The sequence below is a fragment of the Schistocerca nitens genome, chromosome 3 (genome assembly GCF_023898315.1).
Source record: "Schistocerca nitens isolate TAMUIC-IGC-003100 chromosome 3, iqSchNite1.1, whole genome shotgun sequence".
Taxonomy (NCBI): Eukaryota; Metazoa; Arthropoda; class Insecta; order Orthoptera; family Acrididae; genus Schistocerca; species Schistocerca nitens.
Genome location: NC_064616.1, coordinates 745,094,579 through 745,166,667, shown reverse-complemented (window position 1 = coordinate 745,166,667; position 72,089 = coordinate 745,094,579). Strand labels below are relative to the sequence as shown.

At 38.3% G+C, this 72,089-nt stretch overlaps 1 protein-coding gene across 4 annotated transcripts; it reads right to left on the bottom strand.

Annotated features, from left to right (window-relative positions):
• Positions 1-21,401: 21,401 nt before the first annotated feature.
• Positions 21,402-58,209, bottom strand: LOC126248724 (BET1 homolog). Of its 4 annotated transcripts, none has more exons than XM_049950035.1 (5): positions 58,063-58,209; positions 39,594-39,659; positions 29,346-29,455; positions 23,505-23,561; positions 21,402-21,796 (listed from the first exon to the last, which is right to left on the bottom strand). In XM_049950035.1, the coding sequence occupies exons 2-5, from the start codon at positions 39,610-39,612 to the stop codon at positions 21,641-21,643; spliced, it is 342 nt and encodes a 113-aa protein (XP_049805992.1). In that variant the 5' UTR covers positions 39,613-39,659; positions 58,063-58,209; the 3' UTR covers positions 21,402-21,640. The 4 variants fall into 4 exon arrangements, with proteins under 4 accessions (XP_049805992.1, XP_049805994.1, XP_049805991.1 ...); XM_049950037.1 differs by lacking the exon at positions 58,063-58,209 and adding an exon at positions 57,857-57,917; XM_049950034.1 differs by lacking the exon at positions 58,063-58,209 and adding an exon at positions 57,672-57,842.
• Between the last annotated feature and the right edge of the window lie 13,880 nt (positions 58,210-72,089).

Here is a 72,089-nt window from a genome sequence, read left to right as displayed (position 1 = left end):
GCCGGTCAACTGCTGTTTGTGTACGAGAAATCGGTTGTAAACTTTTCTCATGTCAGCACATTGTAGGTGTCGCCATTGGCGCCAACCTTGAGTGAATGCTCTGAAAAGCTAATCATTTGCATATCACAGCATCTTCTTCCTGTCGGTTAAATTTCGCGTCCGTAGCACGTCATCTTCGTGGTGTAGCAATTTTAATGGCCAGTAGTGTATTTTCTTCTCAGTACTGCAGGTTACGTATAACTACAGCAGGACCTAGTACACCCATATTTAGAAATCTCGCATATAAATCCGCTGTATTTGAAAACGGGTAGCCAGCTCAATGAACACAATTATTTGTTTTAAGCTCCAAGTAGTTTCTTATCAGTACCTTTCCTTGTGCAACAGAGTTACTTTAAAAAAATGAAATAGAGCTATTCTGCTTTTACGAAACTAAAAAGTATGATGTAAGAACTGCTTTGTTAAGGTTGAAAATTACTCTGCCACTTCCTGCTAGCAGATTGCACCATTCTTCGGTCGTTCAAAGCAAGCCACGCCTCAGCTTTACACGACTATACAGTGGCTTCCAACATTCTCGGCAGTATCACGTTTGGCTATACATCGCCAGGTCGTTGGCCTGTTGTGTACTGTATCCAGATGGGAACTCCACGTTCTTATTTATATCAATACCGGCGTAAAGAATCATTTATATTATTTCTCAGCGGTGTTTTTTTTTCGGTACGCCATATCACCCGCATTACTTAACCTAAATTAATGACAGACATCGCCTTCAAGATTTCGTCCACCGCTAATGACGAAAAATACAAATATAGTTTAAAGTTATTCCTCTCGTTAAAAACTTTATTTAGAAAATATTTTTGTACAAACAGCGTAGAAGGTATATTCTATTGATTGCCTGTTTAAGTAAGGTGAACGACAGCTGCTGCAGTTGTCTACATTCTTTACGCAAACGTAGTCTATTACGCGAATTCGGTCACACTCGTAAAGGATTTAGGAGGCGCCATCTATTGACAATCTAATTTTACTATTATGCACAACAGCGGTCGGAGTTGTTTACTTTCTTTAAACAAGCGTTGCGTACTGTGAAAAAGGTTCAAATGGTTCTGAGCACTATGCCGCTTAACTTATGAGGTCATCAGTCGCCTAGAACTTAGAACTAATTAAACCTAACTAACCTAAGGACATCACACACATCCATGCCCGAGGCAAGATTCGAACCTGCGACCGGATGATAAGAAAAGAATGACCAATAAAAGTAGCCTTCACTATGACCATTAATAAATCACAAGGTCTTACGATTCAAAGGACAGAATTTTATTTACCAGAATTTGGGGCTTTTTCAAGAATTCGCTCTTTCAGTGGTATTTATGTTTGTGCTAAAGATATATACAGCCAAAAAGTAAAACATGATCACATTGTAACTACTAACATTTTTTTCGAGGAATATTTGTAAGACAAATAAGTTTTAAAAAACACAGTTAATCTGACAAATGCAATTCCTGCATTTTATATGTTTTACAGTTAATCATATTGTCTATAATGACATCAATTTTTTACAGAGGTTACTATTTGTTACTAATGTCCAAAATATAATACTTTTTATCAGTAAATACTTGCATTTACTTATTTTTCCATCACTATATTACCTATCAGTGACTGTTCAGGATAGAGTGCAAGTAGTCATTAGTTAATGAAAAACTTGGTTAATGTTCTATAAACTGCTGTAACTCTTTATACTACAGCACTAAAAAAAAAAATTAAAACTTTACTGTCGTAGTCCAACTGCATATGAAGAAAGACTAGGTTGACACGCTAACTTTCCCTATGTTAAAGTATTATATTGTTATTAACACGGTAGAGAAGATAATAAAATTGCACATCAAAAAATACGTTGTTAAGTACACAATGAAATGAAATGATCGTATTTGCAAGTCGTTTTTAGGTGACGCCACATCGGCGACTTGCGAGTCAATGATGATGAAAATGAGGAAGAACACACAACACCCAGTCCCCTGCCAGAAACCGAACCCGGGCCTCCTGCGTGGTAGGCAATAACGCTACCGCTACGCTACGGAGGCGGACATTAAGTAAACAGAACACTCTTGGTATGAGGAAAAGAAGGAATGTACAAAAGATGCAGTTCTCAGTTATTATAGATTTACCTATAAGATTATAACAAACACACCTATTCCCCTTCACACTCATAAAAAGTAAAAAGAAAGGTATCTGATTTCCCATAACAAAACTAAAAGGAACTTGCCTTACTGCAGCTGAAAACCACTCTGTCGCTTCCAGTTGGCAGATTGCACCATTTTTAGGTTGTTCAAATGCAAACCATACCCTAGCTCAACACAACTGTTCAGTAGCTTTCAACTCGTAGCCTTTCAGCGACATAAAATTTGGTTATTCATCACGAGATCGTTGAGCAGACTACAGTATCTTCCATCTGAGGCATCGCACCCGCGGCCATACAATTGTAGTATTAATTTTTCTTTACATTACTCCTGAAGCGATGAGTGAGTCGATTTTAATTACGGTCAAGGAGCAAACCTAACCGTAATTAAAATCGACTCAATCATGACACTGATGGGCGACTGGCTAAAACGGTTAAATGAATTCATAGGAATTAAAATCCATTTGATATACAAGTGAAGTGAGCGTTTTCTAAAAAGTTCGAATGTTAAGGGATTGCCGCTTGTTAAGCCAATAATGTAAACTGAAGTCCGCAGCTCGTGATCGTGCGGTAGCGTTCCCGCTTCCCACGCCCGGGTTCCCGGGTTCGATTCCCGGCGGGATCAGGGATTTTCTCTGCCTCGTGATGACTGGGCGTTGTGTGATATCCTTAGGTTAGTTAGATTTAAGTAGTTCTAAGTTCTAGGGGACTGATGACCATAGATGTTAAGTCCCATAGTGCTCAGAGCCATTTGAACCATTTTTTTGTAAACTGAAGGCGGTAATCTTTAATTATTATTATTATTGTGTTAAATAACTAGAAATGAAGTCGGTTGGGTACGATAAGATGAAAACTTTTATACTACTAAGCATGAATTTACTTAGCGGTTTCCTTTAAGATAACCTTTTGACACAACCACATACGTTACCAGTGAGCCGAAATACCTGATGCGAAGAGTGCCCCATTCAGTAAACGGACAGTGCTTATAACAATTTGGCGAAGTTCTTTGTGCTGTAATTGGTTCTGCAACAATCACTAAACGCAACAGCTAGCGAGGGATTTTTCCTTGTGAAATCAAGTAGGGATATAGTGTAACTTATACTGAATTTGAATTTCCAGACTTCAACAGTTGAACGAACAACGGAGTAGTCAAAAGTCAGAACGTGTAGACGGCTGGACGTTGTATTGTATTGTATGTTAACCGAGGACCTAGAAACGACGGAGAGGCTCCGTCCCCGCCGCAGCCGCAGTGGTCCACAACCCCATGACGACTACCGCAGTCCACTTCACCCCTCCGCCGCCCCACACCGAACCATTCTTTCAGGGTTATTGTGCGGTTCGGCCCCCAGTGGACCCCCCCCCCCCCCCAGGGAACGTCTCACAGCAGACGAGTGTAACCCCTATGTTTGCGTGGTAGAGTAATGGTGGTGTACGCGTACGTGAAGAACTTGTTGGCGCAGCAATCGCCGACATAGTGTAGCTGAGGCGGAATAAGGGGAACCAGCCCGCATTCGCCGAGGCAGATGGAAAACCGCCTAAAAACCATCTACAGACTGGCCGGCTCACCGGACCTCGACACAAGTTCGCCGGGCGTTTTCGTGCCGGAGACCAGGCGCTCCTTCCCAATCCGGAAAGCCATGCGTTAAACCGCACGGTTAACCGGGCGGGCCACCTGGACGTTACTTTGTGTTTTGTTTCACCTGTGTTATCTGTGCTTGTAATTATATTATGTCCGTATGTCTTGTGTGTCAAATCCGTTAAAATGGATATGTAAATAGTGAAATACAAAAGGACTTCGACTGTTAATCGTGATAGTGATGGTGATATCGAATCAATAGCGTGTAGCAGTAAAAGTGATCCATCTTCGTCAGCTTGTGACAATGAAATCCCTGTTACTATTTCCGGTAATTCCACGAAAAAGTGATACCGGTACTGAAAGTGCAGCCGTAGGCAGGACTTTTCAAAAACATTGGATAAAAACATATACATGGATTCAGTATAACGAAAAAGATGACAGAATTATTTTTGTGTACGTCTGTGAGTGAAAACAAGAGAGTGACTCCAAAAACTGTAACTGCGAACAAGGATTCCTGCAATGTGATCGTTAAGTACGGCTTTAAGAACTGGTCCGTTGCTCTAAAACGATTCAAATCTCATAAAAAAGTAATTTGAATATGTGTTCAGTTAGTATAAATAATTCTATGAAAAAAGGCGTAAATATACTGCCATCAGTTAGCCATTCTAAAGTAAAAGAAATACAGGCCGCAACTGTTTGTTTAAGGAATATTTTTGCTTCGGTATTGATCTTAGTTTTCGAAGGGTTGGCCTTACGTGATCACGCTGATGAGTGTTCTAATTTTGTCAGTCTTCTGAAATTACGTTCCGAGGGTGTACCCGAACTGAAACTATTGATTAATTAGATTAGTTACAAGCGGATGTCTCATGACATAATTAATGAAATTATAACATTGTTACGCATGTCTCTTCAGAGAATTTTGATTCAACAAATAAAAGAATATGATTTATATGCATTAATGTTGACGAGGATTCCGATATATCATAGAGCACATGTCTGTTTGTTTCCGTACTGTTGACCAAAATTTTGCTGTTCATGAGTTGTTTTGTCGTTTTTATGAGCAAATATTAACTGATTCAGATACCCTGTTCAAATCTGTGAATCATATATTATTAAGTTATTCTATTTCTGTGAACAGTTGTCGTGGACAATGCTACGACGGGGCAACAAACGTTAGCGATTGTCTGCAAGGATTACAGTCACGGATAAACGAAATTGAACCCAGGGCTATTTACATTCACTGTTTGGCTCATTCCCTAAATTTAGTTGTTCAAGACAAGCATTCTAGTACTACGAAATATTCCGTCACTTCTCAAAGATTTGATTTCATTTATTCGTGGTTCACTCAAGAGGCTAGGAAAATTCGGAAATCTTAAACATTTGCTTTCAGATTCTCATGATACTGAAGCAGATCAAGGTTTAAGACCGTTCTGTCCAATGAGTTAGTGCATGCGTGTTATGTCTTTGTTGTCCACAGATAATAATTATGAAATTGTTTTGCAATTTCTTAATGATACGCAAGATGAAAGAAATGATGCCGGTGCAAAAGCTAAAGGATTTCTCAAACGTCTGCAAAAATTTGAAAAGTTTCATATCAAGATCTCAATATGTCTTCAATGGAAGGAGCCATCACGTTGGGAACATGCTAAAGAAAAGGGTGATGCATTGTAATTACGTCTTCCCACTGTTTCACGCCCTAGAAAACTCCCATTGAAACTAGAAGGCGACGACGAGAATAATTTATCAGATATTCAAGAAAAGTTGCGATCTGTACTTTTTGAGGTAGTGGATCATTGCTTTAAAAGCAATTTCCTCCAGAAACAATGTCACACCTTGTCAAAATAGAACAGTTTTGTTAGGCAAAGAAGATAGTGGTTACGTTAAGTCTTTTTACGGTGACGATTTAGACTGTGTAAGACTGACTCTTCATAGGGATATTTTGTTGGATAAGGCAAAACAGCATAATGTTACACTGGATAGCTTTGAAAGTGTAGCGCAATACTTGAGTAGGATAGAGTATGACATGTCTGTAGTTCTGAAGAACCTGATACCAGGATTCGTAAAATTATTGCAAATTCTTTTAGCGATATCTGTATCCACGTGTACTGCAGAACGTTCGCTTTCTGCACTTCGCGAGGACGACGGTTCAATCCCGTCTCCAGCCATCCTGATTGAGGTTTTCCGCGATTTCCCTAAATCGTTTCAGGCATATGCCGGGATGGTTCCTTTGAAAGGGCACGGCCGATTTCCTTCCCAATCCTTCCCTAACCCGAGCTTGCGCTCCGTCTCTAATGACCTCGTTGTCGACGGGACGTTAAACACAAACCACCACCACTACCACCACCTTTCTGCACTTCGAAGACTGAAAACTTACACCAGAGCCACCATGAACCAAGACTGTTTAAATCATGTAGCATTATTGAACATCCATTCTGATCTCGCAATGGAAGTGAACCTGGAACTTCTGATCAACGAATTCATCAGCAAAATAACTATCAGGAGGAGCACGTTCCAGTCTCTTCCTATTTAGGTGAGTGGTCATGTAGTTTAAGGTACTTTTGTAGGGTTTACATTCACAAAAATTATATAGGTTGTAATATTGAGTTTTAAAGTGTAACATGATGAGCGTACCCCAAGATTATCAAAAGTCGGCGCCTATGGCTAAAGGGTGAAAACTGAGCTCGTAGAGCTCTGTTTTTCGTGTCTGTTTCGAAGGGCTACAATCAGACAAAGGCTTATTATGTACACAAAGGCAAAAGATCAGCTAGTTTCTATTTTTATTGTATACTATGAATCAACTGTCGTTAAATTTTTAATTTATGACTGTTGCCATTTTTCTTCCACTTTTATTATTTCATAGAAATGGCAAACAAATCTATAATCTTTTAACACAAATGAAGTATTGTATTTATTTGCTATGGCACTTGGTAAAAATATTTCCAAACTAGGGTTGGTGCCATTCTGAAATATAAAGGATGTCCGGCGACGACAGCGAGAAACTACCGTATAGACCAGGTGGGAGCAAGTCTCGCTCACTGCACGTAAACGCGTACCTTAGGCCACGACACACACACGTTATTGTCTCAACAGCGCTGTACCAGTTTTTATGACATGTGTTTGTCGCTCGTTTCTGTCGACATTGTTATTAAACTAGCACTGATCGCTTTTTCCATTTTCTGTAATAACGTAATATTTCAAACCAATGCAATTTTACGAATAGAAGTTACTCCCTTTTTTTTTTTTAAAAAAAAAAAAAGGTTTATTTAAAAAACGAGAAATTGAAATTTCGTTTTTATACACGGTTATTAAAAAATAAAACACACCAGTTACAGCCAAGACCAAACAAATACCTAAAAATACCGGTTATTGAGTACTAAAGTACGGGTATCGGATTTAACCAGTCAGGTTTACCCACCCATACCCCAAATGCCAGTTTCAGCCCTTAATTGGAAAGGTTGTTCCAATCCTTCGTCCCCGCAGGCACCTACCTCTGCGAATTATGAGAGTTGTGTGGATAAGTGTAGGCTTTGTGTTAAGTGTAGGTGAATGTAATATATGTGTGTGGAGTGCACTGTCTGCTTGTGTTGGATGATGATAAGGAAAGCGAGAGGGTGAAACCCGGTGCCAACACATAGTCTACTGTTCTCGAATAGCACCAAAAAGGACGCCGAGCTTTAACGTCCCTATCACCTTCGTGAAACATTGCGGAAAGGTTTGCAATTTAACCCAGGATATTGACACAATAAATGGTGATCAGGGACTTTACACCACTAGAAAAGGTGGTTACAACATGGAAAGTTTGCAAGACTGTGCGATAGAGGAGTCATAATTCTTTTGTGGTCAAATGTTTGAGCGAAACGAAAACAAGACTCCGAAGGAATTCCACAATCGATGTTTGTCGGAATTTTCATAGCCAAATGAATTGTGGCATATGGGCAAATGGGGTCTCAAATTGACCAGCGGGAGGCCTAGTTCTGCAAAAAAAATATTTAATTGCTTCAAAGAAATCAGAGTTATTAAGAAAAACGTGCTGACCTATATGCTGCTTGAGGAAGGTGGGAATACTGGCCTGGAAAGTACCACTGCTAACGATGTAAACTTCGTCACACACACGCAGCACAGGTGGCGGCATTTGCAAAAACTACGCTCTGTATTTAAACCTGTGCTATTGGTTTGAGGCAAACTTACACAATTGATTTTTGTCCGAATTTTCGTAGCTAAATTAAGAATGGGAAATTGACAAATGTTGTACCAAGTTGATCAGAGCAAGGATAAGTTTTGCAAACAAATAACCAGGATAATAAAGGAAAAATTGAATTTGTGATCTGAGGGAAAAATTCTGCCAGAATTTTCATAGAGATGGGGAATGGACAAATGGAGTTTCAAATAGATCACCATGAGGTCTAACTTTGCAATAAATAAATAAATAAATAAATAAAACATTAATTGCTTGAAAGCGATCGGGGTCATTAACAAAAACTTAATTAATAATTTAAGGGAAAATTACTCAGTGGGTTTTTGAATTTTCACAGACAAACAAAGATTGGGAAATGACAAAATGAAATATAAAATTGACCAGCGTGAGATTTAGTTCTGCAATAACCTTTAAAATAAAGAAAAATTAAAGAAAGTGGTGAAATGTTTTGTGATATGGTATGTCTAAGTAAGAAATAAAATAGATTAGAGAAATATCTGACGTGCCTCTGAACGATGCCCAAAGTCATGTATAGCAAATAAAGTTGGATGCTAACTTAGAATCTTCACTTTACATAGCCGTACTATCACAAGTGGCAAAATATTGTACTGCTTGAGTTCAAATAGCAATAGTATCTCAAGGCCACACAATAGCGGGCTGCGGTCCACATAATCCACCAGATAAATATCCTCCAGTACTCTAAAATGCAAAGTTGATCGTTGAACTTCAAATTCTTCATCGTTACCTCATTTGCTGTAAATGATTTCGAGCATTATTCAAAGGCGCATAAAATGTTTCTCTAATCAGTTTTATGTCTTAATTTTAAACTTATCAATTCACAAAACATTTGACTATTTTTTTTCTTTTTATTTTGCTAGTGTACGCAAGTATAGTGGTTTACAAGGAGACTTCACCTACTCCTCATCTCCGATTTCGTTCAAATTTACAGTATATGCAGGGCTTGGCCAGAAATGAAAATGACAGAAGTTGGAGATTCAGATGATCAAGTGTCTGGCAAAAAAATCATTTTTGTCCATTGTCCAGAGTCGGGCGAGGCATGAGTGAAGTTTCGCGGCAGTGGTTGGCGTAGCATGAAAAATGCAGAACGGTAATCCAAGAAATGTGGGGATTTGTTATTTTATCATCAATTTTTAAGTTACTTACACTACAAATACACCGAAATAATGCTCGATGTGTTACATTTCTTAATATTTTCATTAAATGCTCGAGAAGGGAAGACAGAATCAAATTTGGAATCGCAAAAAAATTTCCAAGAAAAGAGTGTATTTACAGCGTCCGCGAGGACTCTGCAAATAACTTTCCAAGAAGGGAAAGGGTCTGACCAAACAGGTAAGTGAGAATAGTAGAGCGGCGCACTTTGTTAGTGCGGGTTGCCTACATCAGGGGCAGGTTGCACTCGGGGGCAAACCTATTGTTCTCCTTAGATTGACACATCATTAATCTATTGTTCTGCTAAGATCCTTCCTTTTTGATTGACAGGTCCTTAATTTATTGTTCCACCCCTCCCCCCCCCCCCCCGCCCCAACACCTCTGGATACCTCCAATCCACCTCCTCACCCTCACTGATAAAGGTGCACTTCCAGGTCTGAGTTATTCGAACAGCCCCCTCTCACTCTTATCAATTTGATTGACTAGTTAATTAAATTGATCAATTAATGAACCCATACCCCTCTGGTAAACTCCCCATTCCCCCTCCCAACCCCACACCTACCTGGAAATTGGTGACTCAGTGGTGGAGAGGAAGGATCTCATGAAGGGAAATTCAAGGGCATATTGTTTATTTATAAAAAAAAATCAGTTTGCACAGGTTGGATTGCTCTTGCTCATCATTCCCTGCTGTTTGGAAAGATGCAGGTCTTGTAAGAAGTAATTATATCGATCGCATTTTTTTTCATACCGATCGCACAAAGAATTCCGCCATGAAACACCTATCACATGTAATTACATGGGTAAACCACGAAGCATGCGCCATCTACTGGACCACAAAGATTGCCACCACACACGCTGCCAGTAGTTGGGGTGCACTGGCTGCCTCCGCAAAGTGATGACACAGCTGTCAGCTGCCGAGCCACGTGCACGTATCCGTTCAGGTCCATAAAGCATGAGGCTGCAGCATCCCTTTCATACTTGACACCTGAGAAATTCCTGTTAAAACACATGTTTACTTAGCCACCGTGGCCGATGTATAGCCTTTAAACCTGAAGGTCCAGTGCAGGCCTAATAGCTGAGCAAGAGATGTTTGCCTAGTGACTCACCCCTGCAAGCACAGCCAAAAGGTTGTCAGTGTTATACTGAAGTCACATGTCTATGTAAATGACAGCCAAGTCTCCCTCTGGTCACGCTACACAAATCTTTTGCAATGCTTTCTGAAACTGTTACCGAAAATATCCCAGAATAACACAGGATGCATTCTTCCTAGTGATCCTAATGAGGCACCCCATCAATCATGTGTTACCCTCCCTTAAATCGTAATGTCCTGCTTTCAACATCTACTAAAACTTAGACCATGGCATCACAATGCCCTCCTCCATGTAGAACACCTCACCCACCAGCCTGGTTCTCCACTGAAATCTTCTCATCTATATGATGAAATTGAAATACCAATATCAGCTAGATGAGGGCATTCAAATAATTCAATTGCAACAACTGAAAATTTGTGCTGGACCAGGACTCGAACCCGGATTTCCCACTTCACACAAGCAATCACCTCAAGCACTTTAGCTGTCCGAGCACACCCCGAATCCAATCCTAATTCCCAACTTGTCACACACTACTTCTGTAGGGCTCACCTGTCCATTATCCCCATTGCTCACAGAATCTCCCATCATTCCAGCAAGAAGTTGGACCTAGGTTGCAACCACTCTAAGGGTATCATGAAAGGCTGTCAGTACTTAAATACTGACAGAATTTCACGATATCTTCAGTGCGGATGCACACTAGGCCTGACCTCTTGTGGACATCATGTGAGATGTTGTGATCAATGAAGAGAATTAACAGGGGAGCACTATGGAAGTAGTGTGCAACAAGCTGAGAATCTGGGTCGAATGTGAAGCATGCTCTGATAGTCAAATCAGTTAAGGGTAACCACTCACATAATGTAAGAAATTCAGGTTCGAATCGCGACCTTGCACGAATTCTCACTTGTCATCATTGAAGTATGCAATGCCATATGCTTGCTTAGCTGAGTAGTAACGTGTTTGGCTACAATGCAGCAGGCCCAGGTTCGATTCCCAGCCATGTTGGAGATTTTCTCCACTCATGGACTGGGTGTTGTGTTGTCATCATTATCATCTCATCATCACTGAAGAGCAAGTCGCCCAGTGTGGCGTTACCTGAAATAAGATTTGCACCAGAAGTCCCACAGGAAGGACCTCCCGGCCAACAATGACACACGATCATTATTTTTTATGTCAATGTCCTCTTGCAGCTGATGTTGGTATTTGCCTTTCGTCATGTGTACATATGGCCGCAGAATCATGCCCATGTAGTGTTTGTTCATTTGGACATGTCGTCAAGTCACATTTATGTAACCACCTGTCAAAAGCCTGAATAACCACCTTTTGCAATGTGGACCGCTGCAAGACACGCAGGAAGAGAGTCAATGAGGTTACGGAAGGTACCAACTTGGATGTGGAGCCATGCTGACTCCAGTGTCATGGCCAGCGCTGACTCCAGTGTCATGGCCAGCTGCACTAGGTTTTTTGGCTGAGGATACATGGCACATACAGCACAACTGAGGTGATCCCACGCATTCTCAATTGAGTTTAAATCTGGAGAGTTTGGTGGCCAGGCGAGTATGGTAAAGTCATGCTAGTGCTCTCTGAACCACACTTGTATCATGTGAACTTTGTGACAAGTTGCATTGTCCTTATGGTAGATGCCGTCATGATGACGAGAAAAAAAACTGCAACTAGGGGTGTACATGGTCTCCAAGGACAGATACTTTCTTGTTGTGATCGTATTTTTTTTTTTCCTTCCAGCATGACAAGATCATGCACGTAATGCCACAAAAACATTCTACAGACCATAATGATGCTTTAAGATGTTCCACTCCGTACACGCTAACAGCTATCTGTCCGATAGAGCACAAAACGTTACTCATCTGAAAAGGCCACCTGCCGCCAGTCAGTGGACGTCCAGTTGCAGTGTTGATGTGCAAATTAAATCTTCATCGCCAATGAACACCAGTCAGCATGGGTGCATGAACTGGGCACCTGCGCCAGCCAGTGTGGCCGAGCGGTTCTACGCGCTTCAGTCTGGAACCGCGCGACCGCTACAGTTGCAGGTTCGAATCCTGCCTCGGGCGTGGATGTGTGTGATGTCTTTAGGTTAGTTAGGTTTAAGTAGTTCTAAGTTCTAGGGGACTGATGACCTCAGATGTTAAGTCCCATAGTGGTCAGAGCCATTTGAACCATTTTTTGGGCACCTGCTGGGGAGGCCCAAACACAACATCGTTGCTGAACAGTCATTGAGGAGACACTGTTCGTAGCCCCTTGGTTCATCTGGGTGGTCAGAAGCTCAATAGTTGCATGTCTGTTCACCCGTACACATACCTGCTGCCATCATTCACCCCCGTCCTACATGGCCCATGATGAACCACAGTTGCCTCAGTGCTGGTGTTGGATTGCCCCATTTTGCTATGTGCAGAATACTTTAACCATGGAAGCTCATGAATAGCTTACAAACTTAGCAATTTCGGAAATGTTTTTGGAAGTCACTGATGGCATTTCATGATATCTTCAGTGTGGATGTAGTCTATGTCAACCCTCTTGCGGGATTCATGTGAGATGCTGTGAGCATGGCAGAAAATGAGCAAGGGGCACTACAGAAGTAGTATTTGATAAACTGGGAATTTGGATCGAACATGAAGCATGCTTGGATAGCTGAAGCAGTTAAAGTGACCACTCATAAAAAGCTGGAAATCTGGGTTTGTGGCCGATTCCAGCATAAATTTTCAATGAAACAATGCCCCCATGTGGCTGGCACCGGTATGTCACTTTGATCATATATATTTATACAGCTGTGGAAAGATAACCATGTGTTGTCTATTCTTTAGGACATGCCTGCAGAGCAGACACCATACATATAATAGTAATAATCCTGATCTGTAAGTTAGTAATATTACTACTGAGTCGGTTCCTCCTATATACCACGCAGCTGTTATGTTAAAACTGAACCTAAATATTTACTCTCCATCCCTAGCTTGGGGAATCATGTCCATGGGAACACGAATTGTCCCTAGATATCCTCTCCATCTGGCTCATCATCTCTTCCATGTACGAGGGCATTAAGGCTCTGCAAACGGGGAGCGCACAACTGCGTGGACACTCGCTTTGGCCTCTGTGTTCTATGTACGGAATCGTCGTGGTCAAACAGGAAGCGAGCGCCCACACTATACTGCCCTTGCCTGCCGCATACAGCTGGCAGTTTGTGATTGTCTACTCAGTCCGTGGCGGGCAAGTGTGCGCAAAATGATGGGAGAAACAGAAAGACTGATTGAGCTGGTACATTCAAATGTATTTTGGTACGAAATACAAAACTGTGATTATAAGCATGTGATGAAAGGGACAATAACAAGGAAGAAAACTGACATAAGTGTATATAAAACAGGTGTTTTCTTTGCTTATAAATAAATGCACAGTTGAATGATACAGTACCAAATGAATATTGTTGCAGACAACACAGTACAGTTGAAATAATAATGTACTTGCACAAACTAATGGTGCCATTGTAGTACAATTTCAGCTACAAATATGCCACTTTGACAACAGCTTCTAAAATATCAATTGTAAGTCTATAAGCCTTAGAAACATTCATCAATCTTGAGTGACTATACTGAAGGCATGTTCCATCACCTGACAGCCCCTGCATATTTGATTATTGAAAGTATCTTCCAAGACCGCTGATTTGGGGAAAGGGATCAACAGATAGGTTTGTAATTTAAACTCATCACCTTCAGCACATGAGGGATGGGCACGTTTGTGCCTGGCAATGGTGTCGGAGGCAGAGCATATTTCCCTCGTATGAATTTGTGTAAAAATGCAGAGTTTTCAAAACTTGTGCTGTCCCATTGTCTGCCATAGCTGCCCAAGTCGATAAGCAGGGAGATGTAATCGTAATCAATAACTGCAAGCAGTACAATTGGAAACAAGTTCACTTCATTCTAACATGGTTCCCATCTATGCTACCAGTGCAGGAAATCGCGATCATTTCATCAATCCCATCTCCATTTTCTTCCAGATTTCCTCTGCTGATTGAGGTAAATACAGTGGTTGTAAAACGTTGTACAGTTCTTGATACACATATCTGATTAAGCTGGGGATAGTTGTCCTTCCCAAGCAGAATTAAAAAGCCATAGTATGGTGTGAATCACCAGTGTCCAAATACTTCGAACAGAATGTACTATTTTTAGTAATACATGCATCATATGAAATAAAATAATTTGCATATGGCTTGACTGACAGGTGAGGCTGTTCGAGCAAAATGGAAGAACCTACGAGATTCCTAAAATTCATAAAGTGAGGCACAGGTTCAGCCAAAAAGTATCAGAATTGGCCATAGGCATGTCATTTGGATTTTCTTCCTGACAAACTGTCACCACCTCATACATCATCAAATTTTGAAGAGTCAGAAGAAAAGTTTCCTGGCGACGGGGATCAACATAAAGAAGCACAATTAATTTCGTAATGTCAGTACAAAAAGAAATAAATGAAGGTGCAGCTGCAATGACAAATTAGCAACACACCAGTGAAGGCAACGGGACAGAGAACCGCGAACTCGACCATCTGGTAATTTATCTGTAGTTATGCACACTCGTTCACGACATTCCCAGGTCGAACGCAAACTCGTTTAAAAATTCAGATGGCACAGTATTTGGAGAGAATGAACTTGTGATATTAAACGATGAAACACCAACATATCTATCCCCAAAGTCCTTGCATCACCCAGCTCAATGGTGTTAGAATGTAGTGCTGATACTGCAAGCATTGCCCAGAAAGTAAAGCGCGGCATTTTTCTTCTTCAACTATTCTTTATTGAACATAATGACAATTACACACAGGAAAGAATGGTGTTTTATCTACACACCCTATTTTTCCACGTAATCTCCATCCAGTTCTATGGCCTTCCTCCAGCGTGAAACAAGGGCGTGTATGCCCTGTTGGTACCAATCCTTGTCCTGGCGGCAGAGCCAGTGCTTCAGTGTGTGAATCACCTCGTCATCGTCCTCAAAATGTCTTCCACGAATGGAATCCTTTAATGGCCCAAACAACATCAGCTCGCTACAATATGTCAGGTGTGACAACCATGGATGGTTTCCCCGACCCCCTTCTGAGGACCTCATCCTCAGTACCCAACAACTAACTGTACTTCTGTTGACAGCAGATGTTCCATAGACTCTGCACAAGCATCTGTGAATATTCCCGACAGTTTCTTTTTCTGGAGGGAGAAATTCAATGACAGCATGTTGCTTGTAACATACGACACCTACAGACACCATTCTGAAACTATTCTATACCTATGCTATCTGTCGGAAGGGACGGAAACTTGGCGCGCTCACTCAGGAGACTTCAAAAAATACATCCGTAAAGTTTCGCATTCGTAGCATTGTTCTGGGCTGAGAAAAAGAAAGTGGTGCACTATTTTCTGGGCAACCCTCGCATATCATAAAATGAAGTCACCATTGCAATTCTGGAACCAAGAAAATCTTCCAATGACCTTTCTAGCGCCAGAGACATGTATGAGAAGGTAAAAGTTTGTTTCAGTGTAGACAACTGACGATTGACCTGTAGCCCACATTTGTTTGCAAACAGCGGTCATTTTTCATTTAGTTCTATGCTTTATGGTTATTACCATTTTTGAAAATATATTGTTGAAGTAAATAATAAAATAAAGTAAACGGTTTCTACCATAAATAATGTTCTATCATAAACCCCGTTCTACCAAGCAGTGACAGAAGCTACCTTTATTTTTATTGCAATAAAAAATAATCCAGTCACATGCAAAGCTTAAGAATGTTTTATTTAAACAGACTCAATTCAGTCGAGTCAACTGACGAAAGAAACGAACGAATAGCATGTGGGCTGGCAGGGGGAGGGGGGGGGGGGGTGGCGAGGGTGGCAATGCGGGTGGCCCCGCAAGAGGGAGGGGGAGCATATGTATCCACTGCCGGATTCTACATCAGATATATTAAATATATACATACAAGAAGATGGGCTCTCAGTTGAAAGATTCCTATGTTTAAAAAAAAAAAAAAAAAAAAAAAATGCAGGTCACACTGTAGGGACGCTTTCTGAAGCAGTTCTGAATTCTTTAGAACTACATGGACTGAAATTTGGCAACTGTAGAGATCAGTCACATGATAACTCAGCCACATAACTGGTGCATATTCACACCTGCTAGAAAGACTCAAGAACCAAAGCTCCAAATTTTCTTCATTCCATGTTCGGCTCACTCACTTAATCTAGTTGGCTCAAGGGCTGCACAATGCTGCATGGCTGTGATACGGTTTTTTGAGTTAATTGAAGGGTTGTACAACTTTTTTGCAGATTCTACAGGCAGATGGCACATCTTGGAAACATTTTTTAATTCTGTGAATATGACACTGAAATCACTGCATACAACACGATGGTGTATCTGTGAGAATGCTTCTAAGAGTTTGAATGCAGACTGGGAAGCTGTGTTTTCTGCATTAAGAACAATTTCAGAAAATAGGAGTGGTCGAGTTAGATGTCAAACTGAAGTTCTTCTTACAAAGTCACGTAGTATTGAAGTAGCTTTCCATGACATCAGTGTGGGGTTGTATTCTGCAACAATTTGACAAAGTAAAGGATGTAAACATTTCTACTTCTGTTGAAATGTAAGACTCTCTTGTAATGTTTTTAGCTGAGCTTCAGACATCTTTTTCAATTCACAAGGATTCATCTGAGAAGAAACTTATAGAGATCAGCAATTCAGAATAAGTTCCATCTCTTTCATCTGCTGAGAATCAAAAGACGAAACGCCAAATTAAATGCAAGAGATTCTTTGACGAATCATCTGACTCAGAAGATGAACACAAATGTCCCAAAGAAGGAACTGTATCAGACTGTGTTGAGTCTGGAGAAGAATGAAAATATTGTCTTTTAAGATTATACAAACTCTTCAGGATGAGTTACAGAAGAGAGTTAATATCTACAGAGAATATAACTTAAAATTTTCATTTCTTTCACATGTGCACCGGGTAGAAGCTCTTCAAATTTATGACACTGCAGGAAACTTCCCATTTACAATTCTTACATACAGAACAACTTTGGTGAAGAATGCATGCATTTTAAAAGGTATATGTTGTCTATGAAGAAAGAAGATGTTAACAAGTTGACCTCTCTTCCATTTCCTTGTAGATTGTTGGTTTGAAAAAAGTTGGCGATGTCTCTCCAAATGTGTACACAGCCCTCAACATTTACAACTGTACTCCTGCAACAAAATGTTCAGCTGAAAGATTCTTTTCTACTTTAAAACGGGTTAAGAACAACGTATGAACAACAGAAAATTAAGAACAACTGGTCAGTCTTGGATTACTAGCCACAGAACCAGGCATGACAATCAGTCTGGATATTCAAGAAATGATAAATGAATTCACAAATACAAAAGTTAGAAAGTAGTTATTTCTCTAAGTTCGCTGTGTTTTGGAAAAGGTCAGTTAAATGGTATTGTATCATGTACTTAGGACTGACTAAATTTCATGTTAAGTGAAGTAATTTTGGTATAGAATATTAAACTGCAATGATTTTCTTTATATTTCTACCATATATTGTGTCCAAGTTTGACGTTTCTGTGGTAATTTTTCGGTAATAGATGCTATTGAACTGTAGTAGTTATTTTATTATTTTTGAGTATTTAACTTGCACATAGGCTTTGTGTAATATGTTACTTAAATACTTCAGTAAAGTTCAGGATTCAAGATAATGATTATGCAGCTTTATTGTTGGTAGTCTGTAAACAAATGGCAATGGTGAAGTTTAGGAACGAGGGGTGTAAAATAAATTACTGCACAAGGGCATCACACACCGTAAATATGGCCTGGCATTACCATTGGCCTACTTGTATTTCAGTAATTTACCTACTCGCTTCACTGCATCTTCCTGTTGCACCAGTGCTTCGATATTTGCTAGTTGTACTTGGTTCCACCCTTCCTCCATTTTTCCAGCAAATTCTCTGACTGATTCTCCACTTCTGCCCTTCTGCCTAATCAAGTCGATTGGCGATGGCATTTTCTTCCTCTAAAAATCAAATGGCGACAATCCTGTGCTAGTGTGTACTTTGAAATTGTATCCACTCACTACAAAGGATAGGTACATGTTCCAATCGGAATGATGTGTGTTCACATAATAACTAAACCTTTTTCCAGTCGTCAGATGAACTCGCTCCATTCTTCCAACGATTTGAGAATGAAATGATTCATTCGTAACTTTTTTTTACTTTCAGCAATCGGCACAACTACTTCATTCAGTCTGACATGAAGTTTGTCCCGTAATTATTGCCTCTAGTTCTCTAGACTTCAACATCCACCTTCTAACTAATGCTTTTGCGAGTGTAATTGCTTGCTGGTCCAGCATTGGCACCATCTTGATGTAATGCAAAAAATGATCTATTATACACTTGGTACTGAGTGGTTATAATTAAACTGATGGTGTTCTGAGTGATGCAGTGTGAGTTGTATACACCGTAGGACGCTGAAACATTGTAAGTATTTTCATTATTTGGTGCGCTCGCCGAGTATGTGGTAAAAAATAATAGTTCTACTTTCTGCCACCAGGTGAAAATATGACACTGTAAGTAGCCAGAATGTGAAACATTTCCTGTTTTGATGTTAGTATGCTGTTTGTCGTATGGTAATAAGTGTTGATTTCTTTTTTGAAATGACTGTTGGTGTAAAGGGTTAAGAAGACTGTAGTTTCTCACATGAAACACAATGGCTATTGAGAAGAAATACCAAGCACTGCTTTTATAGTTGTTTCATTAGAACGGCAGCAATAGCAGCACTGCATTGAGGGAATATCGCCGACAGAAACAGCTGTGAAGAGCCCTATGTCAATAAACTGGCTAAAGAATATGATCAAGAAATTTGAATAAACAGGTGAATTAGGGGGTGCACCAGGGAGAGGGAGGCGGTCCATTCCCATGGCCCTTGATTATGAAGTAGCTATAGCTGCCCTGCAGCACATGCCACAAATTCTGCAGCCAGTGCTGTAGCTGTAATGTGGGAATTGTCTCTCCTGTGGTCAACAGTTTAAAAGATTTTGTGGCGCATTTTACACTGGTATACCTACAAGATTCAGAGTGTGCACCAAATGAAGCCCCAAGATAGGCTACAAAGCATGACTTTGTCCCTCGTTTTTTGGCATGCATGCAAATGGATGACATGTGGCCAAAGAACATTCTTTGGGCAGACAAGGCACATTTTTCTCTGCACAGTGCCATGAATACACAGAAATGTTGCATATGTGGTTCTACTCTCCTACATGTTGTACAGGAACAGTCACTGCACTCAGTTTATGTGACTGAATGGTGTGTTTTCATAAGCTTCTTCATTCTCAGACCATTTTTCTTCAAGAAGATGGCACTTTGTGGGCCTGTTAGGTGTACAGTGACATCTGAACTTTATAAGGACCTCCTTGTGCAACATGTGATTCCAGCTTTGCAACAATGCAACTGTGTTTGCGGCACTGTTTTCATACAAGATGGGGTGATACCACAAGTCGCTTGCCAAGTGAAAGATTTGCTTTGAGAAGCTTTCGGTAATGAATGCATTATCTCTAGGCAATTTCAAGATATGTGGTCTTCCAAATCCCCCACTCTTAATCCAGGTGACCTCTGGTTGTGAGGACATCTGAAAGATTGTGTCTATCAGGGATGAAGAATAGCAAATGATGACATATCACTCTGATTACATTGGAGATGCCGTGAGCTACTGTCGAACACACCATGATAAGAATGCACCATGTTGCTAAGACAGGAGACTATATGGAACACGTGTTGTAACTTGTGACTATATCCTAATAAATGTGCCAGAACCACCATCATCATGTGGCTGTTCGTTCCTTCCCTTTTCCTGTGCCCACTCTACATTCTGACTACTTACAACGCCATATTTTCACCTGGTGGCTGAAAGTGGAATTATTATTGTTTTCAGGATACTCCATGAGCTTACCAATTAATGAACATGCCTACAATGCTTTGGCTTCCTGCAGTGTATAAAGCCCACACTGCAGCAATCAGAACACCATCAGTTTAATAACAACCATGCAGTACACAACAATTACCCGTCAGGTTCAGTAGAATGGTCCCAACACTTCCACCCCAATAAAATTAAATGGTTTCCTTGCCCCTGGCAATCTTCGTACTAGCACCTGTTCTCGATTCAAATCTCCACACTGCACACACTTAATACAATTCCAAACATATTGATTGACACCATTTTCCCTTCCTCTCCACCAGTATTTTTCCGCCATTCTCTGATTTGTCACTTTACAATCTCCATGACCAGACAACACATGATCATGGGCTTCCTCTTTTAACTTTCCTGGCAGTATCACTCGTTGCCCCAGTTTCATCTCTCTACACAATAAACTGTCACACACACTGAACTGTCGCTGTTTACAATATTGTTTATATTCTTCGTTGGCACTCTGCATTTTCTGTCATTCCTCAAGGTGCCGACCTAATGTCTGTCTTACAGTTACTTTTCTGCTCAACCCATCTGCATTTCCATCTCGCTACCATGGTTTCTGGATTACTTTGTAGTCAAATTCACTCTATTTCAATGCCCATCTTGCCAGCCTACTGGATCCTTAATTTGAGATCCTCTCTTAACAACTGTGTAAGTGGTTGTACTATATCCACAAATCCTCTCATAATCTTTCTATATTAGTTTTTGAGATAGAGAAAAGATTGCAACTCATTAGTTGTTTCAGGTACTGGGAAATATTGCACTGAACGTTCTAATCTCAGATCAGACCTTCCACCATCCTTAGTGATGACATCGCACCTCTTCCAATGCAAAATGACATTGTTCTGTTTCCAGTGTTAAATGTGCTGCCCGTGACCTCTTAAACACTTTCTTTAATCGCTGCCTATGTTCCTGCAAATCCCTTGAAAAGATGATTATGTTGTCGATATACACAGACAGTGATACAGTTTTAATCTTTTCAGTCCAATACCTGTTGGAATGTTGCTAGCTTGAATTCTTTATTATTACTGGGCACAGTGTTCACTACATAAATTCTTTAAACAATCTCCTAACTTTAAAATATGTGAAAAAACATATAAAAATAGATTTGGCTCCAAAGGAGACTAACTGAATTAAAGATTCTCAAAATGAAGAATGACTGGAATTTTTGCAGGTTTCTAGTAAAAGATTTCACAAAAATCTCACATAATGAATTACTGAAAGACAGACATCATTTCCAACATAATTTTTATATTTTGAAACATATATAGTATACACATTCATAATACAATACGAATTCACACAGTATGGTATTAGTACAGTTTACACACACTCCGTGCATACCATAGCCAACAACCACCTTCCACATGAGAACAAAAACATGTATATCACAGTTTAAACCAAAATACTAGCCATATTTTTGTTTCCTTTAGTAATATTTGTACAGCTCTCCATTTTAAAATACAATCCTCATCTCATCTTTAGAACTAACCAAAGCGTAAAAAAGACTGAAAATGAAAAAATGAACAGATACAATATGTAATGGTTATGGCTTCCTTTCCCGAGACGAACGACGCGATTCATTGTGTTCTTCAAGAAGCCACCTGTTCTGTCAAAATCATCTGCCTAAAACAAAGAAAGGAAAAACATGAAAAACGCTGCAGTCATTGAATTCACACAGTTTCTTCAAATTCATAGGTGCCACAAAAAGATAACATTATACTGGAGCAACCTCAGTAATGCCATCCATGTCCTGCATGCCTTAAAGTGAATGAGATTCCATACTGCTCTGGAACCAACATGTTCCACTCTGCCATAATCATCCCCCACTTTCCATCAATAGACATCAGATGTCAATATGAATTTCAGGGAATGGGAATGACTAACAGGGGTACAAGGCACCCTCTGCGATGCACTAATCTGTGGCTTTTGGAGTACATATGCAGATGAAGATGTTGAAGCTATCTGTATTTTTTAGAAACTGCGATGCATCTAGTAACTCTACTGTGCCTACCAAATTAACAGCCAAATGACAAACAAAGTTTATACAGACAAACAGTTAATGGTGCTATCCTATAACATTGTATGTTAAGAACTGGATAAGCTCTAACAAAAGAGTTATGACATTTTCTCTGGTGCAAGAAATAGAATAGAAAAGGTGTACACAACCTAGTTACAGATGCCAGTCCAACAAAAATGTAATATACCATGAATTTGGAAATGGAATATTTTGTTAATGTACATTTTGAGGTGAAAATAAATTCATTGCCTGAACTTCCTAGTAGTTACTGAAATCTGTAACACCACAAAAGATTTCAACCTGTTAGGAAACTGTCCTTTAGTGTATATCAGCAATGGTTTAGAAGCAAAAGCTCTCAATGTAACACTTAAAACTTACCAAAGTGTTTCAATAATATTTGAGTCAATACATTAACCTCCTCATCTAACATACTATAGCTGGTCTTAATGTCTTCCAAATGTAATGTAATGTTCTAGTACTAATGTGATGTCATCTTTAAAGACTGTACACAAGCCTGGGAATAGGGCCTGTGTCATATAATGAATCTGCTTATCTGAAAAGCACACAACAGTCACTTGGAGTAACATCATGTTTGAATAAGAATGTGGTCAGTATGCTGGTTTCAGGCAAATCATTAAAAAATAGGACTTTTGGACTGTGTGTGAGTAAATCCACAACAATTATGAAAAAGATGACACCTTCCAATGTTCTATTTTTCTTCCAGTAACTGGACGTAATTTATGTACTCACTGCACCAGGATGGTTCCATAATCAAAGCCACACTCAATTTCACTCTCCATCCTTAGTCAACCAAATCTTGATACTCTGTTATGAACTCAACAGCAAAGGGACATTAAATTCTTATCCTTTCTTGGCATGTAACTTTTTCTTATAAAACAAGAAGCTTCCACTTGTACAAGAATTCTATTGCCACCTACAACTGGGACTTTTATAGGCTCCTGAAACAATCATTTTAATGTTTGGCAGAGCCCCCAATTGAGAACTGTTTCTTATTACTCTTACTCTTATAGCATATTGATTTTAGATAATTTTTTTTCCTCTTATATTGATTTTAGATAATTTTTTTTTTTCACAATACATTAAACGAACAGGTGGTATCCACTAAAGATGCTCCAAATACATATTTCAAATTGTGAAAGATGATCAACAATGTCATAGTAATGCACTGATTGTGAAAACTGGTTTGTGCAGTAAAAATAGAGTAGATGCAAGTATTATTTTAATGTCAGAATACCCCACATATTAAAGCCATCAGAAAAGTTTTAAAAAAATTAAAAATAATGTCACACATACCATGTGGTTTAGAAGTTTCTCCTGGTATTTCACTTCATTTCCAATTTCAAGTGTAACCTAAAGAAATAGACACACAAAATCTACGTAAGTATATAATGGATAAGTACATCAATTTATAACTTCTTGTAAATACAGAATTATCTGACAGTTGAGTAAAGGAATTCCGGCACTTAGCATATTTTATATTGAAATTATGACAAATTTTGCACTTACATGAACAGAATTTTCCATCTGTGCTTGACAGAATATGACATCAATAGGAAATAATTCCCTTATGTTCTGCAACATATTATTTACTTGGTCATGAACTGGCCTTCGGTTTCTTACATCATCAGGTGACAACTGCATGTCACAGGCACAGACAAAAAATATTTTGCAGAACATCAGGAAAGTGATTCCTATTTAATATTACACACATTCAGTTGAAAATCAGTTACAAACTTCCATCTTTTCTTATCTTCTGTAATACCAACTGATGATGATATTTTGCATATGAAATATAAGACATCTTTTACAAATGAAATGTTCTTGGCCTGACACAAATATGGTGGTAATATCAATGCTATCCTATTTTGTGATGATGTTGTTGTATGTTGTAAATTAATGTAAGTCAACATGGTCAGCAAATTAGTTCTGTTTGCATGGTTTTCTAAAATAGTCTACAGGTGTTGTGTGATTTCCATTCAAAAAGATGAACTAGAATATTGTTCATGAAGGTGTATTCCATCTTTGCAACTAAATGAAAGGCAGATTTTTCTCCCCCAAATGTGTCTGATGATAGAATACTGTGTTACCACAAATTTATTTGTTTTGGTCGTCTTACAAGAAACGGAAAATCATCTAAAATTGGAGAAGTTTTGTAAGGAGTCTGCTCATTCACTTTCATTTAAGAACATGTTGTACAGATCTTGAAGATGATTCCCATGAAGGATATTCAAAAAGTACACATCACAGATGATCGAAATATTGATAACAGTGTAGGTGAAAGTATTATTTTAAAAGTTTTGCACTACTGTTGTATGAATATTTACAGTTGTTACTACTGGTTGATGCTGTTGAGTTTTTCAGAATACTAAGGCACAATATGAATTACTTTCTCAATTAAACATTTACATTTGACTGCTATTTAAAACTTAACTTAATAAATATTTTAATGCCTCCCAGTGAGGTGCTGCAAATTTCTGCTACCAAGAGACTTGTCAATGACAAATGCAAATTCGAGAGATACATCTAACTTCTATAAGAATTACTGGTGCCCAAAAATCCAAGCACGATAGCCAGTATGATCGTAATTGATGTAAAATGAGGGGAGGGGGGTGTGAACACTATGTCTCTGATTGCATTCATGCGTTCAATCGTACAAATTGTATCACAGTGTCATACCCATTCCAAAATAATTCAACCTTGTGGTAGAGGTGCACGAAGGAAGACGTATTTACAGTGAACTTCTGAAATTCCATTTAATTGCCATTTCTTGATATAGGAACATGGCAAAAATAAACCACATTTTGCCTTTTTTTAAAATTTTTAGATACTATGCATAAAATATTTTCCTCAAACATAACCCGTATAATCTATCAAACAGAACACTATGGTGCCCCGGTTTATGCATCCCAGTCATACTGAAATTTGCTCACAATTTTTTGCCACTAGAGGACAACCTTCAGCCTTCTACTTCCTCTTTACTAGATGTGAAATGAAATATTGATGAGCTTTCCCCAAATTCTGCTATGCTCCAACTTATGCAATAGTTTAACATGATCCACACAATCAAATACTTTCATTAAATCAAAAGTGATATCTAACTGCACTCAACATTTCATTCAGTCCTTCAAGTATCTTGTACACAAAAGAATTAATTACATTTTCTATTCACACTCCTTTCCTGGAAACAAACTGTGAGCTTGACAATAAACAGTGTGTACAGAGATATGTTACTAGTTTTTTTCTTTTTTTTCTTTTTCTAAATGACCCACTCAAAAAGTTTTAAAAACAATGATAGTAAGGAAATCAACCTACAATTCCCTCCCTTCTCTCTTTTTCTCATTTTGTAAAGTGTCCACACCTAAAAGATGCATTGCACAGGTACTTAAGTATGTGTTTCATCTCATCTGTGTTTGTTACATGTAGCTGTCAATCAAAGTAGATGTCTTGAAGTTAAGGTTCTGTGTATGTTCCTGGCCCATAAAACTTTGATATAACAGTTGACAGAAAGTGATTAATAAATATTTCACACCCAAATTCTGCCTTGATATGCTTCTCACAACTGAGGATACAGTTTCAAGTTTGTTGGAGTGGTCATTTTCCACATAACCTATATAACCATCTGTTTATAAAAATTGTACATTTTTCATGCTGCAATATTTTCCCAGTACTGTTTTGCCTTTTATGTGATGAAGACCTTCGCATAAAAGGTGAAATCAGTCTGACAAAGTAAATATCAACACTGCAGGAAAAAGTATTTTGTTTATAAACTAGTACTGATATGGTAATGGAAAGAACTGGAGGAATGTAAATAATTTAAGAAAAATAAAGCTAACAGCTCAGTGAAGTGAGTCATCCCCCACCTCTCTCTCTTTCTCTCCCCCCCCCCCCCCCTGAAAAAAGCATTTGTTTGAAAGCTAGCAAAGTTCTCAGTCTTGTTTCTGTATTTCACAACAACTCAGCACGTCTACTATTCAGTAACCTCTGTTCCTTAAATTATTTAAACTGAATTGATATAGTTTCAGTTTTGTTGTGAAAGATCTATAGTTGGCATACTGTGTGGTTTTAGTCTGTTGAATTAAATTCTCCAGTACTTCTCAGTGTTGTATGTAGTGAAATTTAGTAACTGGGCTACTTTTAATGTTGTGGTACACCTTCCATTTTCTTCCAAATGCTATTTTAATAGCATTAGCTATTGAAATAGCTCCTTATCAGAAGTATACTTTGGTTTGAAATATTGTAATTGATGAGAAACTATCAAAGAAAGTGATTCAAGTTGTGAGTAATGTGAACTTTTTGGCAAGAATAGCTTTCAAGACTGTTGTTAAACTTCTGCATTAAAGTAGACCCACACCACTAAATCCCTTGTTGATCACCTTTGGATATAAGTCTACTGTACTGCCTTCCACTATTACTATTTGTTCATCATGATCTGATAGACTATCACTCACATTCTCTCACAGCATCCCCCTCAACCAAAAGAAGAGCCTATGATGGTAGTTAGGACAGTAACAAGTTGATAATTAATGGAAATTTTGAGAGATGGATGAGGGTTCATAGCAACTGCCTTCAGAACAAGAGGGTTGAGGGCGATAGGAGGAAACTATAGGGTCCTGGAAAGAGTAAGACCTGTGATTACTGAAACTGTAGGGCACCCCCCCCCACCCCTCCAACACCCCCCCCCCCCCCCCCCACACACACACGCGCGCGCCTCTGCTCCTACATGGTGGACTAACAGGACACTGCGTGTGTTTCCTGTATGCATTACTCTAGCTCCCTTTCTTTCATGTGTGCCTATCAACAACTCAATGCTTCTGCTTTTGAGTGAGTGGTCTCCTTTAATCCAAAAGTACAGGGTGATTCAAAAAGAATACCACAACTTTAAAAATGTGTATTTAATGAAAGAAACATAATATAACCTTCTGTTATACATAATTACAAAGAGTATTTAAAAAGGTTTTTTTTCACTCAAAAACAAGTTCAGAGATGTTCAATATGGCCCCCTCCAGACACTCGAGCAATATCAACCCGATACTCCAACTCGTTCCACACTCTCTGTAGCATATCAGGCGTAACAGTTTGGATAGCTGCTGTTATTTCTCGTTTCAAATCATCAATGGTGGCTGGGAGATGTGGCCAAAACACCATATCCTTAACATACCCCCATAAGAAAAAATCGCAGGGGGTAAGATCAGGGCTTCTTGGAGGCCAGTGATGAAGTGCTCTGTCACGGGCTGCCTGGCGGCCGATCCATCGCCTCGGGTAGTTGACGTTCAGGTAGTTACGGACAGATAAGTGCCAATGTGGTGGCACTCCATCCTGCTGAAATATGAATTGTTGTGCTTCTTGTTCGAGCTGAGGGAACAGCCAATTCTCTAACACCTCCAGATACTGTAGTCCAGTTACAGTAGCACCTTCGAAGAAAAACAGACCAAAAACTTTATTGGCTGAAATGGCACAGAAAACATTCACCTTAGGCGAGTCACGTTCATACTGAGTTGTTTCCCGCGGATTCTCAGTGCCCCATATACAGACATTGTGACGGTTGACTTTCCCATTAGTGTGGAAAGTTGCTTCATCACTAAACACAATCTTTGAAACGAAAGATTCATCTGTTTCCATTTGAGCAAGGATAAAATCACAGAAATCGATTCTTTTAATCTTATCAGCTGCAGACAGTGCTTGAACCAATTACAGACGATAAGGTTTCATAACTAACCTTTTTCGTAGGACTCTCCATACAGTTGATTGTGGAATTTGCAGCTCTCTGCTAGCTCTGCGAGTCGATTTTCCTGGGCTGCGAACAAATGCTTGCTGGATGCGTGCTAAATTTTCATCACTCGTTCTCGGCCGTCCAGAACTTTTCCCTTTGCACAAACACCCATTCTCTGTAAACTGTTTATACCAACGTTTAATACACCACTTATCAGGAGGTTTAACACCATACTTCGTTCGAAATGCACGCTGAACAACTGTCGTCGATTCACTTCTGCCGTACTCAATAACACAAAAAGCTTTCTGTTGAGCGGTCGCCATCTTAGCATCAACTGACGCTGACGCCTAGTCAACAGCGCCTCAAGCGAACAAATGTACAACTAAATGAAACTTTATAGCTCCCTTAATTCGCCGACAGATAGTGCTTAGCTCTGCCTTTTGTCGTTGCAGAGTTTTAAATTCCTAAAGTTGTGGTATTCTTTTTGAATCACCCTGTATTTACACTGAACAAGAACTTTCGTACAACACCAATATCTATAATTATTTTACTGCTTTTTTGAGAATGTACTGCAATGACAATGTCAGTTTCAGTGTCAATGTGACCTCATGAGGTCTGCTTTCCTCCTCCTCCTCAAGTACTTTTTGCGAAGATGATACACTGTAGCAACAAAGACTAGTAACCCAATAAATACAGGCTATAAACAGTAATCACCAACCACAGGTCAGTGTATGATGACATGGAAGAAAATTTTACTACATATAAAGGCAAATCACCTCTGGCACGTTTTCTTGTTACAAGAACTGATGTCTATTTGTAGGTGGCATTCTAAGAGTGGTTGAGCTTTCAACTCATATTACTCAAATACCAGATACATGTGGCTGTAACAACATGGGTTTTATTTGGAATAATATCAGAACTTTGGTTTCAGTTGCCAAACTGGGACTGGCACATGATAGAAATTATATAACAAAACTTCAACACCAAATTCCAAATGAAAATTGTATTCCATCAGATAAGATTCTGGACATGAATGATGAACACCAAGAACAAGTATTTAATGTTATGATTGATGAAATGATCCAGAAAAGTCAGCATGGCAGCTTATAGCCCAATCGATATAATAATTTAATTTGGAGTTTTTTTTTTAAGATTCTTCCAATAAATTCACCACTGCCATTATAACTGATAACTAGACATAAAATACATGCATTCTGCTTTTAATGGGGAAAAGAATGTTTCCTGGGCACTTTTAAATATGCTTTATAGGATTCCAGTAAAATAGCTATCAACCTCACATACATTTCAATATTCACTGTATGGTGATAATGTTTCCAAATATATTACATGCTTTAAAAAATATAAAAAAATGAGGATATCTGTGCTCTTATAGAAAATAAAACCATTATACAAAGTATACGTACAGCTTTCAAATCATGAATCTTGTCTCTTAATAGTGCAGTCATCTTTTCATTTTCTTCTTCCAGAATATCTCCATGGTCTACGTTTGTAGGAACTGGTTCATAAAACTGTCCTGTTAAAACAACATTTACAGTAGTATGAATTTTGTGAAGTACAGGCAAATATCTTAAGTAAAATGTTTACTGAATTAAATACAAATTTCTGGATGAACACAAATTTGTTGAAAATGAAGAACAGACTGCTTCAGAGTTTCACATCAGTATGTGTGTTGCAGTATCTAATTAGTAATTACAGATAAAATATATGGCAGGCAGAAAACTGAAATTCCTTTTTTTCTGCTCAACTCATTTAATAGATTTTTAATGAAAATATAGTACATATACACTGACAGGAAAAAGAAATCACAACACCAAAGAGTAATTAAAGTACAGGTATGAAATTTTAGGAGTACATTTGTCGAGGTATCATATTTAAGTGATTAACATTACAAGATCACAGGTTAACGTAAGTGAGAGATAAGCCATTGTAAATGTGAAATACTGGCACATTAATAACCAGTGTAATGGCCAGAATGTTGAATGCAAGCATGCATGTACTGTGTAGTACAAGTGCCGAATGTCAGTTTGTGGGATGGAGTTCCACACCTGTTGCACTTGGTCAGTAAATAAAGGGATGGTTAATGATGTTTGTGGATGATGCTGAAATTGTTGTCTGCTGATGTCCCATATGTGCTCGATTGGAGACAGATCTGGCGATCGAGCAGGCCAAGGCAACATGTCAACACCCTGTAGCACATGTTGTGTTACAACAGTGGTATGTAGGTGAGTGTTATCCTCTTGGAAAACCATTCCTAGAATGCTATTCATGAATGGCAGCACAACAGGTTGAATCACGAGATTGACACAGATTTGTAGTCAGCATGTGTGGGATATCTGCTAGAGTGCTGCTGCTGTCATACAAGATCGCACCCCAGACCATAGCACCATGTATAGGTCCACTGTGTATAGCACATAGACAGGTTGGTTGCAGGCACACAACTGGCCTCCTCCTAACCGACACACGGCCATCACTGGCACCAAGGCAGAACCAGCTCTCTTCAGAAAACACAAAGAAACCTCCAACAACCCGCCCTCCAATGAGCTCTCGCTTGACACTACAGAAGCTGCAAATGGTAGTGGTTTGGGGTCACTGGAATGCAGGTTACAGGGTGCCTGGCTTGGAGTTGTCCTTTAAGTAACCAGTTTGTAACAGTTCGTAGTATCACTGTGGTGCCAACTGCTGCTCAAATTGCTGCTGCAGTACAATGTGCCAGAGCCATATGTCAAACACGATGGTGTTTTCTCTTGGTAGTGCCATGTGGCCATCCAGAGCTTGGTCTTCTTGCAACCGTACATTCTCGTAGCCACCGCTGCCAGCAATCAATATTCCTGCCAAGTCTTTCTGCAATATTGCAGAAGGAACATTCAGCTTCTCATAGCCCTATTACACAACCTCGTTCACACTCAGTGAGGTACTGATAATGGTGTCTTTGTCACGTTAAAGACATTTTTGACTAGCATGAACGACCATGCCCAACCTCAAAGGAATCTACCACTTACGACCATTACAGTGTGTATTTAAAGCAAACCTGATTTGCATCCTCATAGTGGTGCTACTAGTGCCACTCTTATGTGACTGGTGCAAAATTTGAACAGACATACTCTTTCAAATGTAGAAACATGCCTACCAACTTTCATCTATTTCAGACAACTCCTTCTTGATGTTGTGTTTTTTTTTGTCAGTGTATACTGTAAAAGTCAGTTGTTTCATCAATGAATTTAATGCACTTTGTTATGACAGTAATCAGTACATGGTCTGCACAGAGCCACGTGTGTTTATTTCTCAATATGGTCGTCTTTTAGATCAATACACTCTGTCCAATATTTTTGCAATGAATAGTTCCCATAACGTCTGTGTAGTACTTCTTTAGATGCAAAACAAGGTCTGAGTCAGAGGGTACCAAGTCTGGTACCCAACAAGTTTTACTTCAAACTGACACCAGCTTTGCCATTACTGAAGTACCTAAGTGGACTTGCATTTTCCTGGTGAAAGATTTTTTTTTCCTTTCTATTGCAATCATAGCCTATTTCCTCATATGTTTCCATTAAGACCTTTCTGAAAAATGACTTCACGCTCATCTTTTTTTTTTTTTTTTTTTTTTTTTTTTGCACAGAGCCACCAGTTTTCATTCACTGCTTTGACAGTTGTTCATTTTTGCACACAGTAATCTAGTCGTGTCTCATACACAATAAAAAAATTAGGGCACAAAATTACTTACATTCTTTTTACAACAGTTTAAACATTTCTGACAATTTTTTTCTCATTTTCTTTTGGCTAACATTCAAGATTTCTTACATTTAATTCATATAAAACGGACCATACTTTCCCTTCTGGTATGAATACAATGTCAGCTGCTTCATAAACATTTAACTGCTGATTACACAATGTCATAGTGTGCTATTTTTTTTTTATATTTACATCAGTGACTGCAGAGTGGCAAGTCCTTAATGTGGATCATCTTCAAGGGAAGTAAGGACATATTTGAATACAGCTTTTCACTCTTTTAGTGTTGAAAATGGAGCAGTAGGCTCTTCATAAATGAATCTCAATTGGTGATAAACAGCCCAAAACAAAGATTTTAGTACAATATTTTACTTAATACATTTGAACAATAAAGCTCAATAAACAATACTATTCTGTAGATGACACTTGCCTAACAGCATTATGCAACATGCACCAACACAAAAATAACATTTTTTTCCCCTACTTGCTCAATGATCTCTGGAACAAAGGATGAACTTACTACCACTCTTAAGCCAATTCCAATCAACTGAAGAGCTTGCTCCAGACATATTGACCTACAATACCACAGAAACACAAAATACACTTATCTGAAGCTGAGAGTAACATCTCAAAACAGACACTTTCTGGCAGAACCATGGTATTAGTCACCTACTGTCATCATTTGCTTGTGTCAGCATCAGTCATGTGTGGTACATACTTAAATGGTTTTAGAGAAGTCCTCCTTGCCAATGTCATTGTTTTATGTAGTAATTTATTATGACTAATTTATTAAAAACTTTTGTATTATATTCTCACCAATGCAGAAATTGTTAATCCATAATATTTAAAATATTTTGGGTGTAAAGATGATATCCAAATGGTATACTGCTGTCAAGTGATATTTTTCCAGACCTGGTTATAGAAAACGACACAGTAATGGCACATGCCTACCTAACTCTACATAAAGCTGAAACTATTCAGTGGTGGAGAAAGAATACTGGCTATTATTTAGGTCATCAATAACCTATAACACCATATTTTTTAGTTGTCATTATAGAGCACCATTTACGTTATTTGTCATTTAAAGCATAATCCTGGCCACCCTGAAACAGGGGCTTGAAATCTCCAGGGGCTGTGGTGCACATGAGTGGATGAAATCATAACTGGATGACTACACCTTTCTGAGAAATCTAGAAAGAGATTATCAAGAAATTCTGCAGCACTGAATGGGAAACTAAACAACAGAATGCAGATTCAAAGCTGCCACCATGCCCTGAATAGTACTTTATATGGTATAATAAGAAAAAAAAAAAAAGGTGGGGTGCTTTGTTAAGAAATGTGTTAGAGACACCTGCTTGACATATGTAAACCCAAAAACTTAAAGTTGAACAGTATCTCAATAACACCAACAGCTAGTCATCTAGGGCCTCTTAAGATTTACGGCACAATCAATAAATGATTTTACTGGCCACATCTATTCAGAGGTGTTCACTGTGTATAAAATGGTTGAGAATGTCAGACATGGAATGCCTTAGGAAGGAATAACATGCAACAGAAGAATCTGAATGTTTGTTAGCAATTGTAAGTGGGTGTACTTTATAATAAATAAATAAATAAATAATAGGTTGGGGAATTTCTTCCATTTAGTTGGCCAACTGGGAGTGTCATACCAATATCGAAAGGCACAAGGCATTTGATAGAACTATAAATGTGCTCTTTGGATGATTCCCAATTATGTCATGGGAAATTATTATTAGTTACAAAAATTACTGAAGTAGGTATACTACCAACAACACACTTCTCAGAAATAGTCATAAGAAGCCCGACTCATTGTGGCAGCTGACATACTGAAGTGAAAATTCTCAATTTATTTGCTACTGCAGCAAGGTAAAATTTTTCAGTACAAGCCTTTATCGGAGGTTATTCATGCTGTCAGAAGGAAATTGAACAATAACTTGCACATACGGAAATTCATCCAAGATTGGAGCATTCATGTTGTTACTATAATACAATAATAGTTTTTGAGAAAAAATATATTAAACTAAACCCATCAATCTATTGTGCTTGATGGACTCCCCCCAAGCAATTACTATTAATTATGAAACATTCCATATCTGGCAAGGAGAGGAGTAACTATTGACGAAGTGAGCAAGTGAAAAGGGATCGTCACAAATTCTAGAAAGAACAAGATTTAGTGTGTTGCGCATCTCTGTACGCACATAATTTTTCAACAGATTACTTCAGATATGCTCTCCACCAGCTCCAAGCAGTTGTGAATCTCAATCAATCAACTTTGCTTTCTGTATTTTACTGATGCCATGGTTTTGCATATACTCAGAACACAGCATCCCAACACTTCGCCAGAAGATGATGCGTATGAAACTCATCGAAACGTTGCAACAAGACGATGCCGCCACTCGGCTGATAAGCTGAGAAGAATTCATCAATCAATTTCTTGGTTCAATGTTTGATTGCCATACAGATTCACAAATGAACGAACTTGATCCTGGTACCCCTCTCCCTCCCCCAGTATTAAGAAACAATTAAAATTACTTAAAACAAACATAGCATCAGACACTGATGGAATACCAGTTAGATTTTACATTGAATAAGCTCCTTTCCTCGATCATATTTATGGACAATCACTTGTGCAGCAAATAGTTCCGTGTCACTGAAAAAGAGCACAGGTCACATTATTTTCAAAAAAGGTAACAGATAAACCAATATTGCCAACGTCAATTTCTTGCAGGATCCTAGAGCATATTCTAAGCCAAAGAATTATGATGTTCCCAGAGGAAAATCAGCTTCTCTCAAAGAATCAGCAGGTATTAAAAAATAACTGCTCATCTGAACCACAGCTGTCTTTATTCATAAATGACACCTTGCAATCAATAGATGCAAGTGAAGAATCCATGTTCCTAGATTTCAGTAAGGCATTTGACACTACTACATTGTCAACTACTAACCAAAATATGATCATATGAAATATCTTCACAAATATATGATTTGCTTGAGGAATATTTGACTAACAGAAAACAGTATAATCTTTTACATTATGACACAGTAAAATGCTCAGAAAAAAAATTTATATCAAGAAACCGGTGTTATACTGGATGGCAAATGTTCCACAGAAATGAACGTAACATTAGGTATGCCATGAGGAAGCATGATAGGACCTCCATAATATTTTCCAAGAACATAAACAAGTAACCAGAGAGGATTAGCAGCACTGTAAGGTTGTTCACTGATGATACAGTTGTGTATATGAAAAGTTGGACAGTCTTAATGAACTGCAGAAAGAGTTAAACAAAATTTCCACTTTGTGTAATGAATGATAGCTCTCCTTAAATGTGAATAAATGTACATCATGCCTATAAGAAAGAGAAAGAACAGTATAGAATCTGATTATAAGATTGGTGGTGTTTGTCTTGAGAAAGTCAAATTTTATTAATATTTAGGGGTAATACCAGAAAGGAATATGAAAATGGGATGATCACCTACAATCAGTCTTGGGCAATGTGAAAGACTTAAATCTGTTGGAAGGATCCTGAGAAAGTGCAGTGCATCTGTACAATAAATAGCAAGCAAGATACTAGTGCAACCAACTCTAGAATATTGTTCCAGTGTTTGGAGCCATTATCAAGTAGGTGTTGTGACTCGTCGATCTTTCAAAGTGCTGCCGCGCAGTTACACGCGTCCTCTACATGCGGCACTGTCTGCCAGCCATGCAGCAGCAGCAGCAGCGCCACCTAAGCGGCCAGCCAGCCAGCGGCCGCTAGACTCGGACTCAGTTATGATTTGACTGTTAAAGTGTACACACGTCTTACTCTGTTTACATGATCTGTGACTTTCATGTATTGCGTCTTCCTTGAAATATATTTGTTCAACTTGAAGTTATAACAGTAGGCACAAGAGCAGACACTGAATGAATTTAGACACATGCTGCTAGTATCATAACTGGTCGGTATAGGCCACACAAAAATGTAAAAGATATGCCTGGAGAACTTAAATGGGAGCAAAATGATGGCTACTAGGAAATAGAATGCTGATACTATCTGCTCTCCAATGAAAGAAATACAGAACACAAGAGTAGTATAATCAGAACTCTGTAAACTGTACTGTGGGAGGACTATGACTGTATCTTGCACACACATGCCATAATCAATTTGTCACATAACCAAATAAACTGAGATATGGCTCAGAAAAGTTTGATCTTATCTTTTTTAATGCCATGTGCTGTTTTCCAGAAGCAGGTGAGAATTTTTAAGTGCCAACAAAATTAATGATAACAATGTAACCAAATATTATGGTTGATCAGGAGAAGGCAGTTCATCACAGGAAGAACTGCAAACTTGCTCAATGCAAAAAAGTGTATGAGAAAACTTAATCATCAGGAAGGTGTTACGTGTGCTTCAACAACTGGTAAGCATGTTCCAGCAAAATTGTGTTTGAGAGAAACCTTGTATTGCCCTAAGAGATGCAAGGATAAGATACCTCAAGAAAGGAAAGAGCAGACATCTGCTACCTATTTTAAGGCAGATTATGTAATGAAAGATATATCTATTAAAGACCAAACAAATGTCAGAGACAAAAAGAAACTAAAGTACACACAATCTATTTTGTAAGCCAAGAACTAAATTAAAAACTGAAAATGGAGCTGACAACATTGTGAAAACATAGTACTTTCATGACACAGGATACATTCGCAATGGAACTAAAACCCTAAGATAAAAAAAAGTAGTTAACTGAGTAACCTCTGCTATGTGTTTAGAGTTCCTAGTCAAAGGTGTGACTTGACTACCATTAAAACTGTGCACTTTGCACTAGGTAACACAGTAATCTCATAATGGCATTCCTTTCTGGGGGTCAATGCACAAGCAAATATTTGTTATGCAAAAATTAATTGTCAAGATCATGATATGAGTACCACCACAAACACCTATCAAGCCAATCTTTAAAGAACTGGGAATATTACCTCTTCCATGCATAACTTATCTCTTCTAAAAACTTTAATTTTATCCAAACTGTAATAAGCATTAATGTGAAGTAATGTTCAATAATAATAATTTCCATGTTGACTTTGTATTGTAAGAAGAACAACACTGCTTAGAAACTAATGTAATGAAAATGTATGTATATTCTGTTCTTTGAAGTGCATATATATTTAGGAAGCTACATCGCAAAAAGGTTTATGCTCATTCAACTATGTACTGCTGTGTTTTGTATCTCATACCATGAACATGATTTCATGGATAAATAAATACATACATACCAAGCATTATCGGGGTATTTACTTATTCCAATCTTCTACTGACTTTCTTCTATTAGAAAATATCTTGAAAAACCGAGTTAGCATATCTCCTATTGAGGCAAATCCTGAACAAGAAGTCATTTCCTAAAGAAACTTCCTGCATAAAAGTTACAATAATGCCATGGAGACCCTGTAGTATCATATTAGTGAAACTAAATGTAAGGTTACAGAATCTATATGAATTCCAGCAAACTTTTAATCAATCTAATCTATATTCTCAAAACCTAATGAACAATACTAGTTATAAAAGTGATACACCGAAAAGTCAACACAATTCCTTGGTACAATTTCTAGAAGAAACAAGTGAGAATGGAGCATCACATTCACTTGCAGCAAGCAGATGTGAAGAAGGCAAACCCAGGAACCACTAAGGAAGCACAATTAAGTATCATATTCAATAAGGACTGCTGTTCAATTTGCAGGCAATTTAACTGTCAAAATGTTAATGACTGGAGTAGCATATCATAAGCGATTTTTCTGTATGTATAATCTTGTTATTAATGATGATTGTTCAAGTGTGAAGTACATGAATGTCCAAGTGAAAATGTGTCATCTAGGAATGTCTGAAAAATTGCATCATGTTTTCAGAAACAAATAAACCCAAGAAGATTTTATCACCAAATAAGCCTTGTTGCTGATGTTACAAAAATTCCTAATTTGTTCAGTGATTCCTGCAGAATGCAAAACATATTATATTTTTGTTTGGCTCAACAAATATAGGTAATTAAAGATAACTTTTTAAAAATTCCTTGTCATATTTTTTCTACCTGGACCAGTTTTTTGAATGACGAAAAGAAGAAAAATCTCATCACCAATACACATTATACACTGATAATCTGTGACATAGTCACAAAGAATAATATATTCTCTTGTTAACAAAATTACTACACAGGACATTCTCATCCTCAGTTTCAAGAGCCTATATCCAAAATTAAAAAAAGAAAAATGCAGATGAGCAAAAGGTAAACTGTTCTGACATTTATCAGCTATCTCTGCGGTAAATTGAAACAGCAAACTTTTCATTAAATATAATTTAAAACATGTAAATTTGTAAAAGTTAGGCCATGAAAATTATTGACTCATCGATTCACCCAATATGTTTCATAAATCTTGTCATGAAGGAGAGCCTTCAGGAGCATGGAAGGAATCAGTTATACATGAATAGCCAGAAGCAGCCACTACTGGCTACTTCTGTCAAGTATACAAACAACAAATTATGACTAGCACTCATCGATTCACACTGATAACTATGGGAATTAATTCTGAATTACTTCATGTATCTTAGGAAAACAATAGTTGCTTAAAAAAGAAAAAGAAAAAAAGGCCACTGCTCTTCCTCTTCTACTGCTAAACTACTGTTTTTGTCTAATACTTCAAACAAAGTATTTCTGTAACTTTACACAGTGCACTATTGGCTATGTTTAAAACAAACACTGGAGTGGTATTTACAGTCCTGAGCCCAAATATTCGATAAATTGTAGGAAGAGTGGCTAATGAGGTATTCTTTTACTTTGTGAATTTTAAAATGGAGTATTCTAAGAAATTTGGGGCTCACCGACGGTCGTCGTCAACTTTATACTGCACGAGGTTTCGACTGGGCATCTGCCAGTCATCTGCAAGTTAGCCATCAATCTTCGGTGGTTCAGCTGAGGATGACTGGCAGGTGGCCAGTTGAAACGTATGGAGTGTAGTTGATGATGACTGGCTGCAAGCCTGAAATTTCTTCAGACATTCTTCTACTTTGTTTTTGAATATCTGGGATTTTCAATTTTCTTCCTAATTTCTTCCATTAAGTAGTTGTTAATTTTTGTACCAGAATATAAAACTCCATTCAGAAACCTAGACAGCGACACATTGTCCATGTGGAAATTGTTTTTATTTCTAGTATTGTGGTAGTGAACTGAACAGTTCTGCCTTAATGTGTCCTTGTTACAAATCCCAATGTATTGACTTCTGTACAAGAATCCCCAGGTACCTGTAAATTTTCAACAATATGTTGCATTGTATTTACACAACATCCTTATATGCGTGTTTCTGTGGAATACATAATCTGTTGACTTAGCTGTATTGTCCTAGAAGATTATGCCACAGAACTGTATTGGGTGAAAGTGTATAACATATGCTAGCAATCCCATCTGCATATAAACATTGAGAGATTACTAAGTGCAAAGCACAGTACGTACCAGAAAGCACCACAATTTTCATATGAAATTTATCAGTGAACATATTACCGATGCTTATCTATGACAACCATAGTAATGGTTCTCAATTAAGTGTTCCTTTTTTTGTGTAAACTATGTTGTGGCTAACATAGTACAAATGGGCAATCCAAGATGTCCTTCATGCAAGTCAGTCTTTTGAAAGTACAGTATTATTACAAATTTCTTTATTAAATGGTGTTGTTATACTTATATTTTATTAAATGGTTTGTAATTCTTTTGTAGCCACAATACAAGAAAGATATGTTCATTATATTGTATGCTGACTTTTCAGTAATGCTGAACCCTGAAACTAAATATCTCATTTCCATGAAAATGTAGGTTAGGTACCAACAACTCAAAGCACCCAAAAAAATGCTATTGACTTTAGTATCGTGATTTGAAACAAAATACTGTACCAGCATGTGCCCTCCTCATGTTTGGTGTTTTTTTGCCAGAAAATGTTGGCGCCAGTTTGTCCAAATCTGCAAATTGAAATTTATTAATTAATTATTAATCATGTAATCTGTAAATAACAGCATAAATACATAAATGGATTTCTTTGCACAAAATTAGTCTCCTGTACGCAACTTGCTTTCTAAATGACACTGGACAGTCTCTAAAATATGACAAAGGAGGAGGAAGAGGATGAGGAATGAAAACAAATCACAGTGTGACATCTCATCAAGGTCGTTAGAGACAAGACACGTGTTCTTTTGGAATGACAAATTGAAATGAATAGGCTGTGGTATTTTCAAAGGATTCTGACATAATCTATGTGACTACACACAGATTTTAACCCCATTTTCCATGAATATGAGACCAGAGTCTTAATCATTGCACTAAACCACTCGGTTAGGGGTGAGAGGAAGAGAGACAGAAAAACAAAAAAGAAAGAAAAGACGGAAAGGGAGAAAAGTAAGAATAAGCCAGGTAATGATGCTCTGGCTCTAAAGATTTAGAACTGTTGCTTATAGAATCATAATTTGGCAATAGGAAGTTGGTGGTATACTTTAACGATAAAAGCTCTTGATTCCTAAATATTTCAAGAGAGTTGCCTCAAGGTTCTATGCTTGTTCCTTTATTGTGTACACTTTATGTGTTTGACCTGCCCAGTATCATACCATGCATGTCTGTTCCTTACACAGATGATACCACATTCATTACTCCTGGAAGCAACAGAGGATCTAAAAGAACAGAGCAAAGCCAACCTTATAGTTTTCAGTATCTGATTTAACTTTAGAACACTAATGCTATGTAATATGCATGTATAGTGGTACACTACAAGTTATAGTTCCATAACCATCATCTGCAATATGTGTGTGTCACGTTAAGTGCTTCAAGCATGCAGTAAGGAAATGAAATCCAGTAGGAACAGACATGACTAATAGTTGAAATGTCAACAATGGGGTCAAAAGGCAAATTCAGTACATCAAATTTACGTATAGAATTTATAGAAAATCAATCTGTGTACAGAATATGTGCCATTAGTGTCAATGGTTGTTAGAAGTTATGTGCGTTGCTTGGGAGTTTTAGCACTTGTGTGTATCCCCCCCCATGAACCATAGACCTTGCCTTTGGTGGGGAGGCTTGCGTGCCTCAGCGACACAGATAGCCGTACCGTAGGTGCAACCACAACGGAGGGGTATCTGTTGAGAGTCCAGACAAACATATGGTTCCTGAGGAGGGGCAGCAGCCTTTTCAGTAGTTGCAGGGTCAACAGTCTGGATGACTGACTGATCTAGCCTTGTAACACTAACCAAAACGGCCTTGCTGTGCTGGTACTGTGAACGGCTGAAAGCAAGGGGAAAATACGGCCGTAATTTTTTCCCGAGGGCATGCAGATTTACTGTATGGATAAATGATGATGGCGTCCTCTTGGGTAAAATATTCCGGAGGTAAAATAGTCCCCCACCCGGATCTCCGGGCGGGGACTACTCAAGAAGACGTCGTTATCAGGAGAAATAAAACTGGCGTTCTACGGATCGGAGCGTGGAATGTCAGATCCCTTAATCGGGCAGGTATGTTAGAAAATTTAAAAAGGGAAATGGATAGGTTAAAGTTGGATATAGTGGGAATTAGTGACGTTCGGTGGCAGGAGGAACAAGACTTTTGGTCAGGTGAATACAGGTTTATAAATACAAAATCAAATAGGGGTAATGCAGGAGTAGGTTTAATAATGAATAAAGCAATAGGAATGCGGGTAAGCTACTACAAACAGCACAGTGAACGCATTGTTGTGGCCAAGATAGACACTAAGCCCATGCCTATGACAGTAGTACAAGTCTATATGCCAACTAGCTCTGCAGATGACAAAGAAATTGAAGAAATGTATGATGACATAAAAGAAATTATTCAGATAGTGAAGGGAGATGAAAATTTAATAGTCATGGGTGACTGGAATTCGACAGTAGGAAAAGGAAGAGAAGGAAACGTAGTAGGTGAATATGGATTGGGGCTAAGAAATGAAAGAGGAAGCCGCCTGATAGAATTTTGCACAGAGCACAACTTAATCATAGCTAACACTTGGTTCAAGAATCATGAAAGAAGGTTGTATACGTGGAAGAACCCTGGAGATACTAAAAGGTTTCAGATAGATTATATAATGGTAAGACAGAGATTTAGGAACCAGGTTTTAAATTGTAAGACATTTCCAGGGGCAGATGTGGACTCTGAGCACAGTCTATTGGTTATGAACTGCAGATTAAAACTGAAGAAACTGCAAAAAGGTGGGAATCTAAGGAGATGGGACCTGGATAAACTGACTAAACCAGAGGTTGTACAGAGTTTCAGGGAGAGCATAAGGGAACAATTGACAAGAATGGGGGAAAGAAATACAGTAGAAGAAGAATGGGTAGCTTTGAGGGATGAAGTAGTGAAGGCAGCGGAGGATCGAGTAGGTAAAAAGACGAGGGCTAGTAGAAATCCTTGGGTGACAGAAGAAATATTGAATTTAATCGACAAAAGGAGAAAATATAAAAATGCAGTAAATGAAGCAGGCAAAAAGGAATACAAACGTCTCAAAAATGAGATCGACAGGAAGTGCAAAATGCCAAAGCAGGCATGGCTAGAGGACAAATGTAAGGATGTAGAGGCTTATCTCACGAGGGGTAAGATAGATACTGCCTACAGGAAAATTAAAGAGACCTTTGGAGAAAAGAGAACCACTTGTGTGAATATCAAGAGCTCAGATGCAAACCCAGTTCTAAGCAAAGAAGGGAAAGCAGAAAGGTGGAAGGAGTATATAGAGGGTCTATACAAGGGCGATGTACTTGAGGGCAATGTTATAGAAATGGAAGAGGATGTAGATGAAGATGAAATGGGAGATATCATACTGCGTGAAGAGTTCGATAGAGCACTGAAAGACCTAAGTCGAAACAAGGCCCCGGGAGTAGACAACATTCCATTAGAACTACTGACAGCCTTAGGAGAGCCAGTCCTGACAAAACTCTACCATCTGGTGAGCAAAATGTATGAGACAGGCGAAATACCCTCAGACTTCAAGAAGAATATAACCATTCCAATCCCAAAGAAAGCAGGCGTTGGCAGATGTGAAAATTACCAAACTATCAGTTTAATAAGTCACGGCTGCAAAATACTAACATGAATTCTTTACAGACGAATGGAAAATCTGGTAGAAGCCGACCTCGGGGAAGATCAGTTTGGATTCCGAAGAAATATGGGAACACGTGAGGCAATACTGACCCTACGACTTATTTTAGAAGCTAGAATAAGAAAAGGCAAACCTACGTTTCTAGCATTTGTAGACTTAGAGAAAGCTTTTGACAATGTTGACTGGAATACTCTCTTTCAAATTCTGAAGGTGGCAGGGGTAAAATAGAGGGAGCGAAAGGCTATTTACAATTTGTACAGAAACCAGATGGCAGTTATAAGAGTCGAGGGGCATGAAAGGGAAGCAGCAGTTGGGAAGGGAGTGAGACAGGGTTGTAGCCTGTCCCTGATGTTATTCAATCTGTATATTGAACAAGCGGTAAAGGAAACAAAAGAAAAATTCGGAGTAGGTATTAAAGTCCATGGAGAAGAAATAAAAACGTTGAGGTTTGCCGATGACATTGTAATTCTGTCAGAGACAGCAAAGGACTTGGAAGAGCAGTTGAACGGAATAGACAGTGTCTTGAAAGGAGGATATAAGATGAACATCAACAAAAGCAAAACGAGGATAATGGAAGGTAGGCGAATTAAGTCGGGTGATGCTGAGGGAATTAGATTAGGAAATGAGACACTTAAAGGAATTTTGCTATTTGGGGAGCAAAATAACTGATGATGGTCGAAGTAGAGAGGATATAAAATGTAGACTGGCAATGGCAAGGAAAGCGTTTCTGAAGAAGAGAAATTTGTTATCATCGAGTATAGATTTAAGTGTAAGGAAGTCGTTTCTGAAATTATTTGTATGGAGTGTAGCCATGTACGGAAGTGAAACATGGACGATAAATAGGTTGGACAAGAAGAGAATAGAAGCTTTCGAAATGTGGTGCTACAGAAGAATGCTGAAGATTAGATGGATAGATCACATAACGAATGAGGAGGTACTGAACAGAATTGGGGAGAAGAGGAGTTTGTGGCACAACTTGACTAGAAGAAGGGATTGGTTGGTAGGACATGTTCTGAGGCATCAAGGGATCACCAATTTCGTATTGGAGGGCAGAGTGGAGGGTAAAAATCGTAGAGGGAGAACAAGAGATGAATACACTAAGCAGATTCAGAAGGATGTAGGCTACAGTACGTACTGGGAGATGAAGAAGCTTGCACAGGATAGAGTAGCATGGAGAGCTGCATCAAACCAGTCTCAGTACTGAAGACCACAACAACAACAGTGTACTATATAAATCTGTGAAACAACATTTCAGTTTAAATGTTTGCTCTATGAAGGTGGCATACAATATTTGTAAGCACTGAGCATCAGCAGGCTAAATATTACTGTGTTTTCAGTGTAATGGAGAGGGTCCTAAGCAATGATGAAGAAGACAGAATGTGTTAGATTGTCAATGCAGTCATGAGGATCCTGAGTTTTCCCCAGAGGAGGAAGAAAACGATGAAGATGAAAATCCATAATATAGACTCCAAGAGATTGAAAGAGGGAACAACATAATGAAGAGAGATTTGTCTGCACCTACAAATAATAATAGAAAGAGAAGTAGCTCGAGAAGTACCTTTCTTATATCTTATAATGAAGAACAAGTTGTGGCTACTACTCTTTTAGTAACTGAGAATAACGAATTCACTGGGAAAACATGTTACTACTGGAAAACACAACCGATTAGGCAAGGTGGGAAAATACTAATTAAAAATATATTACCAAAGATCTGGAGCCACAAAAAACACTGATCCTCATCCACTGAGGTGTTCCACCTCCTTTTGACTGAAGATATCAAAAATGAGATTGTACTAAGAATAAATAGAATGACATCGGTAAAACTACAAAATAATGAATGCTACACTAAGGGATACCTGTAAGTAAGAATTTCAAGCATTGATTGTTATCTTGAGTCCCTCAGCTGTTATGAAAGATAGTCAGCTATATGCTAGATTAGTATTTAATAGCGCCTTCTGTGGTGATTATTATTGTGCCACTATGTCTGGAGACAGGTTTATGTTCCTAATATACTGTACTAGATTTGATGACAGAGAAACCAGGGAAGAACAGAGGAAAGAAAGTAAACTGACATCAATCAAACATATGCAGGAAGCATTTGTAACTAACTGTATGACAAACTATAAGCCAAGTTCTTATTGCAGCACTGATGAACAGCTCATTGGCTTTTGTGGAAGATATCCTTTTATGGTTTATATGAACAATAAGCCAAACAAATATGGCCTGAAACTTGTCATGATTTGTGGCAATGCTAATAACTACATGATAAAGGCTATTCCATATCTTGTGAAAGGCACAACTCCAGATGGGGTGGCAGTTGTTGACCATTTTGTAGAACAACTGGTAGGTAAAATGAAGGGCTCGTGCAGAAATATTACTGTGGACAACTGGTTCGTGAGTGTGCCTCTTGTGAGGGAACTACAAGCTGATTATGGTTTAACTGTTGTAGGAACAATAAAGAAAATAAAAAAGGGCTTTCAACAGAGTTTGTAGACTTGAAATACCACAGCAGGGGAGACTAAACATTTTTCTTATTTTCAGCAGATATGACAGCTGTCTCCTACAAACCTAGCTCAAACAGACTTTTAACTCTAGTTTCAGGCATGCATGATGATGCCTCTATTTAGATCACATAAAAGAGACAGAAGTAGTACTCACATACAACCAGACAAGGCAGCCAGCGATACTGTAACTAACTGTGGTCAGAAAACATGAATGGAGCCAATGTGTTTGTCTTACAGCATTCTGAATATTGCATCAATAAATTTGTGTATCATATATGCCCATCAACACTTCAAAAAGGCTCCAAGCAAAACTCTGTTGATAATATTGAATTTCCTGTTAGAACTGCATCAACAACTTACACATCCCTGGCTCATCCAATGAGACTCTGTGTCAGATCTGAGCAAGGACCTAAAGAATGCAATAAAAAGGGATATTACAAATGAATGTGCAAGAACAGCAAGGACCTCTTCCGCAACATGCCTGAGGAAGTACTGTTCTTACTGCCACTACTCCAAGAAACACGTGACAATAGTTTGCTAAGCACCCTGTAACAATCCAATATGCAGCAAACATCAGAAAAAGGTGTGTATTGATTGTCCACAATGCTCTCATGTCTAATTTCATACATACAAACTGTGATTTCCATTACTAAGTCATTTTATATCTAAATAATAATTTGCATACAATATGTCATAAATATAATTAATTTAAAGATTTATACTTACATTTTGTATATTATCAGTATTTAGAACAGGTAAAGAGACATTAGTGTTCTCAGGCTAAAGATCGCGAAATAGCTGCAAATCTGAATAAAACTGAAAATGTAGTCTTCAGTTTATGTAAGTTTAACACCGACTGTACGTTCGTTAAACTGCTGACTGTACACTTGGATTCTAAACTTACATGGAAGCACCACCAGACTTTATATGTATTAAACTATCAAGAGTCTATATTTACTACACAGATTTAGAGCATGTGTGAGTGAAAACATTATCCTTAGCTCCTATTATGCATTTTTTCATAGTGACATAACATATTGCATAATGATTTGGGGCAGCTCCCCTGGGGCAAAAGAGGGCAGCAAAATACTGTGGTGAACCTTGAATCTCATCCCATTTCTCTCTCTTTATTTTTCTCTTTTGGAAATGAGTTACAGTACAGTATCACATAAGCTTGTGTCAAGGCACTGAACTTCTGGACGTTTCAAATCCAAAACTGCTTGCATCAACAGTTATCACTATTTTGCAAAATACACATATCAGAAACACATAAAAAACAGCATGGCTGAAGTTCAGAAAATAGTAAAATATTTCAAACTATACAGTACAGACCATCCAAATGAAAATATCAGTAAAAAAAAAGACCCTACTTTCAAGCTGCTTCATTTGGTAATTACAAGTTGGTGACACAAAAACACAAGTGAAATCCTTAACCTAAAATACAAATCTACAAATAAAATATAAGGCAACAGCTTATTAAATTTCAAATCAGACAAAATGCCTCTACTTCCAACTCTAGTAAGGATCACATTGTTTATTACTGCTATTTGTTGATACACCCATCTCACAAAGAAATACTGACATGCAAGAAGACAAGAATTAATGCATGCCACTTCTTTGAACACAAAGGTGATACTCATGGCTGTGATCTTTCTGCAGTGCTGATGGGAACAGGTAATTTCAAGGCATCTTGTTTTGGAAAGCCAGGGGCTCCACCGAATGAAATAATGAACTGAAAAAATTCACTGACATAGCTAGTTTGAATAAAGATGATTTTATCATGTTAATAGGAGGATCAAATGACATCTATAGCAACAAGATGTACAAGGTTACTACAGAAAAGAGGAAATGTTTAAGTAATTTAATTTACACAAACGTACTCGCGAATATCCCACATCATCATGATTTACCACCCTGGTGATGAGTGAACCACGAAATTAGTGCTGCAACAAGAATATCATTGAAGTATGCACTCACTTTAAGAATCTTGTTACTGTAGACATAAGCAGCTTGGAGAGAAGTTTTCTTACAGTCCGTGGACTTCATTCAAATGCGCCAAGAAAGGCACTGTTAGCCAAAAAAATATGTACTCACATTTTGAGGAAGAGTGAATAAAAAATGATAAATGGCAAACAAGTGAAGATTACAAAGTGTTTTAGATGAGTTGTAAACAATAATGTCATGGGCCAAACACATACTACCGTGTGGTTTAAACTGAATAAACCAGAAGAAAATAATCAAGTCATCTGTCAAATGCAAATTATGAAACAGTTTAAACCAAAGAGGACAGAGAAGAATGAAGCAAAACTTGTACAAGCTCCAGAAGTTATCTCACCTATTACTTGCCACCAGCAAATAGATGCCACACACAAGAAACACACCTAAATTTTTTTAGGGTATGTGCTGTATTAGAAGTACTCTTAGATCAAGAACTAGAAAGTGTTTCAGCTTAATTTGCATTACTGAACATTGGATATGAAGTGATGAAATAAAATTAACTTCACAAAATGATGAAGTAAAACTAACCTTAATGTCAGGATAAGCATTAGTAAGCCATTCTAAGCAAGAGTTCTCCAAATATGGTGGCTCTGCTATCTTTGTGAAAGAGCAAATATAAATTTCTGTGATGTCAATAAAAATTATATTGACCAAATTAAAAAGACTTCAAAATTTCCATTACTAAGCTGCCAGAACTTAATTTCATGATTATTAACATATATGGAGCACCTAGTGGAAATCTTCCAGGCTTCGTGAGTAAACTAGAGGCTCTGCTGAACAGGATCAGTGCATTAAATACAAAGATAGTGCTTTATGGCAATACTGATTTTTTCAAAGACAGTGGTACCAGAGATGCTTTGAAATATGTGACCTACACATTCAATATGATCCCCACAATACACTGTCCAACAAGTATCACAGAATTTACACACTCCATCATTGACAAATATTCATCTCATACAGAAGTTACAAATTCACAAACAGAGTACTGAGCATGGGTTATAGTGATCATTAGATGCAGCTGCTGTGTAAAGAAATGACAACAGGTTAGTAACATTTACAAAAAAAGTAGTCGAAAAAAGAACTTTTTTCTGAAGATAACATTAGAATTCTTAATTTCTTAGAAGCTAAGGAAAATTGGGAAAGCATCTAAATTCAGAATAATGTAGATAGAATTTACATGAGTTTTCAAAATATCGTTCTTTATGTGTAAACCTGCAGAATATGGCACTGTGGTCAGCAATGCCTATATAAGACAAGTGTCTGGCACAGTTGGTAGATCAGTTACAGCTGCAACAATGGCAGGTTATAAGATTTGAGTGAGTTTCAACATGGTGTTATAGTGAGTACACAAGCGATGGGACAGAATGTCTCCAAGGCAGCAATGAAGTGGGGATTTCCCGTATGACCATTTCACGAGTGTACCGTGAATATCACAAATCCGGTAAAACATCAAATCTCCAACATCGATGCACCCAGAAAAAGATCCTGCAAGAACGGGACCAGCGGCGAATGAAAAGAATCATTTGACATCACAAAAGTGCAACCCTTTCACAAACTGCTGCAGATTTCAATGCTGGGCCATCAACAAGTGTCAGTGTGTGAGCCAGTCAATGAAACATCATCAATATTGGCTTTCAGAGCCAAAGGCCCACTCGTGTACCCTTGATGACTGCACAACACAAAGCATTACACTTCGCCTGGACTCGTCAACACTGACATTGGACTGTTGATGACTGCAAACATGTTGCCTGGTCAGATGAGTCTTGTTTCAAATTGCTACTGCTTCCCATTATATTTATTCCTTAATGAAATTTGTCATTAAAAATAAATCACTTTTTCAAACCAACAGCCCAATTCATGGAATCAATACTAGAAATAAGAATAATCTCCACAAGGATTTAAAGTCACTTAGTCTTGTACAAAAAGGTGTGCATTATTCAGGAACACACATTTTCAATAACTTGCCAGCAGCCTTAATCAGCTTAACAACCAATGAAATTCAGTTTAAGAGAAGCCTAAAGGATTTATTGGTGGCCAACTCCTTCTACTCCATTGATGAATTTCTCAGTAAAACCAACTGATTTGTGTGCGTATGTAACTTCTGCACAATTTCAGTGCAGTAATGTGTTCATTGTGTGTGTGTGTGTGTGTGTGTGTGTGTGTGTGTGTGTGTGTGTGTGTGTGTGTGTGTGTAAGTACAATGTAACTTCTGCACCATTTCAGTGCAGTAATGTGTTCATTGTAAATCAGTATTATAGTAGTTGTATTAACCGTTTATTACCTTATAAATAAATAAAAAAAAAATTTTTATTTTAAATTCAGTGCATTAGTATCTGTAAAACGACTCTTTCATTAAAAAAAAATGACGATCATTCCACTTGGGACCTGTGGAATGGTACATTAGCTTATTTGTTTTAGTTGTAAATATTTGTCATGTATTGTTGTTTTCCTGACATGTTCTACATCCTGGAGGACCTCCTCACCATGGATCAATTGGAGTGAAAGTAAATCTAATCTAATCTGTATCAAGTGGAAGGACATTTACAGGTATAGAGATAACGTAATGAATCCGTGGAGCATTCATGTCAGCAGGGGACTGTTCAAGCTGGTGGAGGCTCTGTAATGGTCTGGGTTGTGTAGAGTTGGTGTGATATGGGACCCCTGGTACATCTAGATACAACTCTGACAGGTGACACGTATGTAAGCATCCTGACTGATCACCTGCATCCATTCATGTCCATTGTGCATTCTGACGGACTTGGTATATCTGGGATGCCTAGAATGTGCTGTTCAGAAGAGATCTCGACTCCCTCATACTCTTATGGATTGATGGACAGTTCTGCAGGATTCATGGAGTCAGTTCCCTCCAGCACTACTTCAGATATTAGTCGAGTCTATGCCACATCGTGGTGCAGCACTTCTGCATGCTCACGGGGACCCTGTACGATATTAGGCAGGTGTACCAGTTTCTTTGGCTCTTCAATGTATTTTAACACAGCATTTCCAAAAGAAGTACAAACTGTAAAATCTAACAACAATAAGCAATGAGTAACTAAAGGCATAAAAATTTCCAGTGATAAAAACAGATTTCTGTGGTACTGTTGTAAGAAATTTTGTGTTACCCAAGAGTTTGCAGATTATTCTAAAGCCTACAAAAGACAGCACAGTAGTCTGAGAGGCAAAAATTATGTGGAATTACAGTTTGGTGAGAAATTCATCTAACAAAATATGATCCATGTGGAGAGTTATAAAGAAAGAGAACTGTAGTTCAGTACCAGAAAATGAGAATGTATCATTATCACCAGAAGACTCAAAAGTCATAGACCCAAAATTAACCATGACAAAATTGAATGAATACTTCACTTCACTAGCTGAAGACATCATTCAAGTAAATTGTAAAGGATCAGTAAAAAGTTTCTCCAGCAAATCGGTGATCTTGGGTGCCTCTATGTATGCCTATCAAACAAATCCTGGTGAAATTATAAGCAAAATTAAATCATTAAGCAATAAAATGTCAAGTGCCCTTGATGAAGTAACTGATTTCATGTTAAAAGCATGTGCTCACCACATATTAAAACTGTTGGCAAAAATTTTCGACCTGTTTCTCTCTAGAAATTGGTGTCTTCCCAGATACTCTCAAAATAGCAAAAGTTTCGCCATCCCTAAAAAAAGGTTCTTGTGATGGAATATCAAACTACCGAATTGTGTCACAGTTAAGTTCCTTCTCAAAAATTCTACAAAGACCCTTTTATAACAGGTATTTAAGAAAAACCTTTTTATAACAGGTTTTTAAGTTTCATAAATAAATATTCTCCTCTTAATGTACAACAACATGGTTTTAGAAAGCCTAAATCCACACAGACAGTGATTTCTGAATTCTTAGACTGTGCTTTGAAATCCCTTGATCAACATAAATTAGCTGCAGGTATTTTCCTAGACCTGTCAAAAGCCTTTAACACCTGGACCAGAGCAGTCTGCTTGAAAAATTACAAAGATGTGGAGTAAGAGGTGTAACATGTGACTGGTTGTGTTCATACCTAAAAAAAAACTGTAGGCAGAAGGTATCAGTTCAGCATGAATTCAAGGCTAAGAATAAAACAAGACAACTCCTTCTTTTCTAGCAAATTACCAACAAAATGCAGCATACTGCAGAGCTCAATCTTAGGTCCACTACTCCTCCTGATCTATGTTGACAATTTTGTTGAATGTACGAGATCTCAAAAAATGATTTGCAAATAACACCAGTGTATTGCCTACTGGATCCAGCCCAGAAACCTTGCAGTCAACAGCAGGAGGTTCTATGGAAAGACATTCGGAGTGGTTCACCATAAATAAAAGCTCACTGTAAATCCTGAAAAGACTGTGTGTGTCAACTTTTATTGATTTCCTCCATCTACCCAATATCTATTCAAGGACAATCAGAAAATGATCCCCAAATATAAGTGTCACAAAACTTTTGGGTCTTTGGGTTCAGTAAGATTTAAAGTGGGGACACAAATATAAATAACTTGTCTATGGAACTCTCATTCGTGTGTTATGGTTTAAGAATATTAAAGTCAACAACAAGCAAAACAATAGTACTACAGGCATACTATGCACAGTTCCACTCACTGATTTGATATGGGATCATTTTCTGGGGACACTCAACTCACAGTGTAGATGTTTTTAGAATGAAAAAGAGTTCTAAGAATAATTTGTAGTCTTAAAAAAGATGGAGTCCTGTAAATCTCATTTTACTGAGATTGGTGTTCTGAATGTCCCATATTTATTCATTTATGAAACTATCTTGTTCACTAGGGACCACCTCTTGAAAACAGGCAAACAACTACAGAACAAAAACGTACACCACTATTGAACCAGAAGGAAATCAAATATACATAAAAAATATCACACAATGACAGCCTATCAGAGGAGCATAATTGAATTGGTGTTGTACTACATAATAAGATACCTGAAGAAATAAAAGCTAGTAGATAGCTAATATTTAAAATTAAACTAAAGGCATTTCTAATAAAGCCTTGATCTATTCTCTAAAATAATTTCTGAATACGTAACAAAAAAGTTATTTAAAAATTAAATTTTATGAATAGGTATCTAACTTTAATTTGGATTATTGCAGCTTGCCTTTACCTGTTCAGTAACAATTTTACAGTTTGTGCTGCACAATAACGCTGGATCAGTAAAAAAACAATTAATCAATCAGCATCGAGGATTGTTGGTGCTTATATGCAACAAAAAGTGGTGGGGGATAGTCTTTTGTGTCCAGTGCAGCCAATACCAAACTTTCAACTAAAATAATTCAGTGCATGGTGACACAGTCATAGCCATTATTGAACACTGTGCTTTATTTAACTATGCAGTATTCAGGATCTCTATGCTTAAATGGGTGATGGAGTTTCTGGTGCCATCTGCTCCTCAGAAAAGAAAGCTCATCATCCACAATGAAGAAAGCTGCTTCGTACAATACACAAAGCAAAGGTATAGTACCTGCACTGCACAAGATAGGTGCACCTCGCTCCTTCCACACTTCGCATCTGTCAACAGCAGTCTGTGATGTATGTAGCTTGTACCGTAACCTCCCCCCCCCCCCCCCCCCCGCACAATTCCTATAGTGGCACTCTCCTATATTAGCACATTAGCAAACAATCAAAAGTTTGCTGACTGTATGTATACAGGATGTCCCTGGAGGAATGGCCAATATTCAGGTACATAAGAGGAATGAACATTCAAAGCAAATAGATCTGTTAACCATAGGATCTAAAGTGCATACCTTAAAAGCTATGAGCACTTGTTCATTTTTGCTACTGTGAAAAGCACCTCTTCTACTGAACCCATGCTCACAGTTCTCACAGTAAGCATTTTAGAACCCATGTTTACTAGAAAATTTTTTTTGGTCCATACTACCTTCTAACCAAACATGGAAAGCAAAGATAAGAAGACATTTTTTCACAGTATCAATGCTGAAGTGCTCCTAGCTCTTAAGATACACATTTCATTTCAGAGCCCATGTTCACTAGGCTTTTCTGCTTTGGATGGTAGCTGCTGTCACATTGCTGAATATTGACCATTCCTCTGGGACACCCTATATACACTGAGGTGACAAGTCATGGGCTACCTCCTAATATCATGTTTGACTTTCTTTCACCCAGTGAAGTGCAGCAACTTGGCATGGCAAGGACTCAACAAGTCATCCATAAGTCCCCTGCAGAGATATTGAGCCACGCTGCCTCTATATCAATTTAGAATTGCAAAAGTGTTGCTGGTGCAGGGTTTTGTGCACAAACTTCTCTCTTGATTGTGACCCATAAACATTTGATGGGATTCACATCAGGCAATATGGATGGCTAAATCATTTGCTTGAATTGTCCAGAATGTTCTTCAAACCAATTGCAAACAACTGTGGTCCGGTGACATGGCATACTGTCATCGATAAAAATTCCATCACTGCTTGGGAACATGCAGTCCATGAATGGCTGCAAATGGTCTCCAAGTAGCTGAACATAACCATTTCCAGTAAATCATCATTCCACCCGGGCCAGAAAACCCAATCCATTCCATGTACACACAGCCCACCCCATACGGAGCCACCACGAGCTTACACAGTGCTTTGTTGACAACTTAGCTCCATGGCATCTCCACCACAATCAAATCCTCCCATCAGCTCTTACACGCTGAAATTAGGACTTGTCTGACCAAGCCACAGTTTTTCAATCGTCTAGGGTCCAACCAGTATAGCCACGAGCCCAGGAGAGGCACTGCAAGCTATGCCGTGCTTTTAACAAAGGCACTTGAGTCGGTCGTCTGCTGCCATTAATACCAAATTTTGCCACACCATTCTAATGATTAAATTTGTTGTACATGACATAGTGATTTCTGGTGGTATTTCATGCAGTGTTGCTTGTCTGTTAGCACTGACAACTCCATTCACACTCCACTGTGCTCTCGATTAAGTGAAGGCCAGTGGCCACTGCACTATCCTTGACGAAAAGTAATGCCTGAAACTTGGTATTCTTGAAACACTCTTGACATTGTGGATGTTGCAATATTGGATTTCCTAATGATTTCCAAAATGTCCTTGCACTTAGCTTGAACACCATTGTGTGTTCAAAGTCAGTTAATTTCTGTCATGGAGCCATAATCATGCTGGAAAACTTTTCACGTGAATCACCAGAGTATAAATGACAGCTCCCCAAATGCACTGCACTTTAATGCCTTGTATACACAATACTACCACCATCTGTACACACTATGTGATCAAATGTATCCGGACACCTGGCTGAAAATGACTTACAAGTTCATGGCACCCTCCATAGGTAATGTTGGAATTCAATACGGTGTTGGCTCACCCTTAGCCTTGGTGACAACTTTCACTCTCGCAGGCATACGTTCAGTCAGGTGCTGGAACGTTTCTTGGGGAATGGCAGCCCATTCTTCACAGAATGCTTCACTGAGGAGAGGTATCGATGTCAGTGGGTGAGGCCAGGTATGAAGTTGGCATTCCAAAACATCCCAAAGGTGTTCTATAGGATTCAGGTTAGGACTGTGTGCTGGCCAGTCCATTACAAGAATGTTATTGTCGTGTAACCCCTCCGCCACAGGCCATACATTATCAACAGGTGCTTGATCGTGGTGAAAGATGCAATAGCCATCCCCGAATTGCTCTTCAACAGTGGGAAGCAAGAAGGTGCGTAAAACTTCAGTGTAGGCCTGTGCTGTGATAGTGCCACGCAAAACAACAAGAGGTGCAAGCCCCCTCCATGAAAAACACAACCACACCATAACACCACCACATCCAAATTTTACTGTTTGCACAACACATGCTGGCAGATGACGTTCACTCGGCATTCACCATACCCATACCCTGCTATCAGATTGCCACACTGTGTACCGTGATCTGTTACTCCACACAAAGTTTTTCCACTGTTCAATTGTTCAATGTTTACAATCCTTACACCAAGCGAGGAGTCATTTGGCATTAAACAGCATGATGTGGGGCTTATGAGCAGTCGTTTGACCATGAAATCCAAGTTTTCTCACCTCCCGCCTAGCTGTCATAGTACTTTCAGTGGAAACTGATGCAGTTTGGAATTCCTGTGTGATGGTCTGGATAGATGTCTGCCTATAACACATTACGACCCTCGTCAACTGTTGGCGGTCTGTCTATCATCAACAGATGAGGTCGGCCTGAATGCTTTTGCGCTCTAAGTGTCCCTTCACATCTCCACTTCACTATCATTTCAGAAACAGTGGACCTAGGGATGGTTAGGAGTGTGGAAATCTCCCGTACAGACATATGACCCAAGTGACACCCAATCACCTGACCACGTTTGAGGTCCGTGAGTTCTGCGAAAGGCTCCATTCCTGCTCTCTCATGATGTCTAACGACTACTGAGGTCACTGATATGGAGTACCTGGCAGTAGGTGGCAGCACAATCCACCTAATATGAAAAACATGTTTATGAGGGTGCCCAGACAATTTTGATCACATAGTGTATGTGCAAAGCGCTATTCCATGACTTTCGTCAGCTCAGTATACCTCAATGTATAATTATGTTCCTAGTGGCCTGATAACTTAATATAACTGCACATTTCCTTTCACAATGAGTTATGGAATCATTTTCTATGGAAATTAGATGCACAGGGAAGATATTTTCAGAATACGGAAGCACAATATAAGAATTATATTTGGTATGAATTCTGAAACATTATGCAAAGGCCTCTTCATAAAACTCAGTATTCTGACAACTACTTCATAACACACATATTTGTTGATCTCCTTTGTCATTGCCAATGTCTCTTTAACTAAATTGGAACTCTTGGACCATAAACAAACACTACAAAGACACCAAGGAGCTAACACTAGTACAAAAAGGAGTTGAATGCAATGGTACCCATGGATTCAACAATTGCTCAGAGGAAATTAATGCCATGTAGATAAAGCAGTGGACTTGAAGGCTGAATTACATTATTACACGACTTTCTGTTGGTCAGCTTCCCCTACTCTGATGAAGAGCATCTTCTCAGAATCTTTTAAACCTGATGTTTTAAGTTAGTTTGTAATTACAGTAACACTGTAATACAGTGAGTACAGTCACTTTGCAATAATACACTGTAATTAAAATAAATACACATATCTGACTTCTTTACACATCTGAGAGACCACCCTCCAGGAGATCAATGGAATACACTTAATGTAATTAAAAAGTTCAAAATGACAAGAAGATACATCATTGCACTTGTGTTCGATACCTGAATGTGTGTCCCAATCTCCATCTTACGGGTCTCTGTGAATCACCTATTAGCATTGAAAATGTCTTTTCTTAATGTATTATTTCACAGTCTTTCACAAATAAAATGTAACTTACGTTTGTGGGTTGTTATTTGAAAATATTCATTTCCCGTAGCTGGTGTATGCAATATCATCATTTAAAGTGTCCAAAGTCAAAATGACTACAAAAATAGGATGTTAAGCATTAGTTGATAGTAAAATCAGACATATACCAAGTTCAAATTTAATTTTTGGTATACGGTAACCATGTCTGTACCACGTCCACACAAATCTAGATAGCAACATTGAAAATTAGATTGAATGGAATTACATGGAGCCAGTTGTAACCCTTTCAGTATTGTGTATGTATAGATATTACTGTTGGCTTAAAAAAGAAACTTCCTTGCGAGAGAGATCATTTGTGTAACAATTCAAAGAATTACTCCTGAACAGTATTATAACTAAAGGGATCATATGGCGTAAGAGAAATACCAGCACAAAGAAAACCATGGATAGGAAGCAGGCTTGACCTTACTTCATCCACAGTGGCATTAATTTCACCTGACGAATTAATATAGACAATCACAATTTAAAGTGGAATCCTATTCATAAAGCAATTTCATTTTTTTTTTCACAGAATATGCTCTACCGTGAGTGAGCAAAAACTGAGAAGCCGATCCAAACAATACAAGCTCTTGGTAGGAAACTCACTCTTGTTGAAGAGAAAAATGTAAACACTTGTTCACATATCAGGCACCACACTTTTCTCGCTTTTTATTTCACTTTATACAGAACTTCACAGAGTTAACGCATTACACCCAGCATTCGTAGCAGATTTTAATGTGCCTGCGTTTAGGCGACAGGCTTTAGACTTCGATTGCGTCAGCCTGTTCCGGTGAACAGTGATCGTACAGTATGTGACTCTACAAGTTTTCACTCGAAATTTGAAAGCAGGTTATATACTATTTAAAGCAGAACGGTTCGTATTAAAGTTTCACTATTGGTTCAAACACGTAAGTCGCGCTCAAAGAAAAATTCCAAACAAAACCTTTATAGTCGCTGTAAATATTTTAAAAGTTTTATGTTTTAGTACGCATAACGCGCTACTAACCTGGTCACCAACACGTTTGTAAACACTTCGCAAATATTAATTGAACGCTTACAGATGTAAACACTACACCTTTAACATTTACTACAAACACTGTTTCAAAACACCCCCAGTGACGCTGTCATAGACACGTCCACACAAAGTAACTTCTTTGAAAAGACACACAATGTGGGAAAACAGCTGATCACCTGTTCCAACTCGTGGCTAACCCCTACTGTCCCCAAGATCCCGAACTTCCACGGAAAGAACCGATAATCTACAACATCGACGCTGTCAGCAGCTGTGTCTAATGTAGCAACTTTCGGCACCTTACTTTTTTTTCTAGATTGTTTTGTTTTATGTATTTTATGCCTCTTACAACTCACTGAAATATGATACTCTGGCCATTGCTTACTTTATAGGGGCAGTTATTGGAGAAATAACGAAAGAGTTGATTGAGAAGAGAGTTGTACTGGAATTCTTTCCTTATCAGACCCAAGGCTGTAGTAGTATACACGCGTACTGTCTTCTAGGCCCGCCCCCACGCAAAGGTCTGTCTGCGCACATGACGTCTGCGCAGACAAATCGATACGAGGAATTATTGTCTTTTCTACCAAGGCTAGAGTAGCATACATGCATATTGATTTAAAGGCTTGTCCACACGCAACCGTCTATCTACGCACAAAACATCTGCGCAGACAAATCGATACGAGGAATTATTGTCTTTTCTACCAAGGCTAGAGTAGCATACATGCATATTGATTTAAAGGCTTGTCCACACGCAACCGTCTATCTACGCACAAAACATCTACGCAGATAGAATGATGTGAGTGGATAGGAGATTTGTGCAGATATGAAATGTGCGCAAAGGTGGAAGTTGGGAGTTAAAGACGTTTGAGCAAAATTGCTCATGTTTGTGGGCACCAACCACGTCTGCGCAGACAACTTGTAACGTGTGGGAAGGAGAAACGTGTTTGAATCAGCAGTTTGTTCAGTCTAGTGTTTCTCACGTGTGTGCGCGATTAACTTCGAAATGGCAAACACACGTCAGACCGGTATAGAGTTCAATGGCGGCTAGTGTTAAAGTAAATCGTGTATCTCCGCAAAAAAAAAGTAAAATTCGATGGAAAAAAGAAATCGTGTATGAGTTGTAAGGATGATATATCAAAGCTAAATGAACGTATAACAAGTCTACAATTCATAATCGGTACTCTAAAACAGGATATAAAAGAACTTCAATCGGGAAAATACGGGAAGCAAGAAGACACGGCCTCCACACGAAAATGGGAATCAGTGACCGAAGAAAACTCTATCCAGGAAGATAAATCTCAAAGAAGCAGTGTAACTTTAATACAAAAAAACAGTGTGCAAAAATCGAGTGTAGTAAACCATGGAATACAGCCATCTGAAGAAAAACTGTTGCAAGGAACTGAAAGTAAACAAAAACGTGTGCAAACGAACAACTCTAGCATGGTAGCGGAAAAGCATGAAAACAGATCAAACTTTCCTCGAAATCGCGAACTTCCAAACATACCGGTAGTGAAAAGTAAACTGTCAAATTCTCAAAGAAAGTTATTGACTGATTCTAATATCGTGTGCAAAAACAGATTCAGTGTGCTATCAGAAAAAACGAACAGACAAAGTGAAGCAAATATACAAACGAAAGTTTCGGAACAGAAAACAACAAACGAAAACATTCAACGTAAAAAACAAGATGCTGGCATTATTTATTTATTTTCTGATAGTCATGGAAAAGGACTGGCAAAGATCATGAACGAAAAACTAATAAATGAAAGTGTTATTGGATTTGTGAAGCCAGGTGCTCCACTGCGAGAAGTTACTCAGCATATTGACACACACAGTAACCATGGAAGTTGTAACTCTTGCATTATTTTAGCTGGCGCAAACGATGTCTACAAGAACGAGGCAAAATTCGCTTTGCGATCTTTAAGGGAAACATTGGCAAAAGTTATGGACATGAAAGTTTTCGTAATAAGCATCCCTATGAGACATGATCTCATCAAAACATCGTGTGTAAATGCAGAAATCGAAGCAACTAACCGAAAGTTCGAGAAAATATGTAAGCTCTTCAGCAATGCGACATATATTAAGGCAGACAGTCAAAAAAGAGAAGATTTCACTACCCATGGATTACACAGAAATATGAAAGGGAAAGTAGCACTGTGCGATGCAATTATGGAACAATTAAACCGAAATCAGCCAGGCTTAGTGCAGCCTCCAATTGCAGCAGCAGCAGCAATGGAATCACCAATTTCAAATGAGCATATTACTCCAATGACTTCAGGAAGTGTTGAAGCGGCAAGAAGAGGATCCCCATCTAGCCTGGTTGCGGTTCCTCAAATTAGAACTCCAAAAATTACAGCAGAAACGCCATCACACTACAAGTCAACTCGCCCAACACGAAACAGGAAAGAACCACAACGTTTTTTATGGCAAGTGATTCCAGAGAAATGTTGATTTCATCTTCTAAAACATCGCTCTGGAAAGAAAACTTCAATTGTAAAAGTGTTAAAAATGATATGTCATGTGCAGCTGTCGAACATAAGGTAGGCCAAAACAACCTAGTAAATAAGTCATCGTCGAAATTTATGCTCCTGCACCAAAATGTACAATCCTTATCAAATAAAGTTAGTGAGATAGAAATATTGTTATCAGATGAACTGAAAGAAGTGTCTGTTATATGTGTTAGTGAGCACTGGTTATCCGAAAATATGTTACATAACACAAGGATAGAGGGCTTTACCCTTTCATCTTTTTTTTGTAGGAAAACCTCCATGCATGGAGGAACATGCATATATGTTAGAGAGGACGTCAAACACGAAAATTTAAAGTTCACTAACCAGCTAGGGGAAGAGCAAAACTTCGAAATTTCTGCTACAGAACTGACAAATTTAAAAATAATTGTTATTTGCATATATAGAAGCCCAGATGGAAACGTAACTACTTTCATTGAAAATCTTGAGAAGGCACTTAACAGTATAAAAATAGTTAGTAAAACAACCATCATATGTGGTGACTTTAATATAGATTTCAACAAGAACTCAAAAGACAGATTAAACCTTGAGGCCTTATTAAAAACCTACAATATACATACAACTATCAAATCCCCCACCAGAGTCACCAAATCGTCAAGCAGTGCTATAGATCAGATACTAATAAATACAGATAAATATTTATACAAATCTGGAAATATGAATACAGGTTTCAGTGATCATTATGCACAGTTTATTGAATTCCCAGTAGACACTGCAGGAAATACTGAACAACAAATGAAAAGAAAAGGTAGAAATTTTAGTAAGCACAACCTAGAACACTTCAGGCATTTACTGAAAAAAGAAACATGGAATGATATAGACAACTATGAGGACACATGTAAAAAGTTTGACATGTTCATGGAAATATTCTCCCATTATTTCAATATTTCTTTTCCAGTTAAAAACCAAACATTAAAAACTAAAAAAAGAAATGTTACATGGCTGACGAAAGGCATTAAAATATCATGTGCTGAAAAGAGGAGACTTTATGAAATCTCAAAAACACAAAATGTTACAGAAGAATTTCTGGTGCATTTCAAGAATTATAAGAGAGTGCTTCACAAAGTCATAAAAGAATCTAAAAAAACAACAAATGATCACCATATAAAAATGGCCAGGAACAAAATGAAAGCCATGTGGAAGATAGTCAGAGAACAAGTAGGAAACGAGACCTCCCAAAATGTAAATCTCCAGGTAATCCAAGATGGCAAAAAAATTACAAATCCAGAAGAAGTAGCCAATGCTTTTATTACATACTTTGCAAATATTAGTGAAAAATTACTATCTGACATAAAATCTTCAAATAAAAATCCTGCTACAACACCATCCAATCAAAATAGAAACTGCAACTCCCTATTTCTTACTCCAACCAACCCTAAGGAAATTATACTATCAATAAGAGAGTTAAAAACAAAATTTTCAACAGGTGTGGATGAGATTCCAGATTATGTCATTAAAAATGTGGGGGACCTCATTGCAATACCATTAGCCCACATTTTCAACAGTTCATTAACAAATGGAGTCTTTCCTTCCTGCTTAAAGACAGTGAAACTAAAACCACTGTTCAAAAAGGGTAAGAAAGAAGACATAGCCAATTATAGACCTATTGCCTTACTATCTACATTTTCGAAAATACTAGAAAAAATTTTTCATAAGAGGTTGCTAGATTTTCTAGAAAAGTGCAAAATATTATCCACAACCCAACATGGCTTCCGGAAAGGCCGATCAACAGAAACAGCAATATATGAATTTCTGGGTGAAGTACTCGAAAAAATTGATAGTGGACAAAAAGTAACTGGCATATGCCTCGATCTGTCTAAGGCTTTTGACATCATAGACCACACTCTATTGCTGCAGAAGCTTGAAAGAATTGGTATCAGAGGTATGCCTAACAGCTGGCTTAAATCATATCTTACTGACCGCAAGCAAGTAGTAGAAATACATTTTCACAAAGAAAATAAATCAACAAGACACTATTCTGATTATAAAGCAGTAAAATATGGAGTACCGCAGGGCTCGGTACTGGGCCCCATCCTATTTTTGATATATATAAATGACCTAACATCAACCAACCACCGAGCGAGGTGGCGCAGTGGTTAGCACACTGGACTCGCATTCGGGAGGACGACGGTTCAATCCCGTCTCCGGCCATCCTGATTTAGGTTTTCCGTGATTTCCCTACATCGCTTCAGGCAAATGCCGGGATGGATCCTTTGAAAGGGCACGGCCGATTTCCTTCCCCATCCTTCCCTAACCCGAGCTTGCGCTCCGTCTCTAATGACCTCGTTGTCGACGGGACGTTAAACACTAAAATCTCCTCTCTCTCTCCATCAACCAACCAGTACCATAGCACTATCCAGTTTGCAGATGACACAAGCATATTAGTCAGCGGGAAGACTGCAGAGATACTACAGACAAGACTGTCTGAGGCATTAACAAATGTTGTAAACTGGTTCAACCAAAACAAACTAATAATAAATAAAAGCAAAACAGTAGCATTAAATTTTCATAATGTCAAGAGAAACATTGAAGAGGATATAAGAATTCAGATGTCAGACACGGATATTGCAAGTGTGCCAAATACAAAATTTCTGGGGATCTGGTTACAGGATAATCTTAGATGGGAAACTCACATTGACAACATATTAAAGAAGCTAAGTACCATGTGTTATTTAATGAGAGTGCTAGAAAACTGCTGTCATAAGGACTGTCTAATGACAGTTTACTATTCTAATATACATTCTGTCCTAAAATATGGGATCACTTTTTGGGGTAACTCGTCATCCTGCCTAAAACTCTTCAGGATGCAAAAAAGAATAGTTAGAATAATGGCTGGAATAAAAAGGAACAAACCATGTAGACCAATATTTAAAAGGATGGGGATTCTTCCCCTTCCATGTATTTTCCTATTTGAAAGTGCAATGTTTATAAAGAAATATACAATAACAAATCCTAGTATCCTCCCCAAAAATGAAAATGTTCATCATCATAATACAAGACAGAAAACTGACTTTCATGTACTCCATACAAAAACCAGTTTGTGCCAAAAAGGAACATTACACCATGGAAAAATTATCTACAATAAATTGCCAAGAGAAATTAAAGTAAAGACTGATGTAAAAAATTTTAAAGCAGCATTAAAAGAATATCTGTTGACACATTGCTTTTATAGTGTGGAAGAGTTCCTCCAAAACCCTCGAGAGTCTAAGTGATGATTATGCAAATACTGTAACCATTAATATTGGCCTATAAATACATTCAGATGTAATTCTCAAGTTTCTAATGGGGTTCAAGTATAAGTTGTATACCGACTTGCCCAGTATATGAAGTAAAATTCTGTGAATGTAATTCTCTAGTGTACATGTCAGTTCATAGTGTAGAAGAGTTCCTCAAAAATCCTTAGAGCTTAAGTGAGGATCATGCAAATACTTTAATCGTTAATATTCTCTTATACATGTATTCAGTTGTAAACTTCAAGTTTCTAATGTGGTTTAATTATAACTTACACATTGACTTGCCCAGTATATGAAGTGCTGTAAAATTTTGTGAACATCATTTTCTAGTTTCTAAAGTGTTTTAATTGTAAGATATACTTTGACCTGTCCAATATCTGATGTGCTGTACTGTACATGTAAGATTTACTGGACCAATAAATACAATACAATACAATACAATACAACACATGCTTGTGGAAAATTAAAAGGAAGGGATACAGCGATGGAGCTAAGAAGGCACCTGCTTATAATTCTTTGCAAGAGAAATTACAGGCGGTTGACCCTACGGTAAATAGGGAAACCAGAAGAAAATTCGTTGCGGACTGTTTGCCGCAAAGAGCTAAGCAATGTAATGAAATCCATTCGATATGACGACGGGGTCGAAGAAATATGTAAGCCAAATTTGTGGTATTGCGACCTCCTCTGTTTTCAGGTAGGGCATTGAAAATTCCGAATCAGAAACAAACAAAACTATAGCCCATTGACCAAGCCCACACACAGGAAATAGGAGTAATCCTCTGCATTATAGACACATACCACTAACGACGGTTTGCAGTTGGGTTTTCGAACATATACTGCCTCCAAAATTATAAATCACTTCGAAGAAAACGATTTATTGACAAATAGTCAACATGGATTCAGAACATATCGTTCCTGCGAAACACGACTAGTACCTTATTCTCACGAAGTGCATATAAATCTACATGGCTACTCTGCAAACCATACTGGTTGAGGGTTCATCAAACCATCTTTGCAATAATTCTCTGTTATTACACTCTTTTCACGCGAGATCTGATTTCCTTATTCTATTATGATGATCGTTTCTCTCTATGTAGGTCGCTGTCAACAAAATATTTTATTTTCGCATTCGGAGGAGAAAGTTAGTGATTGAAATTTCGTGAGAAGGTCCCACGAGAGACGTCTTTGTTTTAATGATGTCCACCCCAAATCCAGTAACATGACTGGCACGCTCTCTCCCTTATTTCTTGATAATACAAAACGTGCTTCTTTTCTTTGAATTTTCTACGTGAAGTCCGTTAAGGATACCACACTGTTCAGAAGTACCCCAAAAGTGAACGGACAAGTGTAATGCAACAGTCTCTTCTGCAGATCTGTTGCACCTTCTTAGTGTTACGGCAATAAAACTTAGTCTTTAGTTCACCTTCCCCACAACATTTTCTGTGTGTGCTTTCCATTTAAGTTGTTTCGAATTTACGACCTTTAGATTTGATTGATTTATCGTGTAACCGAAGTTTAACGGATTCCTGTCGGCACTGTTGTGGATAATCTCACACTTTCCATTGTTTAGAGTTAATTGTCAATTTTCATTCTACACAGAAATCGTTTAGCAATTTGTTTTGATCTTCTGATGATTTTACTAAACGATAATGGACTGCACCGTCTGCAAAGAACCGAAAATGGTTGCTCAGATTGTCTCCAAAATCGTTTATATAAGTATTTACTTATTTATTTACTATATCTTCGTCATTTACCAGCCATGGCTGGACAGACTGCGACACAAATACAATGTTTATCAACTAACATTTATACAACACCATATACAAAATTTATATTACGAATAAAAATGGCTCTGAGCACTATGGGACTCAACTGCTGAGGTCATTAGTCCCCTAGAACTTAGAACTAGTTAAACCTAACTAACCTAAGGACATCACACACATCCATGCCCGAGGCAGGATTCGAACCTGCGACCGTAGCGGTCTCGCGGTTCCAGACTGCAGCGCCAGAACCGCGCGGCCACTTCGGCCGGCATATTACGAATAAAAGAAAATATTTATGCAGTGCACAAAAACACACAGAACATAGCGGGAATGAAATATAACTAAACAGGAACGTAAAACTTCATAGCAGCAAATGAAAATACCATAAAGCAAAATGTCACACACAGAAAGTTTCATTTTGGCAAAATATGTACTTTAAGTAAAACAAAAAATTAAATGTGTAGTTAACTCGAGAAGAAAATTAAATTTAGGCAAAATTATATATAAAACATAACAATATTTATTATTTTGTCCATTCAGTAGAACCGCTGTTGAAAAACTCTTCCAATGAATATAGTGGATGTTGTTTCAAGTTCTGAGCAATTTTTTTCCGAAATAATTCAGGTGGCAGGGATTTCACTTCTGGAGGCAGTTGATTGTACATTTTTAGGGCGACTGTTGGAAAGCTGTCTTGTGTACTTGATAGGCGACACCTTGGCACTTCAATGTTCCTCTTACAGCGAGTGTCATGATTGTGTATTTCTTGTCTTATGCTAAAATTCCCTTGATTTTCTTTTATATACATGAGGCAGAAAAACACATACTGGCTATAGACAGTCATTATGCCTAGCCTGGAGAAAATAGGCTTACAGTGGTCCAGTCTTTTGCTAGAGGATATGATCCTGATGGCTTTTTTTTGTAATAGCAACACATCTGTGCTGCCCGAGGAGTGTCCCCACAAGAGTCCATAGCTAATGTGGCTGTGGAAGACTGCATGGTAGACTATTGTGAGAAACTGGTCAGTTATTACCCTCTTCAGCTTCCTCAGGAGGTATATCACACGAGAAAGTTTGGTGCATACATATGCAGTGTGATCATTCATGGAGAGTTTGCTGTCAATCTTGAAGCCCAGTAGTCTGACAGTCTCCATGTATTCTTGGTCTTCAATGTTGGTTAGACTGCATATCAAATGTTGGGTTTTTTCTTCATTGATCTTCATTTTGTTTATTACGAACCATTCTTTTATTTCTTCAAACATCAAATTTGATGCACCAAGAGCTTCTGCGGCTGTATGTCCTTTGGCAATAAGGGTAGTGTCATCTGCAAACTGCAACATTTGACTATTACAGCTCATATCATTGACATGTAAGAAGAATAGGAGAGGTCCTAAGACTTATCCTTGGGGCACTCCATGTTCCAGTTTTTGTTCAAGAGAAGTTGCTCCATACACTGATACTACCTGCTTTCGGTTTTCCAAATAAGATTGGAGTGTTGATAGAACAACACCTCCTACACCATAGCATCTGAACTTGGCTGTTAGTGTTGTGTGTGAGATGCAGTCAAAGGCTTTGCTGAGGTCACAGAGTGTCAGTGCCACACTCTCTCTCTCTCTTCAAAACTCTGTAGAATTGTTTTTAATAAGTCCAGTGTGGCTGTCACTGTTGATCTCCCTTTGAGGAATCCGTGCTGTGTGTTTTGAAATAAGTTGTTTTCCTCAAAGTAATTCAGTACCTGGCGGTGCATCACAGACTCAGTAACTTTGGCTAGTACTGGTACCACTGAGATTGGTCTGAAGCTGGACACCTCACAAGGATCCCCCTTCTTATATATTGGTACTGTGCGCGCCAGTTTAAGGAAGTCTGGGAAGACACCAGAAGATAGACATTTGTTTATTGCTATGGCTAGTGGCTGAGCTAATTCTGCAATAATTTTCTTTAGCAGTGTGCAGGACATGCCATAGATGTCTACACTTTCTGAGTGTTTGTAGGAGTTCACAATTTTTATCATGTCTTCAGGGTGTACTTCCTTCCAGTTTTGAATACTGCAACTGTCTGCATTTCTTATGTTTGCAGTTGGATCTAGGTCAGAGTGTGGAATTTCACTCACTGTCTTTTCCACTATTCTGACAAAATATTCATTGAAGTCATCAGGGCAACACGAATTTAAGCAGGAGGTAGTCTTCTTTCTGTTCTCATTTACAAGATTCCAGGCAGCTTTACAAGGATTTTGGGCCTCTTTAATGTATGTATCATTATATTTCTTTTTTGCTTCCTCTACTGCCTTCCTATAAGCTTTTTTGGCTTTTAGGTAGTTGCGGTGAAGTAATTCTTTAGCTGGAATGTCTAAAGCTGATTTCATTCGGTCCTTGCACATTGTTACAATACACTTCAATTTATTGAGCTCAGCGGTGTACCATTGTTTCACGTTGATAACTTTCTGCCTGCCTTGTGATTTGTCCAGAGGATTCTTCACTGGTCTTACTGGAAACATGTCATCAAATATTGCTTTTAAGGTTTGGAACAGACATAAGAAAGAATCACTGCCTACTAACTCTGCAATTTTCTGCTGCCAGTTTACACAAGATAGAGCTGCTTTGAGATCATTTAGTCTCTCTTCTTTAACAAATCTTCTTTTGAATGTGTACTTTGAATGCCATGTGCTTATCTGCGGTTTGCTCCTCATACTGGTTTCCATTACTAGTGCACAGTGATCTGCTATCATAGGTTCAACTACACTGAGTTTATAATCCCAGATGTTGAGGTTGGTGATTATGGTGTCCAGGCATGCACCACGCCTTGTTGGGAGCTTATTTGCAATAAACAACCCATAACTGGTAATTAATCTCATAAAGACCCTCTCTCTGGCATCTCCATCACCTATGTGTATGTTAAAATCTCCACACAGTGCGATTTTTGACTTTAGGCGTGTTAGGTAACACAAACAGTTCTCCATATGTCCAATAAAAGTCTCAAAGTCACCATCTGGTGAATCGTACACAGAAACAACAACTAAATCAATATTTGTTAATAACAGTGCAGCTAGTTCAAGATCAAAATCCACACAAAAACTGCTTAAATCAATTTCCTTGATGCTATGATCTCTGTTGGCATACACAGAGACCCCACCGTGGGTTGCAGTTCTCCGAAACCAAGCACTGGCCATGTCTAAGTATTCAACAGATTTATAGAAATCACCTTCTGCTTCAGCTAGCCAGTGTTCACAAATACATAAAACATCTGGTTTAATTTCTTCTATAAAAATGATAGGAGATCCATTTTGGTTCTTATTCACTGCATATTTACACTTGCAATGATTGTTGACATATTGTTTTCAGTACTAGAAACATTCTTCTGCAGTGATCCTTGATCCTTGTTTTTAACTTCATAATCTATTTTATTGGCATAATGGATGGTCTCCAGAACAAAAAACGCTTAATTACAACATTTTTGGGCCATACAGCAGTGTCCATTAGCTTGTCTTTTGATGAAAGTCTACACCAATCTGAAAACTACTATTTACACCCTTAGATTCCAATTTTTCTACGTGAAAGTTGCTATGACCTGGTAGGATTTTCTTCAAAAAGTTAATTACGTTTTCTGCTGTCGTTCCACTTTTCACCTTTCCTAAATGAAACCATGCTCTCTTTTCCCCATACAGCATTCCTTGGTCATCACCAGTGCCTATTATTTTATTTTTCCTGTCACTAACACTTGAATTTCCAACTAATGAGATGGCATTGGTTGGAGGAGTTGATCTGATAGTCACTGTCTGTGGCAGTTTGCATGGTATATCTGTATTTAGCGCTGTATTATTTGTTTGTTGTTCTGCAGAAGTTGTTGGGGTTTTCTTGTCCCTATGGCGAAAACTTCTTTTCCTAGAACTTCCTACACGCCACTCTGTGGAATCTGCGGAGTTGTAGAGACTATTTTCGTCTTTATTAACGCCAGATCCTATTTTGTTGACCTATACATTGTTTACATCAAAACACTCATTTGATTCCATGATATCAGTTTGATTACAATTTACGGTTGGAGATTTTTCGTCTGGAATGATCTGTTTTCCTTGTTGTAGAAAGGGATTTGAACAGTTTCTGTCACTACTTACATTATTACAGCATTCATTAGCGCCGTTTTCTCGATCACCAACAGTTGTTTTGGATGTGTGAGTCGGGTTGCACAGCACATTAACCACAATATGATGTTTATGTTTATCTGCCGACAAATCCGTTTGTTTACCATTTGCAGTACCAATGTTTTCCTGCACAAATTCACTTACTTTGCTATAACCACTTTCCAAGGAGTCAGCACCGTTTACAAGTGGTTTTTCACATATGTTTACGTTATATTTTGGAGACTGCAATTCTTCAATCTTAGGATCAGCGCTGACAATTGCATCCAGCTTTTTATTCATAGATAGGTTATCTTCCGATATTTTATTTGTTAACTTGAGTATATTTTGCAAGTATTCTAATAATTTTACGTCACCGTTCACTTCAATATCACTTTTGTGTTTCTGCACTTCAGGTTCATGTAAATTTTCGCTACTTAACCTCTTTTCGTAGGACCCACAGTGAAACTTAATTCGGTCTTTAGAACATGCTACTGTATGAGCTTCACTGTTACTAACGCCTACACACTCGTTGTGAAAGGATTTATTACACCATAATCCACAAACTAGCACTATATCTGTCGTTTTAATAACTTTTTTGCACGCTTCACATGATCGAACAACATCACTTGCCGGCATTTTGTCAGTAGATAGGGGAACAGCAGAAGGTCTATAAACGACCTTGGGAAACGTCAGAAATCAGTTCTATTTTACTCAGTGACTTTCCATCAGTTACTACGAACTTTGACCTCTCTGACAGGAAATCACGCTTGTCAAAGACTATGAGCAGTTCCCCATGTCTTACCAAAATATTTTTTATTCCACGGTCAACGAAAGAGAAGTAGGATAAATAATAACGAATACAATATCATCAAATGTCAGTATCCAACTAGAAGAGATTTTCAGCAATACAGAAGTTTTCTAAGGAAATTAACATTAAAGTCATGTACCAAACATTCAATATCTAGTCAACTAAAAACGAGGAGTGGAAGTGCTTCTGAATGAACCACAAACAGATGTCTTATGCCTTAGCAAGCATGGACTAAATGAAGCAGAAGTTTACAATCTAATAATAGGAGACTATGATATCATTAACTATGTGTGTAGACTAAAATATAAAGGTGGAGGTGGTGCTATATACAAGAAGGAAATTGGTAGTTTACAAGATACTCAACACTGTAAATGTATAAACCTTCCAGCTTGCATTGAAAAAGATTCTGAAATTACTGGTATAATGAGTGGAGAACTACGAATATTCTGTGTGTACAGGCATCCAAGTGGTAACATTGCAGAAAAAAACTAGCAAAATTATTACTGAAGTTTAAAAGAAGTATGTTGTAATACCTGGAGACTACAACATAGATATGGCTAAAGAATCAAACTAAAACCAGAATTAAAAGAAACGCTACTACAGTGTAATATAAAGATAATAATCTTGATCTTCTTTTAGATTTTTTGCTTTAATTTTTTATCTTTTTTTAGAGCTGTTTATACTTTATGGAAGAAGGTAGAGCTGGCAGAGGCTGCAAGTAAGATGGGACTGGACGTTTTAGCTGTTAGTGACATTCGGGTAAGGGGTGAGAAAGAAGAGGAAGTGGGAGAATACAAGGTCTACCTGTCAGGAGTCAAAGCAGGAATAGCACAATGGGGTGTAGGGCTTTACATCAGGAAAGAAATGGAACCCAGCGTAGTTGCAATAAGGTATGTAAACGAACGACGGATGTGGATAGTTTTGACAGCGTCTAGGAAGAAAATTAGGATTGTGTCAGTATATTGGCATTGTGAAGGGACAGATCAAGATAAGATGGTTAGTTTCTATGAGGCACTCGGTGATGTAGTTGTTAGAGTAAAGGACAAGGACAGTGTTCTGCTCATGGGTGATTTTAACGCCAGGATTGGAAATCAAACAGAAGGGTATGAAAAGGTTATGGGTAAATTTGGAGAGGATATGGAGGCCAACAGGAACGGGAAACAACTCTAGGATTTCTGTGCCAGTATGGGCTTAGTAATCACAAACTCCTTTTTTAAACATAAGAACATTCACCGGTATACTTGGGAAGGCAGGGGAACCAGATCTGTCATTGACTATATTATAACAGATCAGGAATTCAGGAAGGCTGTGAGGGACACATGTGTATTCAGGGGATTCTTTGATGACACTGATCATTATTTAATCTGCAGTGAAATTGGGATTGTGAGGCCGAAAGTACAGGAGGTCAGGCCCATATGTAGGAGGATAAGAGTGGAGAAACTTCAAGATTAGGAAATCAGGCACAAGTACATAACAGCGATCTCAGAAAGGTACCAGTTAGTTGAATGTAGTCAATTACAGTCATTGGAAAAGGAATGGACAAGGTACAGGGACACAGTACTAGAAGTGGCTAAATAATGTCTTGGAACAGTAGTGTGTAAAAATAGGATGAAGCAAACAGCTTGGTGGAATGACACAGTCAAGGCAGCCTGTAAAAGGAAAAAGAAGGCATATCAAAAATGGCTACATACTAGAACTCAGGTAGACAGAGAAAGTTATGTCGAAGAAAGAAACAAAGCCAAACAGATAATTGCAGCATCCAAGAAGAAATCTTGGGAAGACTTTGGAAACAGGTTGGAGATTATGGGTCAAGCTGCTGGTAAACCATTCTGGAGTGTAATTAGCAGTCTTCGAAAGGGAGGTAAGAAGGAAATGACAAGTATTTTGGACAGGTCAGGAAAACTGCTGGTGAATCCTGTGGATGCCTTGGGCAGATGGAGGGAATATTTTGATGAGTAGTAGGTGAAAATGCG

Excerpts from the sequence above, each read along its gene's own strand:
- LOC126248724 (XM_049950035.1), bottom strand. Across the intron at positions 23,562-29,345 it reads AGATTCATGATTTGAAAGCT|GTTACACTTGAAATTGGAAA; the intron begins GTACGTATACTT and ends CTATTTCTTTAG. Across the intron at positions 21,797-23,504 it reads AGAAACTTCTAAACCACATG|GCAGATGATTTTGACAGAAC; the intron begins GTATGTGTGACA and ends TCTTTGTTTTAG.